General features: G+C 45.2%; 2 protein-coding genes across 3 annotated transcripts in view; one reads left to right on the plus strand and one right to left on the minus strand.

The window, feature by feature from the left end:
* WDHD1 (WD repeat and HMG-box DNA binding protein 1) overlaps window positions 1–1749 on the minus strand; it is a 104594-nt gene extending 102845 nt beyond the window's left edge. For both annotated transcript variants that reach the window (XM_069738680.1, XM_069738673.1), the window contains exon 1: window positions 1675–1749. The gene's annotated coding sequence lies outside the window, so the exon portion shown is untranslated. The remainder of the gene's footprint in view (window positions 1–1674) is intronic.
* Window positions 1750–45757: 44008 nt separating this feature from the next.
* On the plus strand, window positions 45758–59629 carry SOCS4 (suppressor of cytokine signaling 4). The gene is made up of 2 exons (XM_069738712.1): window positions 45758–45920; window positions 55442–59629. The coding sequence occupies exon 2, from the start codon at window positions 55499–55501 to the stop codon at window positions 56774–56776; it is 1278 nt and encodes a 425-aa protein (XP_069594813.1). The 5' UTR covers window positions 45758–45920; window positions 55442–55498; the 3' UTR covers window positions 56777–59629.
* The last annotated feature ends 12460 nt before the right edge of the window (window positions 59630–72089 follow it).

A 72089-nucleotide genomic window follows, 5' to 3' on the forward strand; every position in this document is an offset into this window, starting at 1 on the left:
CAATGTCAGGCAAAGGTAGGTTAGTAGAGGGAGAAAACACGAGGAGTTCAGTTTTTGACAGGTTTAGTTTCAGATAGAGGGAGGACATGATGCTAGAGACAGCGGTAAGACAATCACTGGTGTTTTCTAATAAGGCAGGCGTGAGATCAGGAGAAGAAGTGTATAGTTGGGTGTCGTCAGCATAGAGATGGTACTGGAAGCCAAATCTACTGATTGTTTGTCCAATAGGGGCAGTATACAAAGAGAAGAGGAGGGGGCCTAGGACTGATCCTTGAGGAACCCCAACAGTAAGGGGAAGGTGAGAGGAGGAGGAACCAGCGAAACATACAGTGAAGGATCGGTCAGAGAGATAGGAGGAGAACCAAGAGAGAACGGTGTCCTTGAGGCCGATGGAGCGGAGCATAGTGAGGAGGAGCTGATGATCCACAGTATCGAATGCTGCGGAGAGACCCAAGAGAATTAGCATGGAGTAGTGACCATTAGATTTAGCTGTTAGTAGGTCATTAGAGACTTTAGTGAGGGCAGTTTCAGTAGAGTGTAAAGAGCGGAAACCAGATTGAAGAGGGTCGAGAAGAGAGTTATCTGAGAGATAGCGGGTAAGACGGGAGTGGACCAGGCGTTCGAGGAGTTTAGAGATGAAGGGAAGATTAGAGACAGGTCTATAATTAGCGGCACAGTTTTGGTCGAGGGATGGTTTTTTAAGTAATGGACCATTTCAATCTCAGACTGAGGCAAACAAATAACGACATGGGTTACCATAGCAATCAGAGGTCTGCTGAAGATACCCCCCATCATCATCTAGAACCCATTTAGCAAAAATGATTTTATTTTTTTTTGCCCCAAATACAGGAGCTATAGAACAGGAAAAAATTAGTTTCCACAAGATGGACAATCCCTTTAAGGGTATGTGCACACGTTGCGGATTTGCTGCGGATCCGTAGCGTTTTTTCCGCACAGATCCGCAAGTGATTTACAATACAATGTAAATCAATGTAAAAAAAAAATGCTGTGCTAATGGTGCGGAAAATTCCGTGCGGAAACGCTGTGGATTAAAAGAAATAGCATGTCACTTTTTTGCGGATCTGCAGCGTTTTTGTATCCATTCCATTATAGAAATCCGCAGGGGTAAAAAACGCAAGTAATCCGCAGCAAATCTGCACCAAAAAACGCGACTAATCCGCACCTGCGTTTTCTGCCAAGAGATGCAGAATCCGCACAATAAAATCCTGACGCTAATCCGCAACGTGTGCACATAGCCTAAAAATTATTTCTGGATCCAGTCAGGGGGACAAAGCAAGTGACAGCGTTATTCCTGGCAACAAATCAGATGTCGCCTCTTATTTCTCGCAGGCGTGATGCACACTGTGAGCAGCCAACTGATTGGTCGCATCACTATTCCCCTTCATGAACATCTGTTCTTTCCCCAAGAAGACCGTTGTGGAGAATGATTGGTAGAGGAGGACGGGTCGGGCAGGCGGACGGGTCGGTGTCCGTAGCAGAATGCACCATAGCACAGTACATGGGGCACAACTCCGGTAAGATCACATTATTCCCATACAGGCTCATCACAGAACCCGGGAAGTGATAGCCCTAAAGAATGGCCACCTGAGCAGTGAGGCGCGCGGATCAATGACAAAGACAAGTCGCACAGAAAACGCAGACAATCGCACGTACCGGGTGTCGGCGCCTCCTGACTCCGCGTTTTCAACTTTCGCGCGTAATTTGCAAGTTGTTAGCGGGAATCTTAATGACCGGAAACAGGAAGTTGCGTTCCACGAGGAGCGTTCCAAACCTCGCTTTTCCAGAAACCACGCCCCCTCGGTATAAGCTATTCTGGGTGACGTCACTGGTGGGCGTCAATGTTTACCCGCTGGACACTTTCGGATTAGCAGAAGGCACAGCCGCCAGCTTTGTCCTAGCACTACACAGGATTTGTTGTCTGTTACCATGGTGATGCAAAGGCCTGCATTGTAGCTGCAGACACGAAATGACAATCTGTTCTTAAACATTTTATTATTGTTTACAATCGAATTATTTATTACCGAATTAGCACATTTCTTTATGGAAACAACCCCTGCAAAGTTATGTGAACAGTCCACAAAAATGGGGTGGGCCTGCGACCAATAGCTGTATGGCTCTGCACCGCCGACCCTTGTGGTAATGGAGTCCGGTTATCACTCGCTCGCCCATAGCAAGCAGAGCTTAGCATGCAGTAAAGCGTCGGGTTGCTATAGGCGACAACCATTTTCTCTCAGTTTTTTTCTTTGTTTATTAAATTTGTCAGAAAAAAATGGTTCTGGTTCTTGGAGTGAACAGTTCCATATATCGACCACGTGAGGAAACCGAGGAGCCGCTCGTCCCACGACCTGTGATTACTCTCTCCACTGACTAATAGAGAGCAGGGACAGAACCCCGGGACATCTAGAAATGGCCACCGGGCTGTAAAGTCACTGACGGAGGTGGCCGAGGCGCCTATGTGTCTACATCCACATTTAGTACACACAGTATATACTGTATACACGGTATATTCACACAGTATATACACACACAGTATATACACACAGTATATGCAGTGGGTACGGAAAGTATTCAGACCCCTTTAAATTTTTCACTCTTTGTTTCATTGCAGCCATTTGGTAAATTCAAAAAGTTCATTTTTTTCAGGTTAATGTACACTCTGCACCCCATCTTCACTGAAAAAAAAAAAAAATATATAGTGATTTTTGCAAATTTAATAAGGAAAAACAAAATATCACACGGTCATAAGTATTCAGACCCTTTGCTCAGACACTCATATTTAAGTTACATGCCGTCCATTTCCTTGTGATCCTCCTTGAGATGGTTCTACTCCTTAATTGGAGGCAAGCTATGTTTAATTAAACTGATAGGACTTGATTTGGAAAGGCACACACCTGTGTATATAAGACCTCACAGCTCACAGTGCATGTCAGACCAAATGAGAATCATGAGGTCAAAGGAACTGACCAAGGAGCTCAGAGACAGAATTGTGGCAAGGCACAGATCTGGCCAAGGTTACAACAGAATTTCTGCAGTACTCAAGATTCATAGGAGCATAGTGACCTCCATAATCATTAAATGGAAGAAGTTTGGGACCACCAGACGTCTTCCTAGACCTGGCCATCCAGCCAAACGAGGGAGAAGAGCCTTGGTGAGAGAGGTAAAGAAGAACCCTGAGAGCACTGTGACTGAGCTCCAGAGATGCAGTAGGGAGATGGGAGAAAGTTCCACAAAGTCAACTATCCCTGCAGCCCTCCACCAGTCGGACCTTTATGGCAGAGTGGCCCGATAGAAGCCTCTCCTCATTACAAGACATGAAAGCCTGCATAGCGTTTCTTAAAAAACACATGAAGTACTCCCAGACTGAGAAATAATAATCTCTGGTCTGATGAGATGAAGATAGACCTTTTTGGTGATAATTCTAAGTGGTATGTGTGGAGAAAACCAGGCACTGCTCATCACCTGCCCAACACAATCCCAACAGTGAAACACCCAACAGTGAAACGTGGTGGCAGCATCATGCTATGGGGGTGTTTTTCAGCTGCAGGGACAGGACGACTGGTTGTCATTGAAGGAAACATCAATTCGGCCAAGTACAGAGATATCCTGGATGAAAACCTCTTGCAGAGTGCTCTGAACCTCAGACTTGGCCGCAGGTTCACCTTCCAACAAGACAATGACCCCAAGCACACAGCTAAAATAACAAAGGAGTGGCTTCACAACAACTCTCTAACCATTCTTGACTGGCCCAGCCAGAGCACTGACCTAAACCCAATTGGGCATCTCTGGAGAGACCTGAAAGTGGCTGTCCACCAACGTTCACCATCCAACCTGACAGAACTGGAGAGGATCTGAAAAGAAGAATGGCAGAGGATCCCCAAATCCAGATGTGAAAAAACTTGTTGCATTATTCCCAAGAAGACTCATGCCTGTACTAGTTCAAAAGGTACTTCTACTCAACACTGAGCAAAGGGTCTGAATACTTATGGCCATGTGATATTTCAGTTTTTCTTTTTTTAATACATTTGCAAAAATTTCTACATTTCTGTTCTTTTCAGTCAAGATGGGGTGCAGAGTGTACATTAATGATAAAAAAATGAATTTACCAAATGGCTGCAATGAAACAAAGCGTGAAAAATTTAAAGGGGTCTGAATACTTTCTCCACCCACTGTACACACAAAGCATGTACACACAGTATATACACACAGTATATACGCACAAAGCATATACACACACAGTATATACACACACAGAGTTGAAGCTCCGAGTTGCCAAGCGACAGCCTCAAAATCTTAATGATTTAGAGATGATCTGCAAAGAGGAGTGGACAAAAATTCCTCCTGACATGTGCGCAAACCTCATCATCAACTACAAAAAACATCTGCCTGCTGTGCTTGCCAACAAGGGTTTTGCCACCAAGTATTAAAGGGCCACTGTCACCCCCCTCCAGCCGTTATAAACTAAAAGAGCCACCTTGTGCAGCAGTAATGCTGCATTCTAACAAGGTGGCTCTTTTAGTTTTTGTTTCTGTTATTCCCACAATAAATGTATTTATAATTCTGCTGAAATACCTATCTTTGTCCATGGAGGCGGGTCTGAAGCCTCCTCTTAGAAGCGCCCAACTGCCGTCAGTCATCTCTTGTGTAGATTTTCGCCGCCCCCTCAGCGCTGTTATTGTGTGAATTCCGGCGCCTGCGCTCTGCTCTTCTGCCTTGCGCAGGCGCATAGAGCATTTGCCGTCCTAGCGCTGGTGCCGGGTTCCGTTCTGCGCCTGTGCGGGCAGAGCGGCCACCCTGTTACTGAATCCCCACCCCGTACTGTGTTATGCATTATGCACAGTGCGGTGCTGGGATTCCTGGGCATGCGCACTGCGCTTCTCAGACGCTCCCCAGGTCCCCCGCCTTTCAGCGTTGCCGGAATATACAGGTATTCTTGCCGGCGTTTGGAACAGCCGCACAGAACAACGTTGAAAGGCGGGGGACCTGGGGAGCATCTGAGAAGCGCAGTGCGCATGCCCAGGAATCCCAGCCCCGCACTGTGCATACTGCATAACACAGTGCGGGGCGGGGATTCAGTAACAGGCTGGCCACACTGACCGCACAGGCGCAGAAAGGAACCCGGCACCAGCGCTCGGACGGATAATGCTCTATGCGCCTGCGCAAGGCAGAAGAGCAGAGCGCAGGCGCCGGATTTCACACACTAATAGCGCTGAGGGGGCGGCGAAAATCAACCCAACAGATGACTGACGGCAGTTGGGCGCTCCTAAGAGGAGGCTTCAGACCCGCCTCCAGGTACAAAGACAGGTATTTCAGCGAAATTATAAATACATTTATTGTGGCAATAACAGAAACAAAAACTAAAAGAGCGACCTTGTTAGAATGCAGCATTACTGCTGCACAAGGTGGCTCTTTTAGTTTATAACGGCTGGAGGGGGGTGACAGTGGCCCTTTAAGTCTTGTTTGCCAGAGGGATCAAATACTTATTTCTCACAGCAAAATGCAAATACATGTATATAATTTATGCAATGTGCTTTTCTGGATTTTATTTTTGATATTTTATCTCTCAATGTTAAAATTAACCTACCCTTACAAAATTATAAAGTGTTCATATCTTTATCTTTGGGCAATCTTACAAAATCAGCAAGGGATCAAATACTTATTTCCCCCACTGTATGCTACGTATGTGTATATATCTATTCTAACCTGTCACTCTGTGATTTTATTGTATGCGGCACGTGAATTGCCGGCTTTTCCAAAGAGATTGGTGTTTAAAAATCGGACAGCAGTCGCATGGTCTGAGTGCTGTGCAATCTTTTTCTCGCACCCATTGACTTCTATTGTGGGATGCGATCCGATTTTTTATTACAATTGCAGCATGTGGTGAGTTTTCTCCAGTTCAATTGTGTTCCAATCTGAGCTGGAAAAAAACGCAGATGAACACACAGTGATAGAATAACATTGGTCTGAATGCAATCTGATTTTTAATCAGATTGCATTTGTTTGATTTCATCTCAAGTGGGAATGAGCCCTTTCCGTTCTTGTTTGAGGGATTTTCCTCCATTCTTCCTTGGAGAATTCCTCCAGCTCTGTGAGATTCCTGGGGCATCTTGCTTCCTCTGCTATTTCGAAGTCTAGCCACAGATTTTCAATGATGTTTAGATAAGGGGACTGTGAGGGCCATTGTAAATCCTTCAGCTTGTGCCTTTTCAAGTAATCTATTGTGGATTTTAACGTATGTTTAGGATCATTAGCCATTCGTAGAAGCCATCCTGTTCCTCTTTTAACCTTCAGCTTTTTTTCACATGGTGTTTGCATCAAGAATTTGTTGAAATTTCATTGAATCCATTCTCTTCTCCCGTGAAATGTTCCCAGTGCCATTGGCTGAAACACAATCCTAAAGCATGATTGATCCACACCCCCCCTACACACACACACATACACACACACACACTCTTAATGGTTGGCGAGATGTTCTTTTCATGAAATTCTGTGCCCTTTTTATCCATTGTGGCTACCTTTGATCATTGTGGCCAGAAAGATCTATTTTACCTCATCGGTCCACAGGACTTGTTTCCAAAATGCCTCAGGCTTGTTTAGTTGTTCTTTTGCATACTTCTGATGCTGAATTTTATGTGAGGACGCAGGAGAGGTTTTCTTCTAATGACTCCTCCATGAAGGCTATATTTTTGCAGATGTCTCTGAACAGTAGAACAAAGTACCACAACTCTAGAATCTGCTAAATCTTTCTGAAGTTTTTTTTACAATTAAGTGGGGGTTATGATTTGCAAAAAATCCTACCAGCAGTTCCCACTGAAATTTAGCTTGGCCTTCCAGACCTTATCTTGACCGCCACTCTTCCTGGTAACTGCCATTTCTCACAATTACATTTTGAACTGAGGAAAGGGCAACATGATAACGCATTGCTCTCTTCTTACAGCCTTCTCCTGCTTTGTGGCCTCCACCATTTTCAGAGTGCTAGGCAGCAGCAGCTGCTGAAAAGAACCCATGGCTGCTGTTTTTGGCACAAGTTTAGAGGAGGCTGGGTGTTATGATCTGGTGGTTAGGAGCACCCGGCACGACCTGATAGTTAAACTCACACAGGACAAGCTCTAGGATGTGGAAGCTCTGCTGACCGCAGGCCCTAATCCTATCACAACTTGAAATAGCCGTGGAGCGTTCCTGACTCTCCCTAGACGCCTCTTCACAGCCTAAGAGCTAGCTAGCCCCTGAGATAGAAAATAAAGCCTACCTCGCCTCAGAGAAATTCCCCAAAGGAAAAGGCAGCCCCCCACATATATTGACTGTGAGTAAAGATGAAAGTCACAAACGCAGAAATGAAACAGGTTTCAGCAAAGGGAGGCCAGACTTACTAAACAGACAGAGGATAGGAAAGGTATCTTTGCGGTCAGCACAAAAAAACTACAAAAGACCACGCAGAGTGTGCAAAAAGAACTCCGCACCGACTAACGGTGCGGAGATGCCACTCTGTATCCCAGAGCTTCCAGCTATCAAGACAAAATCATGATAACCAGCTGGACAAGGAAACAATGAACAAATAATAACTATCAGGAACTTAGCTTCTGCTGGAGAAGACAGGTCACCAGAAAGATCCAAGAGCGAACTGAACCAATGCAGGAACGTTGACAGCTGGCATAGAGTAACGATCTGAGTGGAGTTAAGTAGAGCAGCCAACCAAAGGATAAACCACGTCACCTGTGTAGGGAACCTCAGAAGCAGCAGCTTCACTCACAGCCACCAGAGGGAGTCCATGGACAGAACTCGCCGAAGTACCATTCACGACCACAGGAGGGAGCTCGACAACAGAATTCACAACAGTACCCCCCCCCCCCCTGAGGAGGGGTCACCGAACCCTCACCAGAGCCCCCAGGCCGATCAGGATGAGCCAAATGAAAGGCACGAACTAGATCGGCAGCATGAACATCAGAGGCAAAAACCCAGGAATTATCTTCCTGACCATAACCCTTCCACTTGATCAGGTACTGGAGTTTCCGTCTTGAAACACGAGAATCCAAAATCTTCTCCACCACATACTCCAACTCCCCCTCGACCAACACCGGGGCAGGAGGATCAACGGAGGGAACCATAGGCGCCACGTATTTCCACAACAACAACCTATGGAACACATTATAGATGGCAAAAGAAGCTGGAAGGTCCAAACGAAATGACACAGGATTAAGAACTTCAGAAATCTTATATGGCCCAATGAAACGAGGCTTAAACTTAGGAGAGGAAACCTTCATAGGAACATGACGAGATGACAACCAAACCAAATCCCCAACACGAAGTCGGGGACCAACACAGCACCGGCGGTTAGCGAAACGTTGAGCCTTCTCCTGGGACAATGTCAAATTGTCCACCACATGAGTCCAAATCTGCTGCAACCTGTCCACCACCGTATCCACACCAGGACAGACCGAAGACTCAACCTGCCCTGAAGAGAAACGAGGATGGAAACCAGAATTACAGAAAAAAGGAGAAACTAAAGTAGCCGAGCTGGCCCGATTATTAAGGGCGAACTCAGCCAAAGGCAAGAAGGACAACCAATCATCCTGATCAGCAGAAACAAAGCATCTCAGATATGTTTCCAAAGTCTGATTAGTTCGTTCGGTTTGGCCATTAGTCTGAGGATGGAAAGCCGAAGAAAAAGACAAATCAATGCCCATCTTCGCACAAAAGGACCGCCAAAACCTCGAAACAAACTGGGAACCTCTGTCCGAGACGATGTTCTCTGGAATGCCATGCAAACGAACCACATGCTGGAAAAACAATGGCACCAAATCAGAGGAGGAAGGCAATTTAGACAAGGGTACCAAATGGACCATTTTAGAGAAGCGATCACAAACCACCCAAATGACCGACATCCTTTGAGAAACAGGGAGATCAGAAATAAAATCCATGGAAATATGCGTCCAGGGCCTCTTCGGGACCGACAAGGGCAAAAGCAACCCACTGGCACGAGAACAGCAGGGCTTAGCCCGAGCACAAGTTCCACAGGACTGCACAAAAGAACGCACATCCCGTGACAAAGAAGGCCACCAAAAGGATCTAGCCACCAAATCTCTGGTACCAAAGATTCCAGGATGACCAGCCAACACCGAACAATGAACCTCAGAGATAACTCTACTAGTCCATCTATCAGGGACAAACAGTTTCTCCGCTGGACAAAGGTCAGGTCTACCAGCCTGAAACTTCTGCAGCACGCGCCGCAAATCAGGGGAGATGGCAGACAAAATTACCCCCTCTTTAAGAATACCCGCCGGCTCCGGAACACCCGGAGAGTCAGGCACAAAACTCCTTGACAGGGCATCAGCCTTCACATTCTTAGAGCCCGGAAGGTACGAAATCACAAAGTGAAAACGGGAGAAAAAGAGCGACCATCGAGCCTGTCTAGGATTCAACCGTTTGGCAGACTCGAGATAAGTCAAATTCTTGTGATCCGTCAAGACCACCACGCGATGTTTAGCTCCTTCAAGCCAATGTCGCCACTCCTCGAATGCCCACTTCATGGCCAACAACTCTCGATTGCCAACATCATAATTGCGCTCAGCAGGCGAGAATTTTCTAGAAAAGAAGGCACATGGTTTCATCACCGAGCCATCAGAACTTCTTTGCGACAAAACAGCCCCTGCTCCAATCTCAGAAGCATCAACCTCGACCTGAAACGGGAGCGAAACATCTGGCTGGCACAACACAGGGGCAGAAGAAAAACGACGCTTCAACTCCTGAAAAGCCTCTACAGCCGCAGAGGACCAATTGACCACATCAGCACCTTTCTTGGTCAAATCAGTCAACGGTTTAGCAATACTAGAAAAATTAGCGATGAAGCGATGGTAAAAATTAGCAAAGCCCAGGAACTTCTGCAGGCTCTTCACAGATGTCGGCTGAGTCCAATCATAAATGGCCTGAACTTTAACAGGGTCCATCTCGATAGTAGAAGGGGAAAAAATGAAACCCAAAAATGAAACCTTCTGAACACCAAAGAGACACTTTGACCCCTTCACAAACAAGGAATTTGCACAAAGGACCTGGAACACCATTCTGACCTGCTCCACATGAGATTCCCAATCATCCGAAAAGACCAAAATGTCATCCAAATATACAATCATGAATCCATCCAGGTACTCTCCAAAGATGGATAAAGGACTGAAACACAGATGGAGCATTAGAAAGCCCGAATGGCATAACCAGGTACTCAAAATGGCCCTCGGGCGTATTAAATGCTGTTTTCCATTCATCGCCTTGTTTAATTTGCACAAGATTATACGCCCCTCGAAGATCTATCTTGGTGAACCAACCAGCCCCCTTAATCCGAGCAAACAAATCAGACAGCAGCGGCAAAGGATACTGAAATTTGACTGATCTTATTAAGAAGATCGTGTATCAATACACGGTCTCAAAGAGCCATCCTTCTTGGCCACAAAAAAAGAACCCTGCTCCCAATGGTGACGACGACGGGCGAATATGACCCTTCTCCAAGGATTCCTTTATATAACTCCGCATAGCGGCGTGCTCTGGCACAGATAAATTAAACAGACGGCCCTTAGGAAACTTACTACCAGGAATTAAATTAATAGCACAATCGCAATCCCTATGAGGAGGTAGGGCACCGGATTTGGGCTCTTCAAATACATCCCGGTAATCTGATAAAAACTCAGGGACTTCAGAAGGAGTGGAAGGCGAAATTGACAACAATGGAACATCACCATGTACCCCCTGACAACCCCAGCCGGACACAGACATAGATTTCCAATCTAACACTGGATTATGGACCTGCAGCCATGGCAACCCCAAAACGACCACATCATGCAGATTATGCAACACCAAAAAGCGAATATTCTCCTGATGTGCAGGAGCCATGCACATGGCCAATTGAGTCCAGTACTGAGGCTTATTCTTGGCCAAAGGCGTAGCATCAATTCCTCTCAATGGAATAGGATACTGCAAGGGCTCCAAGAAAAAACCACAGCGCCTGGCAAACTCCAAGTCCATCAAATTCAGGGCAGCGCCTGAATCCACAAATGCCATAACAGAATAGGACGACAGAGAGCAAATCAGAGTAACAGACAAAAGAAATTTAGACTGTACCGTACCAATGGTGGCAGACCTAGCGAACCGCTTAGTGCGCTTAGGACAATCGGAGATAGCATGAGTGGATTCACCACAGTAAAAACACAGCCCATTCTGACGTCTGTGTTCTTGCTGTTCAGCTCTGGTCAAAGTCCTATCACACTGCATAGGCTCAGGCCTATGCTCAGAGAATACCGCCAGATGGTGCACCGCTTTGCGCTCACGCAAGCGCCGATCGATCTGAATGGCCAAGGACATAGACTCATTCAGACCAGCAGGCGTGGGAAATCCCACCATGACATCCTTAAGGGCTTCAGAAAGACCCTTTCTGAAAATTGCCGCCAGGGCACACTCTGTGAGAATTCTGTGGCAAAGCTCCCTCCTGTGGTCACAAGTGGTACTTCGGCTGATTCTCTCTGTGAGCTTCCGTTGGTGGAGGAAAGTGGTACTGCGGCTTCTGAGTTTCCTTCCTCAGGTGATGTGGTGAAGTCGTTAGGTGCTGCTCTATTTAACTCCACCTAGTGCTTTGATCCTGGCCTCCAGTCAATGTTCTAGTATTGGACCTGTTTCCTCCTGGATTTTTCCTTTGGCCTGCTGCTCTGCATAGCTAAGTTCCGCTTTGCTATTTTGTTTGCTGTTTTTTTCTGTCCAGCTTGTCTATTTGTTTTTTCCTGCTTGCTGGAAGCTCTGGGACGCAGAGGGTGTACCTCCGTGCCGTTAGTTCGGTACGGAAGGTCTTTTTGCCCCCTTTGCGTGGTTTTTGTAGGGTTTTATGTTGACCGCAAAGTTACCTTTCCTATCCTCGCTCTGTTCAGAAAGTCGGGCCTCACTTTGCTAAATCTATTTCATCTCTACGTTTGTCTTTTCATCTTAACTCACAGTCATTATATGTGGGGGCTGCCTTTTCCTTTGGGGTATTTCTCTGAGGCAAGGTAGGCTTATTTTCTATCTTCAGGCTAGCTAGTTTCTCAGGCTGTGCCGAGTTGCATAGGGAGCGTTAGGCGCAATCCACGGCTGCCTCTAGTGTGGTTGGAGAGGATTAGGGATTGCGGTCAGCAGAGTTCTCACGTCTCAGAGCTCGTTCTATGTTTTTGGGTTATTGTCAGGTCACTGTATGTGCTCTGACCTCTATGTCCATTGTGGTACTGAATTACCTTTTCATAACAGTACTGGAGGCCAAAATACTAATGATTCTCAATAGAGGGAAAAAAGAAGTTCTGAGACCATTTTTTTTTCTCTGCACTGTGTTTTGCCTTTTTTTTCCCCTAGACATTTGGGTGGTTCAGGACACAGGTGTAGCGATGGACATTAAAGGTCTGTCTTCATGTGTGGATCAGCTCACGGCAAGAGTACAAAATATTCAAGACTTTGTGGTTCAGAATTCTATGTTAGAACCGAGAATTCCTATTCCTGATTTGTTTTTTGGAGATAGAACTAAATTTCTGAGTTTCAAAAATAATTGTAAACTATTTCTGGCTTTGAAACCTCGCTCCTTTGGTGACCCAGTTCAACAAGTTAGGATCATTATTTCTTTTTTACGCGGCGACCCTCAGGTCTGGGCATTTTCTCTTGCGTCAGGAGATCCTGCATTAAGTAATATCGATGCGTTTTTCCTGGCGCTCGGATTGCTGTACGATGAACCTAATTCAGTGGATCAGGCAGAGAAAAACTTGCTGGCTCTGTGTCAGGGTCAGGATGAGATAGAGGTATATTGTCAGAAATTTAGAAAGTGGTCCGTACTCACTCAATGGAATGAAGGTGCGCTCGCAGCTATTTTCAGAAAAGGTCTCTCTGAAGCCCTTAAGGATGTCATGGTGGGATTTCCTATGCCTGCTGGTCTGAATGAGTCTATGTCTTTGGATATTCAGATCGGTCGACGCTTGCGTGAGCGTAAATCTGTGCACCATTTGGCGGTATTACCTGAGCTTAAACCTGAGCCTATGCGGTGCGATAGGACTTTGACCAGAGTTGAATGGCAAGAACACAGACGTCTGAATGGGCTGTGTTTCTACTGTGGTGATTCCACTCATGCTATCTCTGATTGTCCTAAGCGCACTAAGCGGTTCGCTAGGTCTGCCACCATTGGTACGGTACAGTCAAAATTTCTTCTGTCCGTTACCTTGATCTGCTCTTTGTCATCGTATTCTGTCATGGCATTTGTGGATTCAGGCGCTGCCCTGAATTTGATGGACTTGGAGTATGCTAGGCGTTGTGGGTTTTTCTTGGAGCCCTTGCAGTGTCCTATTCCATTGAGAGGAATTGATGCTACGCCTTTGGCCAAGAATAAGCCTCAGTACTGGACCCTGCTGACCATGTGCATGGCTCCTGCACATCAGGAGGTTATTCGCTTTCTGGTGTTGCATAATTTGCATGATGTGGTCGTGTTGGGGTTGCCATGGCTACAAGTCCATAATCCAGTATTAGATTGGAAATCCATGTCTGTGTCCAGCTGGGGTTGTCAGGGGGTACATCGTGATGTCCCATTTCTGACTATTTCGTCATCCACCCCTTCTGAGGTTCCAGAGTTCTTGTCTGATTACCGGGATGTATTTGATGAGCCCAAGTCCGATACCCTACCTCCACATAGGGATTGTGATTGTGCTATCGATTTGATTCCTGGTAGTAAATTCCCAAAAGGTCGACTGTTTAATTTATCTGTGCCTGAGCACGCTGCTATGCGGAGTTATGTGAAGGAGTCCTTGGAGAAGGGGCATATTCGCCCGTCATCGTCGCCATTAGGAGCAGGGTTCTTTTTTGTAGCTAAGAAGGATGGTTCACTGAGACCTTGTATAGATTACCGCCTTCTAAATAAGATCACGGTTAAATTTCAGTGCCCCTTGCCGTTGTTATCTGATTTGTTTGCTCGGATTAAGGAGGCTAGTTGGTTCACCAAGATAGATCTTCGTGGTGCATATAATCTTGTGCGTATTAAGCGAGGCGATGAATGGAAAACTGCATTTAATACGCCCGAGGGCCATTTTGAGTATCTAGTAATGCCATTCGGACTTGCCAATGCTCCATCAGTGTTTCAGTCCTTTATGCATGACATCTTCCGAGAGTACCTGGATAAATTCCTGATTATGTACTTGGATGACATTTTGATCTTCTCGGATGATTGGGAGTCTCATGTGAAGCAGGTCAGAACGGTGTTTCAGGTCCTGCGTGCTAATTCTTTGTTTGTGAAGGGATCAAAGTGTCTCTTTGGTGTTCAGAAGGTTTCATTTTTGGGGTTCATCTTTTCCCCTTCTACTATCGAGATGGATCTTGTTAAGGTCCAAGCCATCCATGATTGGACTCAGCCGACATCTCTGAAAAGTCTGCAAAAGTTCCTGGGCTTTGCTAATTTTTATCGTCGCTTCATCTGCAATTTTTCTAGTATTGCTAAACCATTGACCGATTTGACCAAGAAGGGTGCTGATGTGGTCAATTGGTCTTCTGCTGCTGTGGAAGCTTTTCAAGAGTTGAAGCGTCGTTTTTCTTCTGCCCCTGTGTTGTGTCAACCAGATGTTTCGCTTCCGTTCCAGGTCGAGGTTGATGCTTCTGAGATTGGAGCAGGGGCTGTTTTGTCGCAGAGAAGTTCTGATTGCTCGGTGATGAAACCATGCGCCTTCTTTTCCAGGAAGTTTTCGCCTGCTGAGCGAAATTATGATGTGGGCAATCGAGAGTTGCTGGCCATGAAGTGGGCATTCGAGGAGTGGCGTCATTGGCTTGAAGGAGCTAAGCATCGCGTGGTGGTCTTGACTGATCATAAGAACTTGACTTATCTCGAGTCCGCAAAGCGGTTGAGTCCTAGACAGGCTCGTTGGTCGCTGTTTTTTGCCCGTTTTCACTTTGTGATTTCGTACCTTCCGGGCTCTAAGAATGTGAAGGCGGATGCTCTGTCTAGGAGTTTTGTGCCCGACTCTCCGGGTTTATCTGAGCCGGCGGGTATCCTCAAAGAGGGAGTAATTGTGTCTGCCATCTCCCCTGATTTGCGGCGGGTGCTGCAAAAATTTCAGGCTAATAAACCTGATCGTTGCCCAGCGGAGAAACTGTTTGTCCCTGATAGGTGGACGAATAAAGTTATCTCTGAGGTTCATTGTTCGGTGTTGGCCGGTCATCCTGGAATCTTTGGTACCAGAGAGTTAGTGGCTAGATCCTTTTGGTGGCCATCTCTGTCGCAGGATGTGCGTTCTTTTGTACAGTCCTGTGGGATTTGTGCTCGGGCTAAGCCCTGCTGTTCTCGTGCCAGTGGGTTGCTTTTGCCCTTGCCGGTCCCGAAGAGGCCTTGGACACATATCTCTATGGATTTTATTTCAGATCTTCCCGTCTCTCAAAAGATGTCAGTCATTTGGGTGGTCTGTGATCGCTTCTCTAAGATGGTCCATTTGGTACCCTTGTCTAAATTGCCTTCCTCCTCTGATTTGGTGCCATTGTTCTTCCAGCATGTGGTTCATTTACATGGCATTCCAGAGAATATCGTTTCTGACAGAGGTTCCCAGTTTGTTTCGAGGTTTTGGCAAGCCTTTTGTGGTAGGATGGGCATTGACTTGTCTTTTTCCTCGGCTTTCCATCCTCAGACTAATGGCCAGACCGAACGAACCAATCAGACCTTGGAAACATATCTGAGATGCTTTGTTTCTGCTGATCAGGATGACTGGGTGTCCTTTTTGCCTTTGGCTGAGTTCACCCTTAATAATCGGGCCAGCTCGGCTACCTTGGTTTCGCCATTTTTCTGCAACTCTGGATTCCATGCTCGTTTCTCTTCAGGGCAGGTTGAGTCTTCGGACTGTCCTGGTGTGGATACTGTGGTGGACAGGTTGCAGCAGATTTGGACTCATGTAGTGGACAATTTGACCTTGTCCCAGGAGAAGGCTCAACGTTTCGCTAATCGCAGACGCTGTGTGGGTCCCCGACTTCGTGTTGGGGATTTGGTTTGGTTATCTTCTCGTCATATTCCTATGAAGGTTTCCTCTCCTAAGTTTAAACCTCGTTTCATTGGTCCGTATAGGATTTCTGAGGTTCTTAATCCTGTGTCTTTTCGTCTGACCCTTCCAGATTCTTTTTCCATACATAACGTATTCCATAGGTCATTGTTGCGGAGATACGTGGCACCTATGGTTCCATCTGTTGATCCTCCTGCCCCGGTTTTGGTGGAGGGGGAGTTGGAGTATATTGTGGAGAAGATTTTGGATACTCGTGTTTCAAGACGGAAACTCCAGTATCTGGTTAAGTGGAAGGGTTATGCTCAGGAAGATAATTCCTGGGTCTTTGCCTCTGATGTCCATGCTCCCGATCTTGTTCGTGCCTTTCATTTGGCTCATCCTGGTCGTCCTGGGGGCTCTGGTGAGGGTTCGGTGACCCCTCCTCAAGGGGGGGGTACTGTTGTGAATTCTGTGGCAGAGCTCCCTCCTGTGGTCACAAGTGGTACTTCGGCTGATTCTCTCTGTGATCTTCCGTTGGTGGAGGAAAGTGGTACTGCGGCTTCTGAGTTTCCTTCCTCAGGTGATGTGGTGAAGTCGTTAGGTGCTGCTCTATTTAACTCCACCTAGTGCTTTGATCCTGGCCTCCAGTCAATGTTCTAGTATTGGACCTGTTTCCTCCTGGATCGTTCCTGTGGCCTGCTGCTCTGCATAGCTAAGTTCCGCTTTGCTATTTTGTTTGCTGTTTTTTTCTGTCCAGCTTGTCTATTTGTTTTTTCCTGCTTGCTGGAAGCTCTGGGACGCAGACGGTGTACCTCCGTGCCGTTAGTTCGGTAAGGAGGGTCTTTTTGCCCCCTTTGCGTGGTTTTTGTAGGGTTTTGTGTTGACCGCAAAGTTACCTTTCCTATCCTCGCTCTGTTCAGAAAGTCGGGCCTCACTTTGCTAAATCTATTTCATCTCTACGTTTGTCTTTTCATCTTAACTCACAGTCATTATATGTGGGGGCTGCCTTTTCCTTTGGGGTATTTCTCTGAGGCAAGGTAGGCTTATTTTCTATCTTCAGGCTAGCTAGTTTCCCAGGCTGTGCCGAGTTGCATAGGGAGCGTTAGGCGCAATCCACGGCTGCCTCTAGTGTGGTTGGAGAGGATTAGGGATTGCGGTCAGCAGAGTTCCCACGTCTCAGAGCTCGTTCTATGTTTTTGGGTTATTGTCAGGTCACTGTATGTGCTCTGACCTCTATGTCCATTGTGGTACTGAATTACCTTTTCATAACAACACTCATTCCACTGAGTAAGCACAGACCACTTCCTAAACTTCTGACAGTACACCTCCGCTTCATCCTGACCCTGACACAAAGCCAGCAAGATTTTCTCTGCCTGATCCACTGAATTAGGTTCATCATTAAGCAATCCAAGCGCCAGAAAAAACGCATCAACATCACGCAATGCAGGATCTCCTGGCGCAAGGGAAAATGCCCAGTCTTGAGGGTCACCACGCAACAAAGAAATAATGATTTTTACTTGTTGAACGGGGTCACCAGAGGAGCGGGGTTTCAAAGCTAGAAACAGTTTACAATTATTTTTGAAATTCAGAAACTTAGATCTATCCCCAGAAAATAAATCAGGAATAGGAATTCTAGGCTCTAAAATAGGATTCTGAACCACAAAATCTTGAATGTTTTGTACCCTTGCAGTGAGATGATCCACACAAGAGGACAGACCTTGAATGTCCATATCTACACCTGTGTCCTGGACCACCCAAAGGTTTAGGGGAAAAGAAAGACAAAACACAGTGCAAAGAAAAAAAAATGGTCTCAGAGCTTCTCTTATCCCTCTATTGAGATGCATTAATACTTTGGGCCAGCTGTACTGTTATGACCTGGTGGTTAGGAGCACCTGGCACGACCTGATAGTTAAACTCACACAGGACAAGCTCTGGGATGTGGGAGCTCTGCTGACCGCAGGCCCTAATCCTATCACAACAACTTGAAATAGCCGTGGAGCGTTCCTGACTCTCCCTAGACGCCTCTTCACAGCCTAAGAGCTAGCTAGCCCTAGAGACAGAAAATAAAGCCTACCTTGCCTCAGAGAAATTCCCCAAAGGAAAAGGCAGCCCCCCACATATATTGACTGTGAATAAAGATGAAAGTCACAAACGCAGAAATGAAACAGGTTTCAGCAAAGGGAGGCCAGACTTACTAAACAGACAGAGGATAGGAAAGGTATCTTTGCGGTCAGCACAAAAAAACTACAAAAGACCACGCAGAGTGTGCAAAAAGACCTCCGCACCGACTAACGGTGCGGAGATGCCACTCTGCATCCCAGAGCTTCCAGCTAGCAAGACAAAATCATAATAACCAGCTGGACAAGGAAACAATTAACAAATAATAACTATCAGGAACTTAGCTTCTGCTGGAGAAGACAGGTCACCAGAAAGATCCAAGAGCGAACTGAACCAATGCAGGAGCATTGACAGCTGGCATAGAGTAACGATCTGAGTGGAGTTAAATAGAGCAGCCAACCAAAGGATAAACCACGTCACCTGTGTAAGGAACCTCAGAAGCAGCAGCTTCACTCACAGCCACCAGAGGGAGTCCATGGACAGAACTCGCCGAAGTATCATTCACGACCACAGGATGGAGCTCGACAACAGAATTCACAACAGCTGGGTTTTATAAAGCCGGGAAATTTCCATCACCTAGCCTTTCCTAAAGATGATTGTGAACAAGCTATAATCCTGCAAATGTATGGACAATGTTGGGTTTACTTTTCCCTTCATTTTGGTTTATGCAGTCTATATAATAAACCAACAGAAGATTTAAACAGGCAGTGTTCATGTTTTCTATTTCCGTGTACCGCTGAGTGAGTTGAACTGCTACAAGATAGAGATATAGGGTATGTGCACACGTTGCGGATTCCATTATAGAAAACCGCGGGGGTAAAAAACGCAACAAATCCGCAATAAAACCGCTGCAAAAACGCACAAAAAACGCTGCGGAACCGCACAAAAAATGCGACAAATACGCAGGTGCGTTTCTGCCAGAAATTCCTAAGCCTAATTTGCAACGTGTGCACATAGCTAAGTGTAGCACAGGTGATTGTATGATCGCGGCTTTAAAAAAATATAAAAGTTCAAATCGCCCCCCATTCACAATAAAACAATTGATTAAAAATACACGTATTTGTTGGTTTTGCTGGATTTACAATCGCCCGATCTATCAATATATAAAATGAGTTTATCGGAAAACTGCGTAACAAAAAACCCCCTCAGAATCACGTATCTATTCCAATATGGTATCAATAAACCATCAGGGTATCTAATCCTATCTTGTGTGATACTGTCTGCTGAGCTGTGTATCTAATCCTATCCTTTGTGATACTGTCTGCTGAGCCGTGTATCTAATCCTATGTGATACTGTCTGCTGAGCTGTGTATCTAATCCTATCCTGTGTGATACTGTATGCTGAGCTGTGTATCTAATCCTATCCTGTGTGATACTGTCTACTGAGCCGTGTATCTAATCCTATCATGTGTGATACTGTCTGCTGGGGCAGTGTATTCAATCCAATCCTGTGTGATACTGACTGCTGAGCTATGTATCTAACTTTATCATGTGTGATACTGTCTACTGAACTGAGTATCTAATCTTATCATGTGTGATACTGTCTGCTGAGCCGTGTATCTAATCCTGTCCTGTGTGATACTGTCTGCTGAGCTGTGTATCTAATCTTGTCCTGTGTGATACTGTCTGCTGAGCTGTGTATCTAATCCTATCCTCTGTGATACTGTCTGCTGAGCCGTGTATCTAATCCTGTCCTGTGTGATACTGTCTGCTGAGCAGTGTATCTAAGGCTACGTTCACATTAGCGTTACGCTAATGTGCGTCGCTGTTGCGTCGGCGACGCAGCGGCGACGCAGCGGCGACGCGCCCCTATGTTTAACATAGGGGACGCGTGCATTTTTTTGTTAGCGTTTTTCGACATGTGCGTCGTTTTCGACGCTAGCGTCGGACGCACGAAAATGCAACAAGTTGCATTTTTCGTGCGTCCGATTTTCGTCAAAAAACGACGCACGCGTCGCAAAACGCAGCGTTTTTGCACGCGTTTTTGGTGCGTCGCTCGTTGCGTCGCCGTTGCGTCGCCGACGCACCGGCGCGCAACGCTAATGTGAACGTAGCCTAATCTTGTCCTGTGTGATACTGTCTGCTGAGCCGTGAATCTAATCCTATCCTGTGTGATACTGTCTGCTGAGCCGTGAATATAATCCTATCCTGTCTGATACTGTCTGCTGAGCTGTTTATCTAATCCTATCCCGTGTGATACTGTCTGCTGAGCCGTGTATCTAATCTTATCATGTGTGATACTGTCTGCTGAGCCGTGTATCTAAACCTGTCCTGTGATACTGTCTGCTGAGCTGTGTATCTAATATTATCATGTGTGATACTGTCTGCTGAGCTGTGTATCACCTTATGTGTGATACTGTCTGCTGAACTGAGTATCTAATCTTATCCTGTGTGATACTGTCTGCTGAGCTGTGTATCTAATCCTGCCCTGTGTGATACTGTCTGCTGAGCTGTGTATCTAATCCTGCCCTGTGTGATACTGTCTGCTGAGCCGTGTATCTAATCCTGCCCTGTGTGATACTGTCTGCTGAGCCGTATATCTAATCCTATCCTGTGTGATACTGTCTGCTGAGCTGTGTATCTAATCCTATCCCGTGTGATACTGTCTGCTGGGCCAATGTATCTAATCCTATCCTGTGTGATACTGTCTGCTGAGCCGTGTATCTAATCCTGCCCTGTGTGATACTGTCTGCTGAGCCGTATATCTAATCCTATCCTGTGTGATACTCTCTGCTGAGCTGTGTATCTAATCCTATCCCGTGTGATACTGTCTGCTGAGCCGTGTATCTAAACCTGTCCTGTCAATGTATCTAATCCTATCCTGTGTGATACTGTCTGTTGAGTTGATGTATCTAATCCTATCATGTGTGATACTGTCTGCTTGGTCAGTGTATCTAATCCTACCATGTGATACTATCTACTAAGCCTTTGTACCTAAGCTTATAATGTGTAATACATTCCGTCATGCCATGGTATCTGAACCCATTGTGTGATACTGTCTGATAAGTAGTAGTGTATCTAAATGTGATACTATCAGATGAGCCATTATTTCTTATCGTACCAAATGTGATACTCTCTGAGCCATTATTTCTTATTGTACCATGTCTAATCCTATCTGCTGATCCACTGTAGCTAAACTTTTCATGTGTGATGTAGTCTATAATGAGTAACACCACATACTAAGCCATTGTATCTAAACCCATTGTGTGATACTGTCTGATATGTAGTGTCTCAAGACCTATCGTGTGATACTGATGATTCTGGATCGCCCCCAGACACAAGGCCATGGGTTCTCGGTACCGGGCCTCTCTGGTTCGGTTCCGAGGATGTCACGGTGGCTAGACCCGGTCCGCGACCCTGCTAAGGGGCGTCCAATAAAGGTGGTGCAGTCTGTCAGGGGTTCGTGACGCCACCTGTGGTGTTCGGTCAGGGTGACCGACGCTGCTGTGGGGTCCACTGGGGTGATGCAATAGCAGCTGGATGGTATACCTTCCCACAGGTGAAGTATGTCCCCAGGGCTTCCCAGTAAGGTGGATGGTAATGGTGTGAGGTGCAGGCAATAACGAGGACACAAGGTTGCAGTCTCTTTACCTCTTTACTGAAGACTTCAGGATCCTCAATCCAGAGCACGTTTAACAGGGCTATCTGAGACCGGCCGGTCTGATGGGCACATCCAGAGTTCCCTTTGCAGGTGGAAATCAGTGCCTACCACTAGCGCCTGTGTGTTGTAGTCCTACCCTGCTGAGCATTCGGAATAGTCCTCACAACTGCTGTTCTCGTTCGTTGTTCTCTACAGCTCTCTCTCTCTCTTTAGTTCCAGATGTTGCTAGTTTCTCGTCCCCCAGTATGTTTTGGCTAGGACGCACCCGTATGACGGGAAGGCCTGGAGGTCTTCCGGGACCCTAGAGACGCCCCCAGGGCTGCCACTAGAAATTTCGGGGCCCCATACTGGCAAAATTTTCGGGGCCCCCTTGAGACTCCGCCCAGGCTCCACCCCAGCCCCGCCTCCAGGCTCCACCCCTCGAACTGTCCACAGTCCCACCGCTCTCTCTTGGAAAAACTCCACTTCTCACCAATCACACATTAACAGTTCCCATCACCAGATCACACATATAGCAGGCAGCTTTTGTTTTGGCCAAAAGATTTTTTAAGCCGCCACCATAACACGGTAGACACTTTTGGCCGGGCCCTACTCTGCTGTAACCTATTAAATATTTGTTAAAATATGCAATACAATTTAGGTATATTTTTATTTATTTTTCAATTTTTAAAATGCCCAATAATATCACATAGAAGGAACAAATACCACAACACCATGACCAGATGACATATTACCACCACAGTGATCGAATAATATCACATACAAGGAACAAATACCACAACACCATGACCAGACCACATATTACCACCACAGTGATCGAATAATATCACATACAAGGAACAAATACCACAACACCATGTCCAGACCACATATTACCACCACATAGTGACTGAATACTACAATTCTGATCAGTAATTTTTAAAAAAGCACCATACTATCACCATAAGTGCCATTATACACAGGAGATCTGTACTTAGTATGCAGTGTCTGTGTACAGATAATATAGTGATTACTAGTGAAATTATACACAGGAGCTCTGTATACAGTGTATAGTGTCAGTGTATAGGTAACACACTGACTCACCAGTGACGTCTCTAGGTGAAGTCCTTCATCTTTCATCCAGCACAGACCGCCATCATTTCATCCAGCCAGGACTTCTCTCTGCAGGAAATAACACAGTTATCTCGAGCTCCGCTTGCAGAACACATTACTTAATTTTTCACAACTTCTACATTACACCACATGAAGAAGGCGACATAGTATCACTCTATACAGTAACAGGACCGCCCCCCATTTAAAACAGTATACTCAAAAAATAAAATAAATACATCACTGCAGTAATAATATCCCTAAATTAGCCCCTATGGTATTAATAATATCACCCAGCCTGGCCCCGTGTGTCTCATTCCTGGCGTCAGCCAGATATTCTCCCATCCTGCCCTCATGAGTATCCATTCTGCCCCATATGATCTCCTTATCCTGCCCCATATGATCGCCCCATGTGATCTCTCCATCCTGCCCCATCTGTCTCCATCATATCCATCCTGCCCCATGATCCTGCACGATCTGTCTCCAATTCTGCCCCCAGTGTCTCCAATCATGCCCCATGTCTCCATTCTGCCCCCTATGTCTCCAACCATGCCCCCATGTCTGCAATCCTGACACTTGTCTCCAATCATGCCCCCTGTGTCTCCATTCTGCCCCATCTGTCTCCAATCCTGCCCCATCTGTCTCCAGTCATGCCCCCATGTCTTTCATCCTGCCCCGTGTCTCCAATCATGCCCCGTATCTCCATTCTGCCCCGTGTCTCGCATTCTGCCCCTGGGTCTCACAGTCTGCCCCTGTGTCCAGCATTCTGCACCTGTCACTGTGTCCAGCATTCTGCCCCTGTCACTGTGTCCAGCATTTCTGCCCCACTGTGTCCAGCATTTCTGCCCCACTGTGTCCAGCATTCTGCCCCAATGTCCAGCATTCTGCCCCTGTCACTGTGTCCAGCATTTCTGCCCCTGTCTCCAGCATTCTGCCCCACTGTGTGTCCAGCATTCTGCCCCACTGTGTGTCCAGCATTCTGCCCCACTGTGTGTCCAGCATTCTGCCCCACTGTGTGTCCAGCATTCTGCCCCACTGTGTGTCCAGCATTCTGCCCCACTGTGTCCAGCATTTCTGCCCGTGTCCAGCATTTCTGCCCCTGTGTCCAGCATTTCTGCCCCTGTGTGTCCAGCATTCTGCCCCACTGTGTCCAGCATTCTGCCCCACTGTGTGTCCAGCATTTCTGCCCCTGTGTGTGTCCACCATTCTGTCCCACTGTGTCCAGCATTTCTGCCCCTGTGTCCAGCATTTTTGCCCCACTGTGTCCAGCATTTCTGCCCCACTGTGTCCAGCATTTCTGCCCCTGTGTGTCCAGCATTCTGCCCCACTGTGTCCAGCATTCTGCCCCACTGTGTGTCCAGCATTTCTGCCCCTGTCTCCAGCATTCTGCCCCACTGTGTGTCCAGCATTCTGCCCCACTGTGTCCAGCATTTCTGCCCCTGTGTCCAGCATTTCTGCCCCTGTGTGTCCAGCATTTCTGCCCCTGTGTGTCCAGCATTCTGCCCCACTGTGTCCAGCATTCTGCCCCACTGTGTGTCCAGCATTTCTGCCCCTGTGTGTGTCCACCATTCTGTCCCACTGTGTCCAGCATTTCTGCCCGTGTCCAGCATTTTTGCCCCACTGTGTCCAGCATTTCTGCCCCACTGTGTCCAGCATTTCTGCCCCACTGTGTCCAGCATTCTGCCCCACTGTGTCCAGCATTTCTGCCCCACTGTGTGTCCAGCATTCTGTCCCACTGTGTCCAGCATTTCTGCCCCTGTGTCCAGCATTTCTGCCCCACTGTGTCCAGCATTTCTGCCCCTGTGTGTCCACCATTCTGCCCCACTGTGTCCACCATTCTGCCCCACTGTGTCCAGCATTTCTGCCCCTGTGTGTCCACCATTCTGCCCCTGTGTGTCCAGCATTTCTGCCCCTGTGTGTCCATCATCCTGCCCCCCGGGCCCCCCTGGATCGCAGCAGCTCTCAAAGAAAAAAAAAAAACACAACTTCTTACCTGGCCAAGCTCCAGCGCCGGGTGAAGCTCCCTCTCCAGGCTCCACACAGACGCACTCGCCACCGGGCCCGGCGGCTGACAATGACGTCAGACGCCGGCGGCGGCGAGTGCGCACTGCGGCCCTATTCAGCCGCCAGCCTCAGACTGGCTGGCGGCTGTTAACTATTGACGTGCGGGCGCGGGCCCGCACGTCAATAGTGTGCCGCTGCCGCAGCGCCTGCAGGGGGGGCCCGGTGACCAGATGAGACGGGGCCCGATGCGGGCCCCCTCTGCTCACCGGGCCCCATACGCCAGTCACGGCTGTCATGCCCTGATGGCGGCCCTGGACGCCCCTCTCCCACTGTTGCCCCCTATGTCTTCTTAGGAAATTTAAGGTAGACAGCCAACCTATGATTAACTGTCCTGCGGAGTTCGAAGTAAGGCTTAGGCTGTGTGCACACGTTGTGTTTTTTTCCGATAAAAACGCTATAAAACCGCCAAAAAAACGCATACAATAAGCATCCCATCATTTAGAATGAATTCTGCATGTTTTGTGCACATGATGTGTTTTTTTCCACGAAAAAAACGCATCGCGGTAAAAACCGCAGCATGTTAATTTTCCGTTTTTTTGCGGATTTCCCACTCAAATGCATTGGGAAGTGTCCGGAAAAAACCGCGGCAAAAACGTGTCAAAACCGCGGCAAAAACGCATGCGGATTTCTTGCAGAAAATGTCCGGAATTCTCAGGAATTTTCTGCGAGAAATCCTGAACGTGTGCACATAGCCTTAGTCAGTTACTCTCGCGGTGTTCCGGCCACCGGCTACGCGCTTCAGTAGGATGTTGCCTCGGTCTCACGGCACGACTCCTACTGGCTCTCCTTTGTGCTTGATCTTGTTTACACTGTTCCACAATATCCTTCCCTTCGTGTCTCTTTCTTAGGATACCGCCGCAAGGTAGTGCAGGCGCGGTTCCGTAACGTTCTCTTCTGTTCGCTAGGCACCTGCCAGGTTCCCACACCTGACAGGGACCCCCCTGTGTCTTCTCCCTGCAACACCCCCTGCCACGGGATGTTGCCCGAATCCAACCCAGTCAGCTTCTAACTTCCTCCCCAACCCCTAGTTTTACCAGTGTGAGGAGTGGCCCAATAAATAAAGCCTTTTTCTCCCCCTAGTGGCCGGAGTGTGAAGTGTAATGTGTTCTGGTGATACCTGGTCAGGAGAACTCCTTTAGTGCCATCAGACGTACCATCACTCCCCTTAGTGGCAGAGCGTCATACTGCAACGACCAGGTCTCTGGGGCGCTGCAATTCGATGTACAGTATCTAAGCCAATCGTGTGTGATACTGTCTGGTAAGCCAGTGTATCTAAGCCTGTACAGTGTGGTACACACAGGGGTCCATTCCCTATGGCTACAGTTATCGCAGCTCAGGGATCTTGACGGCGTCAGTCGGTGATAGGACAGAAGTCTTGTGTCTGTGTCAGACGTTGGGTATAATAACGCGTCTGTCTCATTTCTAGCAGGACACTACCATGAGATAGGGATCAGACCACTTGAAATAAATGATCTGGGTGACTGCAAACTGGTGTCTGTCGCCGCTGGATAAATCCTTCTTCCAGGGACTCATGTATGGCCAATCAGCCTTGTCATACAGTAAAACATCCAGACTTTACATTCTGGATCTGACTACACAGGATTTGTTTGTAGTATGTAACCATGGCGATGCATAGCTCTGCACACAGCTGCAGGAGATCCTTGATTTCAAATTATATGCAAAGTTGCTTTATTTTAATTATAGGGGCAATGGAGAAACAAAAAAATATCCATGAACGTTGACAACCCCTTTAAGGGAAGAAGCTTTTAGGATGGATGTTTATGGAGCCAAGTTTTGTGAACATTTTTTTGGTTGAACTGGAAGCAGAGAACATCAGTTTGCAGGTATCCCCGAAACTGTGACATAAGAGCAAACCAATTCTGTGCCCAGATAGAGGAATAGAGGAAGCCCCTGCGCAAGCCGGAGGAAAACCGGGACGTCCTGCGCTCCAATGCAGATCTGTAACAGGGCCCCACAGTGTGCCACATGAGACACTGGGGTCCCATATGTGGCAGAAGGGGCCTTTACACCCCACGGGGCCCGGGTGTGCCTGTTACCACTGCACCTTCTATAGTTGATTCATTTCAGTATCGCTTTCCAAATTTCTTCCTCCGATTATCATTACAGAAAACAGCGGAGTCGGAGCTGAACTCCCCATATTGTGAAATTCTGGGAGTTTTCCGTAAAGATGATTCACCAATTATTTCACATTCTTTCAATGTTTGTATTATCCAATGGGAATAGAAAAGAAAGAGCAACAGAACAATACAGTCGTCATTAGCTGGTTATAATAATACCAGGATGGACAGAAGCGGCCAGCACTCAGCTCTCCCACACTCCTGAATGGCAAATCTTGACACCATATTATCGGGAATATGCACCCAACACTCACTCTAATCAGCTGTCTCTCATACCTGCCGTCTGTCTATATAGCATCTATCTTATATCTATTCCTCTATCTGCAATGTCATCTCTCATATCACATCTCTCTAGCAGATCCAGCTATCATCTAGTACAAAGTTATGGGCCCCGATGCGAACTTTCAAATGGGGCCCCCCACCACGCCAAAATATTTTCCACCCAAATTCACATTTTCCCTATTCATTTCGCATACTATAGCTTTATTGCAAAGTTGTATAGTGTGACCTCAGTGGCTTAACTATCCGGTGCCCCATCCTGGTATATATTTGTCCCCCGTACTGCCATTGTTATGTAATGTTTAAAAGAAAATAAACCATTATACTCATCAGGCGCTTACATAGAAGTCATGGGGATCCATATAAGAAGTATAATGCACCCCCATAGTCCTCATAATATAATGCACCCTCATAGTCCTCTATGTAATATAATAATATAATGATATTATATACTGCACAGTTCATAGTCATCCATTTAGTATAATACACTCCCCATAGTCCTCCATATAGTATTATACACTCCTCAGTGCTCCATATAGTATAATACACTCCTCATAGTCCTCCATATATTAAAATACACTCCTCATAGTGCTCCATATAGCATAATACACTCCTCATAGTGCTCCATATAGTATAATACACTCATCATAGTCATCCATATATTAAAATACACTCCTCATAGTGCTCCATATAGCATAATACACTCCTCATAGTGCTCCATATAGTATAATACACTCCTCATAGTCCTCCATATATTAAAATACACTCCTCATAGTGCTCCATATAGCATAATACACTCCTCATAGTGCTCCATATAGCATAATACACTCCTCATAGTGCTCCATATAGTATAATACACTGCTGAGCCCTCCATATAGTATAATACACTGCTTATAGTGCTCCGTATAGTATAACACACTCCTCAGTCCTCCATATAGTATTATACACTCCTCATAGTCCTCTATATAGTAAAATACACTGCTCAGTCCTCCATATAGTATAATACACTCCTCATAGTCCTTCATATATTAAAATACACTGCTTAGTCCTCCATATAGTATAATACACTCCTCATAGTGCTCCATATAGTATAATGCACCAACATAGTACTCCATGTCGTACAATTCACTTCCCATAGTATAATGCACCCCATAGTTCTTCATATAGTATAATGTATTCCCCATAGTCCTCAATACAGTATAATGCAGCCCACATATAGTATAATGCAGTCACCCCACAGAGTATAATGCAGCCACCCCATAGAGCATAATGCAGCCACCCCACAGAGTGTAATGTAACCTCCATAGAATATAATGCAGCCCTCCTCATACAGTATAATGTAGTCCCCTCATAGAGTATGATGCAATCAACTGTTAGAGCTAGCGGAACGCACCGAGTAATTAGAGACGTTTATTATAAATAGTGCTTTCGCAGCCCGGGGTCCACCGTGCAGGAGGAACCTGCTGCTAGCGAATGGCGGCACTGTTTGGCGGTATATGTCAGAACCAGAGAAAAGAATAGACTCATGTGGTATGCACAACCGCAAGAAAAGTCAAAAACATATATATATGTAAGTATATCAAAACACCTTTATTACACCTCAAAAAAACAATTAAAAACATTTAAAACATGAAAAAATAATACTGTGCATATGCCATACCCCCCAAAAAAACACAAATGGAAGTCCCCTCAATATGCCAACATGCCAACATTCTATATGGAGTATCCCCTAAAACTAACCATAAATGCATAAACAGCCTATATGTATCTGCCTAATGCAGGATATGCCCGTAAATACCACCATCCGGAACCGGTGTACACACTGCTGATGTGTGTCCACACAAAGTTCTCCAATAAGAGTAATAATGCTCCAGGGAATCAAGATAGATACAACCTGTCACTGGTCGGATGGCAGAAATGAGCGGAGCCGTATAAAGTTTGAAATGCAGCAGGCATTAGTGGTGCAGGGTTTCTAGCCAGGGTAAAATCCCCATAAGGCAAATGGAGGGACCAGCACAATAGCCCAAAACGAAATACGGTGGGTGTTCTGCTTTCCTCCACGTAGGATGCTGTGTGGATTCCAACATACGGCTAAACCTTCATCCACATCCCAGTAAACAGACTGTATTAATGCTTAAGTCTTATTTATTAGGGTGATGATAACCAAAACTATAACATTGAACAACAATGGTGGACAGTATTCATAGTAGATGATCGAATAGTGAATGATGTTGATGTACAAGGTGGATGTTCAGTGAATAATCATAGTGGATGACTGATCATAGTGGATGACTGATCATAGTGGATGACTGATCATAGTGGATGACTGGTGAAAAACTGTAAAGAATAACAGCATTTCAGTATATGCACATACAGGGTGCAATCACATAAATAACTGGGACATTACAGCAGAAATTATACAGAGTGCATTACACAGTAATTCTGCAGCACTGCCCTATTCTATACAAAGATGCATCTATCTAAATGCAGAGTACACATTAACCTAACTGCAAGCTGCAAAGCACATCTGCCTAACTATATCTGACTATAGGAGCTGCATAAGGCTTAAATACTAACACAAACATAAGATGCATTAAACCTTTATAAATGTACCGAGATCCGTTAGGACATGGGTAAGAAAGTAAGCGAGACAGGAGCAAGTGTGCCTCTGTTCAGATCTGAGGAAAAATGGCTACTGAAGCTTGTCTTCACAAGAAGAATGGGCGGAACTAACCCATAAGACATTGCTCTTCTGAGGGAAAGGTTGGTAAACAACATGAAAAGTAGGCAAATGATGACCTCCAGTGGCCACAACTTGAATAACAAGATAATTAACTTTCTGCACATTAAGATGGGCAGAACAGTGGGTATGGAGCTCACAAGCCTTGTGTGCTCCATACCCCCTGTATTTCGTTTTGGGCTATTGTGCTGGTCCCTCCATTTGCCTTATGGGGATTTTACCCTGGCTAGAAACCCTGCACCACTAATGCCTGCTGCATTTCAAACTTTATACGGCTCCGCTCATTTCTGCCATCCGACCAGTGACAGGTTGTATCTATCTTGATTCCCTGGAGCATTATTACTCTTATTGGAGAACTTTCTGTGGACACACATCAGCAGTGTGTACACCGGTTCCGGATGGTGGTATTTACGGGCATATCCTGCATTAGGCAGATACATATAGGCTGTTTATGCATTTATGGTTAGTTTTAGGGGATACTCCATATAGAATGTTGGCATGTTGGCATATTGAGGGGACTTCCATTTGTGTTTTTTTGGGGGGTATGGCATATGCACAGTATTGTTTTTTCATGTTTTAAATGTTTTTAAATTGTTTTATTTGAGGTCTAATAAAGGTGTTTTGATATACTTACATATATGTTTTTGACTTTTCTTGAGGTTGTGTATGCCACATGAGTCTATTCTTTTCTCTGGTTCTGACATGTTGCTATGTATAGACTTGGTACTGCACCCCTCTATGATTATTTATATATGATATTGGTGCGCCCCCATCTTTCTTCTCTGTTTGGCGGTATAGACTAGCTCTGTTACCTCACAGAGCAACCGCGAGAGGAAAGCACTGCGCCCTGTTAGCCTCACAGGAGCACAAGCTTACTGCCAAGCTGATAGCAGTCAGTGGTTATGCAACACTCAATCTCCTCACCGGAGAAGTCAGTATTCTAGGGGCTTATTTCAGCCGGGTCCCTGAACACACTCATACAATCTCCTCACCGGAGGTGCCGGTATTCTAGGGGCTTATTTCAGCTGGGTCCCTGAATACATTCTCACATAACCACACTGGCGCAAAGCACATAACTTAGATTTGATACTAGCGCATGGCCGTGCGGCCATGCGAACCTTATATAGCTGTAGCACGTACAGGACCTTCCTAGAAGGACCAATGAGAGGCTGCCACAGAGCCTGAGGAACTTCAGGACCTTCCTGGAGAACCAATGGGTCTTGCTGCAGTATCTAAGCATGTGACCCTTGATCTCCAATGAGAGATCTTACCCTGGGCATGCTCAGAAGGGGAAAAGCAGGACTTAGTCCCAAAAGCATCTGCTCGCCGCTGCCCAACACTGGCTTCAATGGCAGAAGCTGGAAAAGCAGCAGAAACCCTTTGCACAGAGTCAGACTGAGCGAGACGCTGGGACCGACGTCTCAGCTGAGCAGGCTCCACTGCGGCAGGAGAAGAATGGGAGACCGCAGCGGAGATGGCCTAAGACTCCCCCTGTGCAGAGCCGGGAACTCGACCCCTAACATCAACCCTCATAGAATATAAATATAATACAGCCCCCCATAGAATATAATGTAGCCCCATCAAAGAGTATGATGCAGTCCTCCATCATAAAATCTAATGCAGCCCCCATAGAATATAATGTAGCCCCCATAGAATATAATTCAGCTCCCCATAGTATATAACACAGCCTCCCCAATAGAACATAATGTACCCCCGATAGTTTATAACACAGCCTCCCCCATAGAATATAATGTACCCCCCATAGTATATAACACAGCCTCCCCATAGAATATAATGTATAATGTACCCCCGTAGTATATAACACCGCCACATAGTATATAACACAGCCTCCCCCATAAAATATAATATACCCCTATAGTATAAAAGAAACCCAAAAGAGAAATGGACACTAGAGCTAAAATTTAACAATTTTATTGAAGAACCATATTAAAAAGTACAGATAATATGAATAGAAACCAAGTAACGAGATGCAATGAAAAAAATAATAATAAAAAGGCGACACTAGTGCCACACACGGGCAAAATGTTACACTGTAGAGCAAAAAAACGGTCAGTTATACTGATACCATGAGTGCAAATAACATACACCAGTCAATAGGATAGTATATAATGCGTTGTGCAAAAAATAAGAACCATACTGATGTATTATATATAAATGACCGGACACATGGCAACCAAAAGCAATAGACATATAATAGATGCTCTCAAATAAAGTGCTGATGCAGGGAGATATACAGTATGCAGGAGAATATCATGTAAGGTGCCTGGTGCGATAAAATGTATACTGAGCGATACCAATAAAGTGCTTAGTGCAAGCTAAATGTAGCAGGGTATATTATATGGCTCAAGCTCACCAAGACCAAAGGCGCCCCCCGAGGAAGCAGTATCTGCGAAACGCGCGTCGGGGCTCCTCTCTCCACACACGGCTGCAGGTTGGTACTCCCTATACGTACCTTCTAATCAGTAGTATGCAGGCATATTCTAGGTTTTACCTATTCTACTATATGGGATTTTCCCTCTATAATTGATTTATGCCTTTGGTCTTGGTGAGCTTGAGCCATATAATATACCCTGCTACATTTAGCTTGCACTAAGCACTTTATTGGTATCGCTCAGTATACATTTTATCGCACCAGGCACCTTACATGATATTCTCCTGCATACTGTATATCTCCCTGCATCAGCACTTTATTTGAGAGCATCTATTATATGTCTATTGCTTTTGGTTGCCATGTGTCCGGTCATTTATATATAATACATCAGTATGGTTCTTATTTTTTGCACAACGCATTATGTACTATCCTATTGACTGGTGTATGTTATTTGCACTCATGGTATCAGTATAACTGACCGTTTTTTGCTCTACAGTGTAACATTTTGCCCGTGTGTGGCACTAGTGTCGCCTTTTTATTATTATTTTTTTCATTGCATCTCGTTACTTGGTTTCTATTCATATTATCTGTACTTTTTAATATGGTTCTTCAATAAAATTGTTAAATTTTAGCTCTAGTGTCCATTTCTCTTTTGGGTTTCTATTATGTGTATCATGGCGGAGCATTCACCTCCGGTGCCCTTTTTGTAGGTTTATTGATCCCTATAGTATAAAACACAGCATCCCCCATAGAATATTATATACCCCCCAATAGTATATAAAACAGTCACATAGTATGTAACACAGCCTCCCCCATAGAATATTATATACCCCCAATAGTATATAAAACAGCCACATATATGGGCGCATGCGCGGACCTTGATGCCGACGGTCATGTCGTGCTGAGCTCCGCTCCCAAACTGATCCCACGCAGCCCCAATTAGCCGTCAGAGCACATCTAACTCACCGGAGCCGAGGCACCTACACCCCCGGGATCGGCACCACCGGTAATGCCGAAGAAGGGGAGCGTGGCACAACCCGCTGGCCGCCTCATTACGGACCTTCTCCTGAGCGGCAACACATCCAAGATGGCCGCCGCAGCAGCTCCGTCCCCGGCCACAACACCGCAGGTAGAGGAGAACACAGACCAGGGGGGAACTGCCCCAGGCATGGAGACTGTAATCTCCACAGCAGCGCTCACAAAATCGCTGCAGGAGACTTTTAGAGCAGAACTCTCTGCAGCCATGCAGGGCATTGCGTCTCAATTACAGGACATTATGCAACGTACAAATAACTTAGAGGAAAAAATGGAGTCTATGATAGATGCCCTGGGGGAGGATCACGAGACATCCAAAAATCACACAGACCGCATTAATGAGCTGGAACTTCGCTGTGAGGATTATGAAAACAGGTCCCGCAGGAGTAATTTGAGAGTAAGAGGTCTCCCGGAACATATTACTGCCCTTAAAGAAACAATGACCACAGTTTTTGCTGTGCTCCTGCCTGATTTAGACATATTTACATATTACCAGGATCCACAGGGCACTGGGCAAGCCTCGTTCGCCTGACATGCCTAGAGACGTTATTCTGAAATTGCACTACGAAGAAACAAGAGATATGATCCTAATAGCAACCAGAGACCGCTCTTCCTTGCCTAATTTACCAAATACTGTGCATATATATGCGGATATAGCCACGGCTACATTGGCCAGGAGAAGATCCCTCAAACCCATCACGGCCTCCCTTCAGAAGGCCCAAATTAAATACCGCTGGGGATTCCCCTTCACCCTGAACTTCACAGCCAACTCCCAATCATTTATCTGCAAATCTCTGGAGGAAGGAAAACAAGCCTTGGTTAAAGCAGGAATACCGATCAGCATAGACGCACCCTCGCTTCCTCAGCAAAAATCCAGACCAGCAAGAGAGTGGAAAGACTCCCCCAGAACGAGGAGTCAAAACTCACGGATCTCCTGATGTGGATTTACAGTCACGTGAAAGAAAGAGAACTGAATCTTCTAAAGGCCACCTCTACTGAGAATGGGAACCTCCATCTTGGTTGAACTCTCCTCCATATGAAAAATACCCCGAACTCGGACGAGTAATTAGCCATGTTGTGCCTGACCTACCTCTATCAGGTTTACTAAACCCATTTGACCCCCACCTATCCCTTCCCACCCTCCCCCATCTTACTCATTCTTTTATCTCTCACCTCCCTTTTCCTATATTTCATCCAATCCCCCCCCTCCCCCCCCCCCCTTTTTTTTTTTTTTTTTTTATTATTATTTTTCCTAATACATTAAGGGTTGGACCTACTGGGATTATGGCATGCTGCCCAAAACTGGCGACCCCTGGTTTACTAACTAATATGGGAACCCAGATCGCCATACTTGTTGGACTTATAGTCCTTTTGAAATTGTTATTGGATTTGTTTGTTGTTGTCTCCCCCATGTTTGACCCTCACCCACTGTCTCCACACAGCAACAGATACTATGTCCTCAAGTTAACCAAATGCAAAGATAGAGTGAACTTAGTATTGACCACAACACTTAGCCTCACAAATATAAGCAATAATATCATGCATAACTATGTGTAAAGTTCTGTCTCACAATGTCCGGGGATTCAATTCACCATCAAAGCGCAGAAAGGCCTTCCTTGACTACCAAAAACATAAGCCTGACATAATCTGTCTACAGGAGACCCACTTTACCACCTCTTCATATCCTAAATATTTTAACTCTCACTACTCACAACACTTCCTTTCATCTTGGGACCGTAAGAGAAGAGGAGTAGCCATCTTTATTAAAAATAATTTCCCATTCCACCACTCCAGCACATATCTGGACCCCGAGGGTAGATTCATCATACTACTTGGTTCTTTGCAGGGCTTAGACATCTGCATCGTCAATAGTTATTCCCCCGCAACTGCCCAGACCCGCACCTTCCAACTAATCCTAACTAAGTTGATTCCACTTAAATACCACCACCTTGTGTGGTGTGGAGACTTTAACTTCACTATGAATCCATCAATTGATAGTAGCTCACTGAAAAGGACAGACATAACAAAAACTGACAGGAAGAAAATACTCCAGCTGATGAAAGAGAGTCACATTGCGGACGTGTGGAGAGAGATGAACGGAGGCATTAGAGGGTACACATATTACTCCCCAGCACAAAAATCCTACTCGAGAATAGACCTTCACTTAACCTCTGCATCAACACTCCCATCAGTCCTCTATTCCCGACATATCCCATCTCCATGGTCAGACCATGATGTAGTCTTATCACTATTCAAATTTAACACTGTCTCTTCTAGACTATTCAAATGGAGAATAAACGAATCCTTACTCACAGACCCCTCCACCTTAATCGATGTTAAAAAAGATCTAAACGTATACTTCGAAGCTAACTCGACAGGTGATATATCACCTGGGTCAGTATGGATGGCACATAAAAAATTCATAACTGGAACACTGATTAAAATAGCCTCCACCAAAAAGAGGCAAAGATCGGAGCAGCAGTTGCAACTAGAAAGCAAACTGCTTAGGTTAGAGCAGGCAAATCAATCAACTACATCTCTCTATTTAACCAAACAGATCCATGATACTAAACTAAAATTAAATGCACTCCTCACAAACAAAACCGAAAAAGCACTAACATGGACCAAATCATCCTTCTACAAACACGCCAACAAACCTAGTTCTATGCTAGCCCGTAAACTTAGACATAAAGAGCTATTAAACAATGTCTCATCCATTAGAGACCCAACAGGTCAAACTACAGCTAACCCGGAGGCTATCTACAGCACATTCCACAAATATTACCAATCACTCTACACCTCCCCCCAGCCTCCCCACCCCCCCCCCGCAGCGCCTTCAGACCTTTTTGGAAAGACTGAATCTCCCTAGGATGCCTGCCTCCGCAATCGATCACCTCCAAACGCCCATTACTACCGAAGAGATAATGTCAACAATTAAGAATCTTAAAAAAAGCAAAGCCCCTGGTCCTGATGGCCTCACGGCACTTTACTATAAAAAATTTGGAGACATACTTACTCCCTACATCCAACAATTTTGCAATTCTCTCCTCAACGGACACCAAATGCCACCCGAATTTTACACTGCACATGTGACAATAATCCCTAAACCTAAAAAAGACCATCTCTACCCTAAAAATTATAGGCCCATTTCCTTATTGAATGTAGACCTTAAAATATACACATCTATTTTGACGGCCAGACTCAATACAGTCCTACCCCTATTGGTCCATCGAGATCAAGTGGGGTTCATACCTAAGAGACAGGGTCCTGATAATATTAGAAAGAACCTGAATCTCATACACTCAGCAAACCACTTTAAACGGCCATTGTTGATGCTGGCTCTTGACATAGAAAAAGCCTTCGATTCGGTATCATGGACCTATCTATTTGAAACCCTAGCAAAATTTGGAGTCCCGGCAGGAATTATAACTAGCATCAAACTATTATATGATAGCCCCATAGCCTACTTAAAGCTACCCACTAATCAACCTGTCCCCATCAAAATTCAAAGAGGCACAAGACAAGGCTGCCCATTGTCACCAGCTTTGTTCGCCCTGGCTATGGAGCCTCTGGCAGAGGCCATTCGAACCAACCCTAACATCCATGGACCCCAGGACCTAGGAGGCCAATATAAGACAAGTCTCTTTGCAGACGATCTACTTCTAGCCATTACCAATCCAGTCACCTCACTCCCGAATCTATTCACCGTTCTACACGAATTCGAACTCATATCAGGCCTTAAAATCAATGTCGACAAGTCCGAGGCACTATTCATCAATACTCCAAAAGAGGCCCAAACCAACCTAGTTTCTCAATTTAAATTTTCTAAAAAAGATCATTATCTGACCTATCTGGGAGTTAACGTGACCTCTCATAGGTCAACACTGTTTAAATGGAATTACCTGCCACTGATAAAGAACCTGCAATCGGACCTCACTAGATGGTCCTCTATGCAATTGTCCTGGCTTGGTAGATTGCACGCTATTAAGATGATTACCCTCCCAAAATTTCTCTACCTCTTTCGATCTCTGCCTATCCCACTGCCATCCAGGACACTGCATGAAATCAATACCATGATCTCGAGGTTCCTGTGGCAGGGCAAAAGGCCTCGAATACGGCTTAGAACCCTATTCATACATAGAAGAATGGGAGGTTTGTCTTTTCCCAATTTTATTTTATACTATAAGTCTGCCCAACTAGCCCAATTAATTAGTGTTTGTACTAGCAGGGACAATCGGCCCAGATGGATTGATCTAGAGTCATCCTTCATGGCCCCCTACTCTCTACCAGGCCTAATATGGTCTATGCAGAAACTCCCAAAGGGAATCCATATAACAGCCCCATTCTCTTTTCACTCCCTCATCATGTGGCGGAAGGAGAGATTTAAATATGATCTACAATCTAAATCATCTCTTCTAACCAACTTCTTTCATAACCCTGATTTTATTCCAGGATTAGATCCCCGTCCCTTCTCCTGGTGGATCCTTAATGGCATAACTACCCTGAGACATCTTTGCACACCCTTCCTTACACTCCTCTCCCAACAGGACTTCATCCAAAAACTTAAACCACCAGCAGAGGAAACGTTGCGCATCTACCAGGTTTTCCACTTTGCCAAACAGATCCTACAACACAAAACACCCCCACGTCCTACAAGCTACGAACAGAGAGGCCTGAATGACCCCTTGAGTGGAGGAACTATTTCCCTCATCTACGCAACCCTAAATAGCACCCAAGGTGACGAAAAACTTAAATTTATGAAACAGTGGGAGGCGGATCTAAATATATCATTGTCCCTGGAGGACTGGAGGAGGAACTGTACTACACTTTCTAAGGGTAGCTACCAGTCCTCGATGGTTGAGACGTCCATTAAACTCTTGCATAGGACATACCAGGTCCCGAGTAAATTGCACACCATCTATCCAAATGTATCAGACCGCTGTTTCAGAGGATGTGGACTTCAGGGCAATCTAAAACATATTTGGTGGGAGTGCCCGATGGTATCTGCGCTTTGGCGGAGGGTACAATCCCTAATGGTAAAAATGTGTGGTAGGACAGTCCCTTTGGACCCGGCTGTGTTTCTTCTAGGTGCTAGGTTACCCGGCTTACCTAAAAAACTCCACAACCTAGTCAGCCAACTTTGTATGGCGACAAAGTTACACATTGCAGCGAAGTGGAGAACTACTTCTTTATCACTGCCACTTGTGATGGACAAGATGAACACTATTTTGTTATACGAAAGAATCCAAGCTACAAGGAATGACTCATGGGACACTTTCTATCAGACTTGGCAACCCTGGATGGAACTAGACAATAATGTAAACCTGGGACAGACCCTAATATTGTCCTTGTGATTGCTGGGTAAATTGAATGCGACCACTCTTATATCTTGTTTGAGATACTCTGTTGTCCCCCTCCCCTATGTACTTCCCCCCCCCCTGTCTACGTATTGTAGTTCATGAAAGTTTAATTTTATCGGTGTTTGAGTTTTGTTTCTTTCCCACGATCTAAACACTATACCACCTTCTTGTACGGGAAATCTGTTGTTAATGTATTATTTTACTGCTTGCTCGGAAAATAAAACTTATTGAAACTAAAACAGCCACATAGTATGTAACACAGCCTCCCCCATAGTATATAACACAGCCCGCATAGTATATAGCACAGCCCGCATAGTATATAGTACTGCGTTATTACAGGGTCTGCCTATATGGGGGTGCTGCCTTATTACAGTGTCCGCCTATGGGGGCTGCTTTATGCTGTAGAGACTGCCTATGGGGAGTGCATCATACTATATTGTGGACTATTTGGCGCATTATGCTACTGTATATGGAGGCTATCTAGGGGGCCATCATACAGTATGGAGATTACAGTGTGGGGGTCATTATACATTGTTGGAGCTATCAAACAGTTTGGGGGCTACTAAGGGGTCAGTATACTGTGTGGGTGGTAATATACAGTGAGGGGGCATTATACTGTGTATAAGAGAGCATCATGCTGTGTATAGGACATTATTAAATGTAAAGTGGGCACTTATTGTTAGAGGGGAACTCAGGTTACTGTGGCTATCAAAGGAGAACACAGGGCAATATTACTTTCTAGGGGGCAAAATATGGGCACTGTTTTCTAGGGCACTTGCACCCGGCATTACTATATTATAGAGGGTTGCTTTAGAATTTAGAGGGCACAGAGAACCACACAGCAGGGGCAGTAATAGGGACACATACGGCAGCAGCGGCTCAGTATTGGGATATCAGGGGCAGTAATAGGGACACATACGGCAACAGCGGCTCAGTATTGGAGTATCAGGTGCAGTAATAGGGACACATACGGCAGGAGCGGCTCAGTATTGGGGTATCAGGTGCAGTAATAGGGGCACATACGGCAGCAGCAGCTCAGTATTGGGGTATCAGGTGCAGTAATAGGGACACATGTGGCAGCAGCGGCTCAGTATTGGGGTATCAGGTGTAGTAATAGGGACACATACGGCAGCAGCGACTCAGTATTTGGGTATCAGGTGAAGTAATAGGGTCACATATGGCAGAGGCTCAGTATTGGGGTATCAGGGGCAGTAACAGGGACACATACGGCAGCAGCGGCTCAGTATTGGGGTATCAGGGGCAGTAATAGAGACACACGGCAGCAGCGGCTCAGTATTGGGGTATCAGGGGCAGTAATAGGGACACATGGCAGCAGCCATAGGTGCAGTAATAGGGACACATACGGCAGCAGCGGCTCAGTATTGGGGTATCAGGGGCAGTAATAGGGTCACATACAGTAGCAGCAGCTCAGTATTTGGGGTATCAGCAGGATGAGGAGTTTGTGCAGGTTGGTAATAGATGGTGATGGGGCTGGAATATGAGAAGTGAAACGTGTCTTTGTTGTATTCTCTGCAGGTGATTCGTTGCTGGAAGAAGTTGTCATGTTGGTCTGGGCCAGATGGAAAAGACAGGAAAAATGAACAATTCCATCATAAAGAACGTCAGCGGTAAGTCATTATCTGTAACTGTGCTGTGATCTCTTATATGTTTTGTAGGGCTGGTATTCACCACTGACCATATGGCGGTAATATCCATATTTGTCTTTATATAGAGATTATTTTCAGTAACAGCGCGGTCATCTGCTGAGGTTCTCCTCCACTGTTAGAGCGCATCACCGAGTTGTAATCAAGGCTACCTGGTTAGGGGCCCACTCAGAAGCTTCGCCCCCCTGAGCCAAAACCCTAGCTACTCCTCTGATTACCTATTATCTATCTATTATCTATTTATTTTTTGTTATCTGTCTATTATCTGTCTATTATCTATTATCTATCTATTATCTATCAATCTACTATGTATCTACTATCTATCCATCTATTATCTATCTATTATCTTTCTATTATCTGTCTATAATCTATCTATCTATTATCTATCTATCTATCCACTGTCTATCCATTTTTCTAGCTATTATATATTGTCTATCATCTGTCTATCTATTATCTAACTATTATCTATCTATTATATATCTATTATCTGTCCATTATCTATTATCTATCGATCATCTCTATCTATTATCTATCATCTATTATCTATCTACTATTTATCTATCGATCAATCTTTCTATTATCTATCCATCTGTTATCTATCTCTCTATCAGCTATCTCTTTTGTATTTATTATCTATTATCTGTCTATCTATTATCTCTCTATCATCTACAGGTGCTTCTCACAAAGTTACAATATCATCAAAAAGTTACGGTAATTTATTTCAGTTCTTCAATTCAAAAAGTGAAACTCATGTATTATATAGAGTCATTACAAGCAGAGTGATCTATTTCAAGTGTTTATTTCTGTTAATGTTGATAATTATGGCTTATAGCCAATGAAAACCCAAAAGTCATTATCTCAGTAAATTAGAATAATTAACAAAAAACATTTAAAAAGATCAATTAGTCTGTTTCAGTAGGTTCCACAATCATGGGGAAGGCTGCTGACTTGACAGATGTCCAGAAGGCAGTCATTGACACACTCCACAAGGAGCAGAAGCCACAAAAGGTCATTGCTAAAGAAGATGGCCGTTCACAGAGTGCTGCATCCAAGCATATTAATGAAAAGTTGAGTGGAAGGAAAAAGTGTGGTAGCAAAAGGTGCACAAGCAACCGGGATAACCGCAGCCTTGAAAGGATTGTTAAGAAAAGGCCATTCAAAAATTTGGAGGAGATTCACAAGAAGTGGACTGATGCTGGAGTCATTGCTTCAAGAGCCACCACACACAGACGTATCCAGGATCTGGGCAACAAGTGTCGCATTCCTTGTGTCAAGCCACTCATGACCAATAGACAATGCCAGAAGTATCTTACCTGTGCCAAGGAGAAAAAGAACTGGACTGTTCTCAGTGGTCCAAGGTGTTGTTTTAAGTTGAAAGCAAATTTTGCATTTCATTTGGAAATCAAAGTCCCAGAGTCTGGAGGAAGAGTGGAGAAGCCACAATCCATGCTGCTTGAGGTCTAGTGTAAAGTTTCCACAATCAGTGATGGTTGCTGGAGCCATGTCATCTGCTGGTGTAGGTCCACTGCATTTTATCAAAACCAAAGTCAGTGCAGAAGCCTACTAGGATATTTTCGAGCACTTTGTGCTTCTTTCTTCCGGCAAGCTTTTTGGAGATGTAAATTTCATTCTCCAGCAGGACTTGGCACCTGTCCACACTGCCAAAAGTACCAGTACCTGGTTTAAAAATAACAGTATCACTGTGCTTGATTGGCCAGAAAACTCGCCTGACCTTAACCCCATAGAGAATCTATGGGGTATTGTCAAAAGGAAGATGAGAGACACCAGACCCAACAATCTATCTATTATCTATCTATTAATCTACCGTACATACTTGAATATAAGCCGGCCCAAATATAAACCGAGGAACATAATTTTATCACAAAAAACTGGGAAAATGTATTGATTTGAGTATTAGCCTGGTATGTATGGCCCCCTAATCCCTATCCTGGCATGCATGGCCCCCTCATCCCTATCCTGGTATGCATGACCTCCTCATACCTATCCTGGTATGTATGGCCCCCATCAGTAAAACATTATAAAATATTAAAACCTCCTACTTACCTTCCCTGTGCTCCCTCACAGCATCCTGTTCTAAAGCCAGCAGCTGATTTACGCTTGTAAGCAGCGCATGGCAGAGACGTCATGCGTTGCTTACACAAGCAGAGGACAGCTCCCAGAAAACTCACTGCTCTCAACGCCGGGACTATGCGTGTGGAGAGCAGTGAATATTAATTTCTCTTTAGCAGTTGGCTCAGGGGTTTACCACGGTAGCAGGCTCCTGCATCCTGTGACCCGCTGCTCTGCCGCTCCTTCTCCGACTTGTGGGACCCTGACTCGAGTATAAGCCAAGGGGGGGCTTTTTTAGCATAAAAAATGTGCTGAAAAAATTGGCTTATACTCGAGTATATACGGTATCTATCTATGAGGGGTGTTAATTAAAGATTTCCCCTGACCCACTTCTATTTATTACAGGACACTGAAACTGCACATGTGTAATGATATCAGTCTCTATAGGTTATGTGCCAATTTTCAGCTCAGAACTAATAACGATCTTGATGTTACAGGTGCTGAAGTGGTGTGAGGTTTGATAATGGACCCAGTGAAATACAGAGCAGTCATCCAGTTCCTTTACTTAAAAGGCCGCACACCAAAGAAGACATTCGATGAGATGAAAGAGGTTTATGGTGATAATTCCCTATCGCATGATATAGTCAGGAGCTGGCAGCATCAATTCAAATGTGGTCGGACTTCGGTCCAAACAGCTCCAATTCCAGGGTGATCCCACTCTGCTATGGATAAACACACCATCCAGCAAGTGGATCTCACAATTTTGGAAAAATAACCTTTCGCCACCTAGTCCGAAATGTCAAGATTAGTGTGGGGTCTGTGGAAAAAATCATCCAAGACCATCTTCACATGCCTAAGGTATCCGCTCGCTGGATTCCTGGCTCCTCACACCTTTCCAGAAGCAGGAACAAGTTGAATGCTATCAGGCTCTATTGATGAGGTGCCATGGAAAGCAGGAGGAGACAACAGAATGATCACACAAGATGAAAGCTGGGTCTATCACTATGAACCTGAGACTAAAGTCCAGTCGATGCAATGGAAGCATGCTAACCCTCGGCAAGCAAGGTCATGCTCACAGTATTTTGGGACCAACATGGAGTAGTATTGATGGATTTCCTAGCAAAGGGTACCATGATCACTGGGGCAAACTATGCCTCACTGCTGCGGAAATTGGGGGAGGCCATCAAAACCAAGAGACATGGCATGCTCACTAAAGGTGTCCGCCTTCTGTAAGACAATGCACCAGTTCACAACTCACAGATCGCCGGAGTGGAAGCATACTCCTGTGGCTTTGAAATTCTACTGCATCCCACTTATCACCCGACCTCACACCATCAGACTACCACCGCTGTCCAACAATGATGTTATTTTTAAAGGGCAAGCATTTTCCAGATGATGAGACTCTGATCTCTGAAGTCACAAAGTGGCTTTTGGAGCAACCTGTTGACTTCTACAAGCGAGGTGTTTACAGATAGAGATGGGAGAAATGTGTGTCCCTAGGTGGCACCTATGTAGAGAAGGACTAATAACTATGCCAAGGTTCATTGCTCTTAGCCAACAGGAAGTGGGTCAGGGAAAATCTTTAATGAATGCCCCTCGTATTATCTATCTATCACTCATATCTATCACCTATCCACCTAATTCTCATCTGCCCTGCCCTCTGTCTTATCTCTGTCCTTATCTTATAACAATCTTACCTATCTAATTTCTTTTCAAATATCAGTATTTCTATCTATCTCATATTTGTCTTTTATCTAATCTCTCTTCTGTTTTTAATTTAATTTATCTAAATAGAGCTGTCTTGTCTGCGATATCTGCACTGGGGCAAGAATTCAGTTTGGCACCCGCAACACACCCCAAGCGGTTTGAGTAGTCGTCATCATGTGACCAGTCATTCATATGTGATTTTCACACTTAGGCCATGTTCACACATTCAGTATTTTACATCAGTATCTGTAAGTCAAAACCAGGAGTGGAACAATCAGAGGGAAAGTATAATGGAAACATATGCACCACTTCTGCATTTATCACCCACTCCTGGTTTTGGCTTACAAATACTGAGGTAAAATACTGAACATGTGCACACCCTTTGGAATAAATAACTGCAATCAGTCACTTCCTATAACCATCCACAAGCTTCTTGCACCACTCTCTTCTTTTACAAACTGCTCCCGGAGTCTCACATCTGAAGACGTGCTCTCCCAACATCAATTTGAAGATCTTTCCACAGGTGATCAATGGGATTTAGATCCGGATGCATTGCTGACCACTTCAGAAAGCTCCAGCCCTTTGTTTCCATCCATTTCTGGGGGCTTCTTATGTTTGGGGTCATTGTTCTGCTGGAAGATCCATGACCTAAGACACAAACCCAGCTTTCTGACACTTGACACTACATTGCCACCAAAAATGCTTTGGTGATCTTCAGATTTCATGATGCCTTGGACACAGTCATGGCAACCAGTGCCAGAGGCAGCAAATCAACCCCTAAACATCTCTGAACCTCCACCATATCTGACTGTAGGTACTGTGTTCTTTTACTTGTAGGCCTGATTCCTTTTTCAGTAAACAGTAGAATGATGTGCTTGACCAAAAAGCTCTATCGTGGTCTCATCTGTCCACAAAACCGTGTATAACAAACCATGTGTAATTGCGGTATTTTTCTGGGAGAAACACTTCATCTACTGGACCAATTTGAAGGGAGTCAACACTTTCGGCCATGAGTATAGCTATAATCGATCTCATCTCTTTTTCTATGGAATATCAGTATATGGCGTCAACTAAATATAATTCGATTTTCATCCGTGTGACGTCCGTTTTCATACAGCTACATTACAAAATGTACATGATCAAATACAGTTTCCTGGGTTTATAATAGAAATCTATTCATTAAAATTGGATGCTGCACTGATGATCTGTGCGGAATCTGATTGCTTGTTCTTTTACGCATTCATAGATTTGAATGGATAAGTCTCATCTCATATATGCAAGAAAATAGTGTGTGCTGCGATTTCTTTTTTGCAGTCTATCTTTTCTGTTTGATCACTTTGTTATAGCGATAACATACAATGAAGACAAAAACAGTAAAGTAAGTAAATAATATGAATAAAAAAGAGCAACTAAGGAGTTAAAAAAAAAAAAGGTCTCAGAGCTCGAATTGCATTCTGGGAGCTGTGGGCTGCCTGAGACTGAGTCTGGGTAATGTAGTTGTGTGTACAGGAAATGGCTGCTGCTTGCTGGGCTCTGTGGCTGCTCCCTGCCTGCTGCTGCTGCTGCTGCTGCTCCTCTTCTCACATCTTCTTTCCTTTGTTCTTCTGGCCTCATAGCAGCGGATTGGATCCAGTGCTGGGACCCAGATAGAAGGTGAGAGGGGCACAGGGCATATGTAGGGGCTTCACTGCTTCTGGGGCACAGGATAGGTGTGTTCCCAGCTCTGGGCTCTTCCTGCCCTGGTTCTGTACATTGTGATCCCCCATATTACAGCCCCACCGCCAGATATAGGGGCACAGAGGGTATTGGGGGTCCAAAGTGTAATCTGCGTCCTGTGCCATCAGCGCCGGTGGCTCGTAATCATCTAACAACCTATTTATATCTGAATTATTTGTGTCTTTATAACTCTGACACTTTCCGCCATATTTAGAAATTGCCTACGTTTTCCTAATTATTTTTATTAGATTGTTATAACCGTTACAACCCTTATAAATTACCATTTGTAATGTTATTATTTGTGTTAGCACTGGTCGCAGGATTTTATTGTTTTCTGTTTTTATTTTGTATTTTCTGTAAGAAATAAACGAATTCTAAATGCGATTTGTGTACAAGAATAATATTTTGGGGGTTGCGATAGTAACATAGGTAACATATTATTTTAATTGGATTTATTTAATCTATTTATTATTTTTATATTTATTTAGAATCACGTATATATATTTAATAAATATAAAAATGCATAAATATATTTCTGTATCTCTATAAATATATATACAGTGTATATATATATATATATATATACTGTGTATATATATATATATATATATATATATATATATATATATATATATATATATATATATAATTTTTTTTTTTTTTTTTTAATTTTGTTACATTTTTTTTCAAACCATCCTCTACTGTATTTTGTACCAAACTATCCCCGGACACGGAGATAAATGACCATTACCTCATTGAGGGACTTTCCAAACTGATTGTAAAGATACATTGACCTAAGGGATTATCAAATAGTCCCAAGATAGAAAAAGAAGACTGACAGCACTCACTTATTGGGGCGCCCGGTCCACATCCAGGGAACCTTCCTGGATCATCCACATAGTCCAAAAAGAAACAAAAGACCAGCGCTCCATCCGGGTGTAGTATTCCAAAATGCAAACTTTATTGGGCCATGTAGCAGCAACGTTTCGACCCGGAGGTCTTTGTCAAGTCCCAAGATGTGAGATTATCTGCAAATATGGAGTCATAGTGCAGCTTTTGTTTTATTTTTTTTTTGTAAATGTTTTTGTTCTCCCGCTCACCCAGTGAGGGTATGTTCACACGTTCAGGATTTCCATCCTTTTTTTTTCCTGACTGTTTTTTAAAAAACTGCAGCTCTTGGCAGAAAACGCAGGTCCTTTTTTTGGTCCTTTTTTGGTCCGTTTTTGATGCGTTTTTTGATGCGTTTTTTTGATGCAGTTTTCTAGCCAGAGTCTGTGTGTTTTCTAGGAATTTTTTTAGGGTTAAAATGGCTGAAAATACCCTAACCCTACCCCTACCCCTAACCCTACCCCTAACCCCAACCCTACCCCTAACCCTACCCCTAACCCTACCCCTAACCCTAACCCTACCCCTAACCCTACCCCTAACCCTACCCCTAACCCTACCCCTAACCCTACCCCTACCCCTATTCTAACCTTAGTGAAAAAAAAAAAATTCTTTATTTTTTTTATTGTCCCTACCTATGGGGGTGACAAAGTGGGGGGGGTGTCATTTACTATTTTTTTATTTTGATCACTGAGATAGGTTATATCTCAGTGATCAAAATGCACTTTGGAACGAATCTGCCGGCCGGCAGATTCGGCGGGCGCACTGCGCATGCGCCCGCCATTTTGCAAGATGGCGGCGCCCAGGGAGAAGACGGCCGGACGGACACCGGGACGCCGGGTGAGTATAAGGGGGGGAGATTAGGGCACGGGGGGGGCATCAGAGCACGGGGGGGGGGCATCGGAGCACGGGGGGGCGGGATCGGAACACGGGGGGGGCAGCCACACTCCGCCCACGCACTTCCGCCCGCTCCCCGCACTTCCTGCTGCAGCGGTTCTGCACATCAAACCGCAGTAAAACCCGCAGATATATTTTTGATCTGCGGGTTTTACTGCGGTTTGGACCTCACAATGGAGGTCTATGGGTGCAGAACCGCTGCGGCTCCGGAAAAAGAATTGACATGCTCCTTCTTTTTTCCGGGAGCTATTCAGCGCGTCTTTTTTTTTACAATTTCCGGACCATGTGCACAGTGTGTCCTGTTTTCCATAGGGTACAGTGTACTGTACCCTGCATGGAAAACAGCTGCGGAACCGCAGCGGCAAAACCGCCGCGGTTCCGCGGTAAAAAACGCACTGTGTGAACATGGCCTGAATCTGTAATTGAGCAGCTCCTGGGGTATTTTGTGGATGTACATTTATTATTTTTGCATTTTTTTTTTGTTAATGGGTCATCTGACAATTATATAATAGAGCAATTTAGGTTAGAATTTGCCTTTACGATGAGTTTGACAGTGACTGCACGCTGTGTAAGTAACAGCGCCGACCACTAAATGTTCTCTAGAGCAGGGGTCCCCAACTCCAGTCCTCAAGGCCCACCAACATGTCATGTTTTCAGGATTTCCTTAGTCTTGCCCAGGTAATAATTGCATCACCTGTGCAATGCAAAGGAAATCCTGAAAACATGACCTGTTGGTGGGCCTTGAGGACTGGAGTTGGGGACCCCTGCTCTAGAGGAACCACAGGTGCCAGACTTTCTGTCACTTACAGCAATGGCAGCGGAAGTCGCTGATGAATAATTTACGGTGAACTCCTAATTGTAGACACTGTACGGGCGCGGAGGTTGCACTGCGGGGGTTTTCCGGTACGTAACTGTCCATTTACAAGATAGATCCGTTCTATGTCTTTGTGCATGGAGTCTCGGCCGGAGTTATGTTCCCATAGTATCAGAACATAATCCTTAAAGGGGTCCTACCCAGTCATAATAAATACGTAATATAACGTTGGGGCCTCCCGACAAGATAGGCGCTGCCAGATAGCGGCTGTGCAGGGAAGTATAACAGCTCATGTACAGTTAGGGCCAGAAATATTTGGACAGTGACACAAGTTTTGTTATTTTAGCTGTTTACAAAAACATGTTCAGAAATACATTTATATATGTAATATGGGCTGAAAGTGCACACTCCCAGCTGCAATATGATAGTTTCCACATCCAAATCGGAGAAAGGGTTTAGGAATCATAGCTCTGTAATGCATAGCGTCCTCTTTTTCAAGGGACCAAAAGTAATTGGACAATGGACTCTAAGGGCTGCAATTAACTCTGAAGGCGTCTCCCTCGTTAACCTGTAATCAATGAAGTAGTTAAAAGGTCAGGGGTGGATTCCAGGTGTGTGGTTTTGCATTTGGAAGCTGTTGCTGTGAGCAGACAACATGCGGTCAAAGGAACTCTCAATTGAGGTGAAGCAGAACATCCTGAGGCTGAAAAAAAAGAAAAAATCCATCAGAGAGATAGCAGACATGCTTGGAGTAGCAAAATCAACAGTTGGGTACATTCTGAGAAAAAAGGAATTGACTGGTGAGCTTGGGAACTCAAAAAGGCCTGGGCGTCCACGGATGACAACAGTGGTGGATGATCGCCGCATACTTAATTTGGTGAAGAAGAACCCGTTCACAACATCAACTGAAGTCCAGAACACTCTCAGTGAAGTAGGTGTATCTGTCTCTAAGTCAACAGTAAAGAGAAGACTCCATGACAGTAAATACAAAGGGTTCACATCTAGATGCAAACCATTCATCAATACCAAAAATAGACAGGCCAGAGTTAAATTTGCAGAAAAACACCTCAAGAAGCCAGCTCAGTTCTGGAAAAGTATTCTATGGACAGATGAGACAAAGATCAACCTGTACCAGAATGATGGGAAGAAAAAAGTTTGGAGAAGAAAGGGAACGGCACATGATCCAAGGCACACCACATCCTCTGTAAAACATGGTGGAGGCAACGTGATGGCATGGGCATGCATGGCTTTCAATGGCACTGGGTCACTTGTGTTTATTGATGACATAAGAGCAGACAAGAGTAGCCGGATGAATTCTGAAGTGTACCGGGATATACTTTCAGCCCAGATTCAGCCAAATGCTGCAAAGTTGATTGGACGGCGCTTCATAGTACAGATGGACAATGACCCCAAGCATACAGCCAAAGCTACCCAGGAGTTCATGAGTGCCAAAAAGTGGAACATTCTGCAATGGCCAAGTTAATCTCCAGATCTAAACCCAATTGAGCATGCATTTCACTTGCTCAAATCCAGACTTAAGACGGAAAGACCCACAAACAAGCAAGACCTGAAGGCTGCGGCTGTAAAGGCCTGGCAAAGCATTAAGAAGGAGGAAACCCAGCGTTTGGTGATGTCCATGGGTTCCAGACTTAAGGCAGTGATTGCCTCCAAAGGATTTGCAACAAAATATTGAAAATAAAAATATTTTGTTTGGGTTATGTTTATTTGTCCAATTACTTTTGACCTCCTAAAATGTGGAGTGTTTGTAAAGAAATGTGTACAATTCCTACATTTTCTATCAGATATTTTTGTTCAACCCTTCAAATTAAACGTTACAATCTGCACTTGAATTCTGTTGTAGAGGTTTCATTTCAAATCCAATGTGGTGGCATGCAGAGCCCAACTCGCGAAAATTGTGTCACTGTCCAAATATTTCTGGCCCTAATTGTAGGTAGCCTGGACTAGCACCAATCTCATGAACTGTGGCCCCTGAGTGAATGGCACCATAGTGCCCGTGGGACCACTGTTGATGTGCGACCGTGATCTGGTAAGGTGTTATCCGAGCGTGCTGAAAAATACTTTGGTTAGGCAATCCTTGCATGTGTTGCGGCTGTCGAACAGACACGAAACATGCAGGCGCGGGGACTCAAACATATTTTACGAGCACACCGAAGTCATTCGGTTACTACCGGAGCAGGATAACACCTTATCACCCATCACTAGTGACAACCGCTACATTTACAGTGCATGTGCACTACCGCTAACATACTCCCATAGAAGTGAATGGAGCAGAGGTTGCTTGTGCACGACCCCTGTTCTCATGACCTCTGGTCATACATTCTGTGAATGGATTACAAAAGCATGGCTGATTTCTTCCAGAAACCTGTCCAAACATTCCTGAATCTGCTAGATATCATCTGTAGGGTGCAGCGCTTTCTTTCGGCCATACCGTGAGCTTCTTCTGGGCTCAGTATCAGCAGCCATTGACTATGTGCAGCTTTCTCCATGTTCACGCTGAGCATCCTACAATTGTCTCATTGCTTCACAGCCGGAGTCTGTTTCATGTCCCCTCGCTGCGTTTTATGGGTCATGATTTCCTGCATTAAATCATGTCCATGGCCGGGACTCTGAATCAGCTTTTCCAATTTTACAGCTGCTTTCTGTTAGGCCTTAGTCCTACCGACACCATCCCTTTGCCGAAATCAAGTGATATTTTAATAGGGGGAGATGGTCTGCTGCCAGACAGTATTGTGCCGCTTATCTCTATGGGGGTGCCGCTTACCTCTATAGGGGCGCCGCTTATCTCTATAGCAGTGGTGTTTATCTCTATAGGGGTGCTGCTTATCTCTGTAGGGGTGCCGCTTATCTCTGTAGGGGGTGCCACTTATCTCTATAGGGGTGCCGCTTATCTCTGTAGGGGTGCCGCTTATCTCTGTAGGGGTGCCGCTTATCTCTATAGGGGTGCCACTTATCTCTATAGGGGTGCCGCTTATCTCTATAGAGGTGCCGCTTATCTCTATAGGGGTGCCGCTTATCTCTATAGGGGTGCCGCTTATCTCTTTAGGGGTGCTGCTTATCTCTATAGGGGTGCCGCTTATCTCTATAGAGGTGCCACTTATCTCTATAGGGGTGCCGCTTATCTCTGTAGGGGTGACGCTTATCTCTGTAGGGGTGCCGCTCATCTCTATAGGGGTGCCGCTTATCTCTGTAGGGGTGCCGCTTATCTCTGTAGGGGTGCCGCTTATCTCTATAGGGGTGTCGCTTATCTCTATAGGGAGTGCCGCTTATCTCTCTGGGGGTGCTGCTTATCTCCTTAGGGGTGCCGCTCATCTCTATAGGGGGCTCTCATCTCTATAAGGGGCTCTTATCTCTATAGGGGTGCTGCTTATCTCTATAGGGGAGCCTCCTCCTCCCGATAGTGACTGTTCGCCAGTCTACACTAGATATTTGGCTTCATGCTTGTTTATGGGCATGCTGTGCATAATCGTATGCCAACAGTTTGTCTTTTTTGCATACAGTTAGGTTGTATGTGTCAGTATAATTTATTCTAGTTCTCAGTATTAAGAAAAAGTAGTCATCTACATACAGGGTATATATTAGAATAGTGCAGGTGCACTGTACCTGTGCACCAGAGAAAGCCTTGGTCCAAGCAGTGTACACAGCTATTCCTCCTAACCTCCCCCATATGCACAGCTTGGCCAAGACTGGATGTGTTATCAATAGGGAGAGAGGCAAAACACCTGACAGGGACTTGTCTTACTTGAAAGCCAAAAGATAGGACATATTGAAACTCAGTATGCCTTATCTTTCTTTATATCTGCTATGGGTAGAGTCAGGACACCCATATATAAATACCTGGTCGGCCGGAGGCATTGCCACCATGAGAGTATCAGCAAATGTACGGTAATCCAATACGATGGACAGGACAATCCCTTTAACCTGTGTCTACTATATTGTTAATACAGTCTCTTACATTGGTCGACCTGGCTCATGCATGTGCAATGTTCACTCCAATGGCCACATGGAAAGGTCATTTTTTGCATAAGGCCTTTTTTTTTCCTTACGATGTTTCTTAGTAGAGGGTGGGCCAGCAGAAGAACCCTCCACCTCCCACGGCCCTGCAACCAGGTGTACTGTACCTATAAATCAGCATCATGTAGAAATCCATAGATTTGCCGACTGTCATTCATCAGGCGGCGTCATTGACATTCCCTGCACATTCTCTCTTGCATGAAGTCAGCAGAAAAGCTGACTGTTCTGTGAGTGAATTGTGCCGGTGACTGGAGCTGGTGATGGCAGCTCTGCAGAACATTTTCTGAATGGGCTCTGGAGTCATTCACAAGCTGCTCTGCATTCAGAGAACCGTCCCAGGCGTCCCTCGCTGTGCAGCTGCGGAAACGGTTAGTGTTAGACTGTGGCAGCATTTATTGCTTGTGTACATTGCCCCCTTCTTTCCAAGGTCTTTTCCCCCTCGCCATTGTCTTGCTGTGTGCTTGTCTGGACTTATGAGGCAGAGATCACTGCTGATGGAGAACATCCGAGAGCGTTCTTGTCATTTCAATGTCTAGGTGATATGATTGCTGGTGAGCAGTAAAATGGGGGTCTCCAGTTCCTTTTTCGGTGGCACTGTGATTTTGCAGACTTGACCCTTCCCAATACCAAGAGTAAATTTTGTAGCGAATCAGCTCGTTTTGTGCAATGACATTTACTGCTGCAGATTTCTTTACGTTTTTTCTTTGCGTTAATTTAGGTTTTGCAATTGTATTAGTTTAATCCCCAATGGACCTTTCCTTGCAATGCTAGCATGCATCATGGCCGTGCACCAGTGCTCTAGGTGTCTTGCAATGTCTGACTCGACGGAGGACATTATAATTACAATTTTCTGCATATTTAAAGGGCGCCTGTCACTACCAAAACTTGATCATATTGGGGACTTAGCCCCGATTAAACTCATCCCTGTAATGTAGTTTTTACTTGCTTAGTTTTTTTTTTTTTAAATGCATTTTATGTCTTAGGTGCACCCTTGGCATGGCCAAGTACATTGTTATGCCCCTGTCATGCCATTCTATCTGTTTCTGGTTTTTGGCATGACAGCCCCACTCAGTCGGCATGCGTCATACTTCCCCTTGACGCCGACAGCACTCACTTGCCAAGACTAAGTGCTCCCTGGACTGAATCCCCTGGCCCTGCATTTGTGCACTGACACTGTGCAGAGGGTGCACAGTGTCAGTGCAGGTGCGCTCTCATCCCTCTCTCCTGTCTTTAGCTGCTGCTTGCTCACTGGACATGTAACAAAGGGTAAATGAGGAGAGGAGCCCGTGAGCGCTGTCAGTCCACATAAGCAGAGGAGTGCAGTATGGTGATTAAGAAGTTTGGAAGGGTGTATTGAGTCTTGGCCACACCACAGGAGCACCGAAGCTCTCTCATTTGCCTAAGAAATAAAAGACGTATTCTGAAAACCTAAGCAAGCAAAGACTCTACTACAGGGATGATATATTGGCTAAATCCCATGAATGTTTATATGAGTGACAGGCTCCCTTTAATACTGTATGGTTGACTAGGGCTGTGGAGTCAGTAAGCCAAACCTCTGAAATTTCCATGACACCGCCTCCACAAAATTTAGCGCCGACTCCACGAGTCCAACTCTGACTCCACAGCCCTGGTTGACACCACGATCACACCATGCTTACTTGGACAAAAGTTGTATTATAGTCTACTGTAAAGCACTGCTAGGATCGAAGTGGGTGAAATAGTGACCAATCCACAATGTTTAATAACCCTTGTAGGGGAAATTACTTGTAAATATCAACAGATTGCAGCTTTTCTAAGGCAAGAACAGAATGTTTTGTTATATACATGAGGTTATTGCTGGAGCCTGTGTGATGGGAAGTTTTGTGGAAACCCTGTAGAACCCGGTATATAATGTTTTGGCTTTTTTATTTCTCCATGGGATGACCCGTGAGTCATCTCCACGCGGCGCTGGAGGTTTAGGAGCTGTGGAATTATTTTGTGCTTCCCTTTTCAGCTTCCTCTGTGGTTGATATTACTAATATAATGTTAGTGAAGGTGCTTTCCTGGGCGGGAGCCCTCACTTCTCCGTTATTTGACTTTGATCAGAAGTAGTCATTATTTTTTATTAACAGATATCGTGTTTGATGGGATTTGTAGACAGTGGGCGCACGCTGTAGGTATGCTGTGAGTAGTTTAGGGGTCCAAGATGCAAGACTGCCCTGACTGGTGACCCAAAATCAGAGCCATAAAACATTGTAAAGGTGCAGCGTCCATTATGGAACCCTAACCTTGCCCCGACCACTGGAGGCCAGACTCTTATTGTGCCTCAACCTTGTCTGTCCTTCTACAAGGTCCCATTTATCAGTCTTGAGAAGGAGTCTGATTCACTTGCACATTGTTGTTAAAGAATTTCTGGTTTTAGGTTAATAAATGAAAAGTTTTACAACTTTTTATAATTTTTTTAAAAATGCTTTGCCATTTTTATAATTTCTGCTTTACGTGAATGAACTGGAATTCTTCTGCTTATGTTTTGAGGCTGAAAACCTAAAGCAAATCCTGTTCTCAGCTAAGAAATGGGTACAGTTGTATCAAGTAAAAGCATTGTGACTGCAGCCTGACGCATTGTATCAGCTTGCTGCTTTGCCCCCTGCTGATGCGGTCCTCTCACAGAGGTGGTCCTCTCAGAGGTGGTCCATGCCAGATACACCTGTATCCTGCTTTCAGCTCAGCCTTGCTGTGGACGTAGTTTGCTACTTCTGAGTGTAAGCAGAGATCTTGAATATTGTGAAGAAATCCGAGTGCAAATAAAATAAACTTCTTGTCTAAATCTGTTACTCTATTCAATATGCAGATCCTGCTGGGAATCCAGGAAAAGGCGTGAACATCGCCATCATCCAGAGGGTTAACCATGGCTGAAAACATCGAGGAGAAGCTGGGCGATCTTGACGTCAGACCGAAGAGCAGCCGTAGTCGCAGTGCAGACCGGAAAGATGGATATGTCTGGAGTGGGAAGAAGCTTTCCTGGTCGAATAAAAGCGGCCACTTGGCTGATGGGGGTGCTGGCTGCTCTATGGACAAGGCAGAGGGGTCTCCACAGAGCCAAGAGAGGACGCACAGCTGTTCCTCCATAGAACTTGATCTAGACCACTCTTGTGGACATAAGCTCTTGGGTCGGTCTTTGAAGCAGAAGCTACAAGATGCTGTCGGGCAATGCTTTCCCATAAAGACGTGCAGCAGCCGTCACCAATCCGTATTGTCTTCCAAAAGGAAAATTCATATAAGTGAGTTGATGCTGGACAAGTGCCCCTTCCCCCCTAAGTCGGACCTCGCCTACAGGTGGCATTTCATCAAAAGACACACAGCCCCCGTAAGTCAACCACACACCCAGTATGTGGTGAAAGACGCTCCTCAGGTGGAACCCCTAGCCATGGCCGATGGGCAGGAGGACATGTTATCGGAGGGACAGATCCTGTCTTGTGAGGTTAATATGGTAGAATCGGTCACCACCAAAGCCTTGCGGGGCAGTAAGGAGGACAGTGACATTGACTCAGACGATGAAGTCCTCACACTTTGTACAAGTTCTCGAAAGAGGAATAAGCCCAGGTGGGATCCGGACGATGAGATCTTTCAGGCTGCGACTCCCCCTAAGTATCACACCCAGATAGATTACGTCCATTGTCTGGTGCCCGATCTGTTCCAGATCAATAATAACCCGTGTTACTGGGGAGTTATGGACAGGTATGCAGCAGAGGCCTTATTAGAAGGAAAGCCGGAGGGGACATTTTTACTACGGGACTCGGCACAGGAAGACTACCTGTTTTCCGTCAGTTTTAGGCGTTATAGCCGCTCCCTCCACGCCAGGATTGAGCAGTGGAACCATAACTTCAGCTTTGACGCCCATGATCCGTGCGTGTTCCACGCACCCAACGTCACGGGTCTGTTGGAGCATTACAAAGACCCCAGCTCTTGTATGTTCTTCGAGCCGCTTCTCTCCAGCCCTTTGCACAGGACATTCCCCTTTTCCCTCCAGCACATATGCAGAACCGTCATCTGCGGCTCCACAAACTACGACGGCATTGACGCCCTCCCCATCCCTTCATCCATGAAACTGTACCTGAAGGAATATCATTACAAGTCTAAAGTGCGGGTCCGCCGTGTTGACATACCCGAGCGGCACCACAAGTGACAACTTGACTTATTTATACCTTTTTTTTATTGCTGTTTCACTCACTCATCAAAGTTTGTGACCCCCCTTCTCCCCGTGCATTGATGCTTCCTTAGCCGCAAAGCTTTAGTATTTTAGAAATGAGATTTTCTAATGTGTCCTTAGCTTCCAAATTATCTAATAAATGACAGATTATATTTATAGTGCAGCTGTATTTTTTTTCTGATACAAAGCCCCAAATCTCCAGTGTCGAGTTAAAAAGATATGATTTCACCACTAGAGGGAGCTAACTGCAGACATTTTATACATAAAATTTAATAATAAAGCAGTATACAGTGAGCTCCCTCTAGTGGTGACTGCTGAATGTCACAAATGTATCATTTAAGCTGGGTCTGTGCAGGGGATTTGGAGCTCTGTGTCAGGAAAAAATTACTTTCCAGCTGTTTTAAAGATATATTAGAACTATTGCTGTAAATCCCATCATGTAGGGATTTCTTTTAACCCATTAATCACTATGCTATCTAGTACTGCCCTCCAAAATGACTGCGTTATAAAGATGAATGTCAGTGGAACCTGCCGGACAGGTCGACTAAGTCATGTGTATGGATGGAAGGGAGGCCTCTGATGAAAAAAACAAAACAGGTCGGGTATGATGAATTTTAAGGGGAGATAAGCACCTGGCAGGGCTGTCTAGCTATGGCTAATCTCTACCCTTGAAGATACATGCACACTCTGCTGAACTGATCATACATGTGTATGGAGAATCAAAAGAGATCGCTACCAGCTCTGTCAATGTACATGGCCCCCTTTAGCCTGTTTAACCACTTATTGACATGCCGCATTAGTGATTTCCCACATAAGGAGTATCGATCCCATACTCCTCTGTAGTTTGCAAGCTCCATGCTAAGGACTGTGGGCGGAGGGGATCATTGATGCCTAGGGTCCTGCACCTACCAGTCTGGCACTAATACAGGGCATTAATGTAAAGCTGTACACATGTAGATATAGTCAACAAAGTGGTCTCTCATTTCAAAAGATGATCTCCTAAAGCAGAGTTCTAAAAGCTATGGCCCTCCAGCTGTTGTCAAACTACAACTCCCAGCATGCACTCACAGCCGGCGGTATGCTCACATTTCCTAAGATAGTGTCTGTTACAAGTCAGTTAGATCTAGGGTGGAGGATGGGATTATTTTATTTGCTAGTTTCTGTGGATTTATTTAATCCCTATCCCTAATTAGAAAAATATATCCGCTTCCCTTGAAAAACAGCGTCCCGGGTCGTCTCTTGTGTTGTAGCTTAGTCAAATTGAATTTTATGGAACTGCGCCGTAATACCAGACACAACCTATGGACAAGTGTGGCGCTGTTTTTGGAATAAAATAGTTTTTTTTAACCCTGTACAACCTGTAGGAAATGTCCTCATATATGATAGAGGGACCATTTTGTTCCTTTGGGCACCATGGCCTGGGTAAAATGCTCCACTTCCTATAGCTTCACCATGTACAGATACAATTATTGGCAATTTTTAATAACTTTTTGAATTTCATGGCTGCCAAAACATGAGCATAACACCGTACCCTAGGGACCACTACTGAGCCTGAAATGTAATGGTTCTCATGTAAAAGGTTTCCATACACATTCGATGGACGTCCGCCAAATCTGGCAATTGACCAATCATCTAATGCAGAGGTCCCCAACTCCAGTCCTCAAGGCCCACCAACAGGTCATGTTTTCAGGATTTCCTTTGCATTGCACAGGTGATGCAATTATTACCTGGGCAAGACTAAGGAAATCCTGAAAACATGACATGTTGGTGGGCCTTGAGGACTGGAGTTGGGGACCCCTGATCTAATGTATGTGACGTGTCCCACCTTACCTGACGGCAGATTTTTGAGAACTGAAGGAACAGGAATGTTGGATTTCAAAATGCCTGATCAATTTTTTTTTTCTCTGTGAGTTTAAGCTGTCACTAGAGGTGTCTCGCAGTGGCCTAGAATTGTCCCTACTGACAATACGTGCATGCTTAGGCAAAGTGTGCATGCATGTTGGAAGGAATAGCAGTGTTGTGTTCCAATCAGGAGTGCATGGGTCCCTTACGTCCTGTCTTCACCTGAGCCAAAGTCCCGAATTAAGCGCTCCCTAGTGCTGCTAGAAGGGATAGCTTTGCCTACGCAGCATGGGAAAAGTACCGGGGGACCAAAGCTGCCCGAATCTAGCAAGCTTCAGAGCAGAACTTGCAAGCTGTATAGCATAAACCGTAGCTCCATACATCAGAGGTGACCGGTAACCTTGGCAACGATCAGTAAACTATAGAATTAAGTCCATTCTAGAGAACAAGAGATAACTTGCAAAGTTGCTTGTTTTTACCTATTTAATAAGATAAAGCAACCCCTTCTATGCCGTAAGGCCAGCTACCTGTCTGTCCGCCATCCACACTGACTGCACCTTAATATATTTAGGACTATAAGTCCCAGCATAAATTATCGTGGCCGTGGAACCTTTTGTAGCTGGATCCAAGCAAACGTCTTTCACACTTTCTGCCCTATAGACTTCCCATAATCTCACATCAAACACTTTTCCTAAAGTTTACATTAACCTTTTTTCTGCCGACTTAAAGGGACGTTTACTCACAATAGAAATCTTGTGATATGTGATTGGGCTGAAGATAAGATGGGTGTGATCCCAGAGCAGGAATTGCCACTGTTGTGTTACCCGCTAATGTGTCTGGATACCTCAGTACTGTACAGGAGACCTCCTGTTGGGGTCAGTGCTGACGGTGGTCTTTCATCATGGAGCTCCATTGCTGCATTCACAGAGACTTGTGTACAAAATGTAGTTTTCTGAAAACCGATCAAAATAAATAACGTTTATGGTATGTGACGTGTCCGACTCGCAAATTATGCGTTGTGGCGTGTGTACAGGCTGTGTTCCTTAGCTGGACGCTGTAAAGGCTTTGCTCTTCCTGCAGGCACAGTATGGTCTCTACATTGTAAATGTAGTTCTGATATCTGCATTCTATAACATACAATCTCCACATTATGAAGGCATGTTGAAAAAACAGCGCCACTCCTGTGCACAGGATCTATCCGGTAGTGAAGTCCTCTTGCAGTGTCCAAATTTGTTGGTGCGTTTGAGATATATGCTAATGAGTTGTTCCGTGCACAGTGGGCATGGCCAAGAAGTTCAATGCACCTTCTCACCTACTTGATTTACATCTTTCTCTACCTTCTGTAAAGTTATAGCTGCCAATCAAGGAAAATGAGGGAGACAGATGAAAATCAAGTAGGTGGGAAGGTGTACTGAACTGCTCAGCCACGCCCAGGATGTTCTGAACACATCATTTGCATAAACGGTTTCTAATAGATTCAGACAATAAAGGTACCGTAAGTTGTTTTTTTTTTAAGGCTGTGTTCCCAAAATGGTACAGTGCTTGGTTTGAACAGTCATTTTATACAGACAAAATATCTATGTAAATTCTCATGAAGGAAGCATTGTCTACTATGGATAAGTGATCGCCAGATGAACCTGCTGATCTTTATAGAGAAAACCTAGGATTGGAGTATAGTACAGTACTAAATGAGTATTGTATTCCTCTTTGGGTTTTTTTTTTTGCATCCTGGAAGTTTCATTGGCGATAATGCTGCAAATTCTGCTGCTTAATTGTCTTTTTTTAATTACATCCCCAGTGGGAGGAAATGACCTTTTGTGAGGGTCCCGTATTCCATTATGAGCCATCGTTACTCATCGGCCTCGCTGAGTTTCAGAAGCTCCAACCCAACAATATGCAATGAGATGAATGACCTAGGAGACATGTTACAGGGCACATGACAAATATCTTTCCAGTGAGGTGTCTAGAAGTTTGTGTTTTTTCTAAAGGGATTTTGTCACTATGACGGACCGATGTGGCAGCCATATGTAATAACACAGAGGGGACCCTCCTCAATGATCTCTTTGCGGCTTAAAATGACACATAGATCAGTTATCTTGGGATTTTTGGCAGTCCTATTGGCTTATGGCTTGTACATTACGGTTGTTAGCCCTCCAGTCAGTATTCTTGCGCCATGTTTTTCCTTCTCTATTAGTACCCAGGTGAACATGAAAATCACATGGTCCATCTTTAAGAAATACTGTACAAATGGCCTCCATCCCAGGGGTCTCACGTGCTAAATTGATCAATGCAGAAATTCCGACATAGTTACAAGAGAATTTCTGGGAATTTCCTACAACCCGATCCTGGAAGATGCACATTACAGACCCAGTCTCTTGGGGCAGGAGGAGAGGAAGCTTTCAGGGGATGGATTCATGGACTGTGGACAGTTCAATAGTATTTCCTTCATTCATACCCAGGCTAGTGTGGCTTTTAAGAAGGCGGCTTCTTTTAAGATCTTTAAGTGGTCATGTCACGCAGAGGAAATCTGATTTCTGTCTGACATCTTATCTGGAAAGATTGTATGATCCCGGACCTACGTACGTCAACCTTGTGCATTCAAGTGAAGCCTGATGCAAGCGGTCGCTATGTGCCATGATCCATTTTTTCTTTTGTTTTTTAACATGTGACGCCACCTTTAAGGCTGGTCCCCAAACTTAGTACACGGATCGCAATCTCTGCCAGAGTCCCTACCACGTCAGGCTGTGTGGCAATGACTGTCCATTTGTGACCCTATAGGTCTCTGAGAGTTTACCCTCCACCACAACTACAGTACAGAGAAAAAGTTTGGACACACCTTCTCATTTAAAGATTTTTCTGTATTTTCATGACTATGAAAATTGTAAATTCACACTGAAGGCATCAAAACTATGAATTAGCACATGTGGAATTATATACGTAACAGAAAAGTGTGAAACAACTGAAGTTATGTCTTATATTCTAGGTTCTTCAAAATAGTCACCTTTTGCTTTGATGACTGCTTTGCACACTCTTGGCATTCTCTTGATGATATTCAAGAGGTAGTCACCGGGAATGGTTTTCACGTCACAGGTGTGCCCTGTCAGGTTTAATAAGTGGGATTTCTTGCCTTATAAATGGGGTTGGGACCATCAGTTGTGTTGTGCAGAAGTCGGTTGGATACACAGCTGATAGTCCTACTGAATAGACTGTTAGCTGCTTTTTTCTTACCATAATACAAATTCTAAGTAAAGAAAAACGAGTGGCCATCATTACTTTAAGAAATGAAGGTCAGTCCAAAAAATTGGGAAAACTTTGAAAGTGTACCCAAGTGCAGTTGCAAAAACCATTAAGCCCTACAAAGAAACTGGCTCACATGAGGACCGCCCCAGGAAAGGAAGACCATAAGTCACCTCTGCTTCTGAGGATAAGTTTATCCGAGTCACCAGCCTCAGAAATCGCAGGTTAACTGCAGCTCAGATTAGAGACCAGGTCAATGCCACACAGAGTTCTAGCAGCAGACACATCTCTACAACAACTGTTAAGAGGAGACTTTGTGCAGCAGGCCTTCATGGTAAAATAGCTGCTAGGAAACCACTGCTAAGGACAGGCAACAAACAGAAGAGACTTGTTTCGGCTAAAGAACACAAGGAATGGACATTAGACCAGTGGAAATCTGTGCTTTGGTCTGATGAGTCCTAATTTGAGATCTTTGGCTCCAACCACTGTGTCTTTGTGCGATGCAGAAAAGGTGAACAGATGGACTCTACATGCCTGGTTCCCACTGTGAAGCATGGAGGAGGTGTGATGGTGTGGGGGTGCTTTGCTGGTGGCACTGTTGGGGATTTATTCAAAATTGAAGGCATACTGAACCAGCATGGCTACCACAGCATCTTGCAGCGGCATGCTATTCCATCCGGTTTGCGTTTAGTTGGACCATCATTTATTTTTCAACAGGACAATGACCCCAAACACACCTCCTGAATGTGTAAGGGCTATTTGACCAACAAGGAGAGTGATGGGGTGCTACGCCAGATGACCTGGCCTCCACAATCACCAGACCTGAACCCAATCGAGATGGTTTGGGGTGAGCTGGACCGCAGAGTGAAGGCAGAAGGGCCAACAAGTGCTAAGCATCTCTGGGAACTCCTTCAAGATTGTTGGAAGACTATTTCCGGTGACTACCTCTTGAAGCTCATCAAGAGAATGCCAAGAGTGTGCAAAGCAGTTATCAAAGCAAAAGGTGGCTACTTTGAAGAACCTAGAATATAAGACATAATTTCAGTTGTTTCACACTTTTTTGTTAAGTATATAATTCCACATGTGTTAATTCATAGTTTTGATGCCTTCAGTGTGAATTTACAATTTTCATAGTCATGAAAATAAAGAAAAATCTTTAAATGAGGTGTGTCCAAACTTCTGCTCTGTACTGTATGTCTGTGGAAATGGTCACTATAATAAAGCCTCGTAGTGTTCCCACTCAGTAAAAAACCCTTAGGGCTCATAATCACTTGTGAGCAAAATGGACGAGTGCAATCCGAAAAAAAATCGGATTGCACTTGGACCAATGTTAGTCAATAGGTGACATCTCATTTGCAATTTTTTTCTCAGCTGAAATCGGACTGAGAAAAAAATCGCAGCATGCTGCGATTTGCTGCAATTCTTGGACGAGACTCACCAATGTAAGTCAATGGGTGTGTGAAAAGAATCTGAGTGCTGTCCGATTTTTACGCAATGGTGTTCTTTGAAAAGCCAGTAATTCAGCGCGGTGCACAGTAAAATCACACAGGTTAGAACAGAATAGATAGATAGAGATATACTAGATGGTGGCCCGATTCTAATGCATCAGGTATTCTAGAATATGCATGTCCACGTAGTATATTGGCCAGCCACAGTAGTATATTGGCCAGCCACAGTAGTATATTGGCCAGCCACGTTGTCACGCTCACGCCCTGACTGGTGGGCGTGAGCACGGGGGGTTTGTGGCCCCACTGTGCCACAAACCAGACTACCCTGGAAGGGGCGTGACTATGACAGCTGCCTGGGTTTTCACTGGAGCCTCTGATGGTGAGGTCAGGCTTGTGCAGCAGGCAGCTGCCAGGTGCTACTCCAGGGTGGTGTCTGGCTGTGGCTGCTGATCCCACTTGGAGAACAGGAACACTAGGACAAGTGCGGGCATCAGGCAGAACTGGCAGAAGAGCACGGCTGAAACTCAGACGAGTAGGCACGGCAGAGAACACAGGGCTGGCAGGCACGGCAGAGAACACAGGGCTGGCAGGCACAGCAGAGAACACAGGGCAGGCTGGTGTGTATGAAGAAACAGGAGGGACCTGTTCACACAGCAGGTGCAGGTATGGATATGCAGTATGAAGAAACAGGTAGGGACCTGTTCACACTGGAGGTGCAGGTAAGAAAACAAGCAGAAAGGAATGAAGTATGAACAGGTTGGGGCCTGTTCACACAGGAGATGCAGGTACGGAAACAAGCCAGAAGGGAAGGAGAATGAAGGAACAGGTTAGGACCTGTTCACACAGGAAGAGAACCGCAAGGCTGTGGATAGGAGCGGTAGAGCAGCAAGAGATAGCGCAGCAATAAAAGCTAAGCAGAGCAGAACCACAAGGATTATGGAGAGGAGCTGCAGCAAGAGATTTCTGCAGCGGCAAAGCAGAGCAGAACCGCAAGGAATGCGGAGAGGAGCTGCAGCAAGAGATTACTGCAGCCGCAGAAGGTAAGCAGAGCAGAGCCACAAGGACTGCACAACTCACTGCTGTAGGTGTGACTGGCCGCCATTTTATAATAGCCCAGTGCTATCTGCCGAGCTCCACTTACTCTCTATCGCAGGAGAGAAGCACTCACTGGAACCGGAGGATGGGGAGTGCGGGTGGTTTATCTCCATGCTGCAGGTCTTGGGCAGACATCCTCTACTCTCAGAAGCTGCCCTCCTATGTGCTTCTCCTGCTCTGTCTCCGCCTCCTCACACACAGACCCTGTGATCTCTGGTAAGCTGCATTCACAGCCTGCCTCTCTCTCTGCCATACAATGTATCTCTCCCCTCCCTCCACAATGCCTGGCCATTCTCTGCAGACCTGGATTTCCTCCTTCTTATCTTACTGAGGGATGAGTAACAGACAGCTCTGCTCAGATAATGCTGCTCCATACATAAACACCACATGTCTTCAGTTTTCCTCCAGTCCACCATGCTGCTGAGCCCACTGTGTTCTGCTTTTTTGTAAACTCTGTAGCTGTGTTTCTGATGCAGTAACTGCTGGTGATAGCAGATCACAGGGCAATCACACACAAAATGGCTCTGCCCTGTGATGCTGCTCTTCATTCTGCCCCAGGGATATTAGGCCACCCAAAAGGGGAGGGAAATGGTGATGTCAGCAGTTACTGCCCCAATTTTCCAGCAAAGAGTAAAGCTGGTAAGTCTTACTATAGCTGCTTGAGGTCTAAAACGGAAAATGCTCCCCCTAGTGGTCAATATATATATTTGTAAGAAAATATATAATATTTTTCATATAGAAATGTTTGCAAACAGTGCAAACATTGCATTAATACATTTTATTTACTATTTTAAGCTTAATTTCACACAAAAACAAACTACAAAAAAACTGGTGGCACCTTCCCTTTAAGGCAGGGGTGTCAAACTGCATTCTTCGAGGGCCTCAGACCATGCGTGTTTTCAAGATTTCCTTTGCATTACACAAGGTGCTGGAATCATCCTGTGCAGGTGATTAAATTATCACCTGTGCAGTACAAGGAAATCCTGAAAACATGACCTGTTTGCGGCCCTCGAGGAATGCAGTTTGACACCCCTGCTTTAAGGGATGCTTATTACTGAGGAATAAGGGACATCACTATATTTTATATCTATTGTTGCATTGAAACATAAGCAAAATTTTACTGTCACTCAGCTTTCCCACATTCCTGAAGGGTTAGCTTGCCTACATGTACAGTTATACCCTGGTATTAGTGAATATACTCTATACTCCTCCTTTTAGACCTCTCCTCCGCTTCTCCCTCTGTAAATCTCTTCACTGGCTCCCATTCCCTCAGCGTATCCAGTTCAAATTACTAATACTGACCTACAATGCCATCCATAACCTGTCGCCTCCAAGACTTCTCCTGAATATCCCCCATCCTCTAGAATTCTTTGCCCCAACACGTCCGACTATCAACCACATTCGGATCCTTCAGACGGAACCTGAAAACCCATCTCTTCAGGAAAGCCTACAGCCTGCATTGACCCCGCTGCCTCCTCATCACTACCGAAGCTACCGCCTCACCAACATCGGAGCTCCTGCAACCCACGACCTACTGTCTTCTTCCCCATAATCCTGTAGAATGTAAGCCCGCAAGGGCAGGGTCCTCGCCCCTCTGTATCAGTCTGTGATTGTTAGTTTGTTTACTGTAAGTGATATCTGTAACCCCTTCTCATGTACAGCACCATGGAATCAATGGTGCTATATAAACAATAATAATAATAATTATATATAATAATTATATATGGGAAGAGTCTAAGAAAGCTGAATTTCCAAACCTAAGAAAAGCAACAAGCCGGCACCATGATCAAACAATGGTGGAGATCTCGGTGTTGTATTGTCCACATGTTAAAAAGCCTGCTCTGCTTCTCTTCCTTATTGACATAAGGCTGGTTTCAGACTTGCGTACGGGAGTGCTGCGGATGACAGCGTACTTCCTCCCTTCTTCCTCCCTGAAACCACGCCTACGCTCTGCCTATGCCTCCTTGCATCCTGCGGTGCCCTGTGTACCTATCTTTAACATTGGGTACGCAAGGACAGCGTCGGACTGGAGCTCCTTGGGCCCACCAGAGAAAATCATTCTTTGGGCCCACTATGTAGCTACATAGAAATAAATACAAGACCACTGATTGTGCCGTAAAACACGCTAATATCAGGATATAATATAAGGTAGTACACGTTTTAATGATATAGCAGGGGTTTGAGTAGCCCCCCTCATAGGGTTGGGGGTAACCCCCCTCATAGAATATAATGCAGCCCACCTCTTAGAATATAATGCAGCCCCCTCATAGAGTATAATTCACCCCATAGAATATAATGCAGCCCTCATATAGTATAATGCAGCCCACCTCATAGGGTATAATGCAGCCCACCTCATAGGGTATAATATAGCCCCCATAGAATATAATGCAGCCCCCTCATAAATTATAACACAGCCCCCCCATAGAATATAATGTAACCCCCTATAGAATATAATGCAATCCCACATAGAATATAATATAGCCCACCTCATATAGTATAACACAACCCTCCCCCATAAAATATAATGCAGCCCCCCTGTGCTGCTCAGTTTATTATGATAGACTTTCAGCCATACATGGACATTATGTAGTGCTAATAAGCCTGGTTCTATCATTTGTTATACTTTGCTGAAATCTACTGGCCGTTTGCTATATCACTGTAATATTTGTTATGGAATTTTCCCACAACACCTTTCTGTCTTTAGCTCCTCCTATCTTTTTCCTTCTCTTCCTGTTTTGTACTCCGTGCCATCTTGGATCCCACATGTGCTGCAGAGCTGGAGAAAGGATTCTCTTGTTACCTCTAACCTGAAGCTTCTATTATCTCTATCTGGTGATTCTGTAACAGCTCTAACCTACAGTCCTCACTCTCACCAAGGTACTGTAAATAAACCTGTTGAACATATCACTGCATCATCCTTCCGGATCACCACGCGCGGCTGATAGAGACTGGTGGCACAGGTTGGCGAGTAACGCTACCTGCCATTGTTTATATAGCGATTTGTGATCACATCCCTCAGACACATCTCATCCACATATATCGGTGGCAGAATAGTAACAAGAGACCTAAGTTAACAGTGTCTGTGTGCATATGCATTGTCTGCTAGCAAGTCTTAACCGTCCGCCATCTTATCTAAAACATGTCCACAAAGGGCACCGTGGACCCATCTGCAAGTGAAGCACATCATGTTCCCGACACCATAGATGCTGCAGGAGCAGAGTCCACACTTACTGCAGAGCAGGACGTACGACCCAAACGTGTAACCAAGCCGACACAAAAGGCCAGAGAGAACTTTGAGACTACTAGAGACGAGTTCCATGATAACCTAGAACATTTATGGGGCAGAGTTGATCACTATTTAGCAGCTCTTCCACGCTATCACAGTGACGCTGCAGGTTTAACCGCCACATTGAAGAGTTTATCTGCCGCCTATGATTGCTACCAGAGACTGTCTGCAAAGTTCATCACATTCCTGAGTAACTGTGACATGGAAGATGCCCATGCAGAAGTAACTGAAAGTGAAACTCTTCTCCAAGAAAAGACCTAATTAGTACGAGATGCCCAGGATAAAGCAGAACTCCGCATCGCTCACCTCCAAGAGGTTAGGTCACATCGCACAACATCGACCAAAATCACAGCTCGGTCTTCCAGATCATCTCACTCCAGGAAATCAACATTGTCTGACAAGCTACTGGAGATCCGTGCAGCTGCAGAGGAAGCTAGGGTAAAAAGCTCCTTTGCTAAAAGGGAGGCTGAAGTGGAAGTGGAAGCTCAAAGAAACAAAGTGGAAGCTCAAAGAAATGAGATGGAAGCTCAAAGGAAATTAAAAATACTCCAAGCAGAAAGGGAAGAAGCAACAGCCCTTGCTAAACTGAAGGTCCTTGAACAAGCACTGGGACAAGATGATAATCCGGACTGTCTTATTCCAGAAGAAATGGAAGACGCAGCTGATCGAACTTCAGACTACGTGCTAAGACATGCAACATCTGCACCAGCACCACCTCCAGTTTCTAACACGGATGCGCCCGCAAGTCAAGAAATGTCGCCACCTACTGCGGACAAGGTAACTTCCAGCACTGACTCACAATTTAGGCCACAGCCAGCGGACCCTATAGAGACTAAACTGCAGTTTAACCCTTATGCCGCATCATTTCGTCCTGATTTGTCGCAGTCATATAAGCCAGAGAACTTACATTCCCTACGGATACCACAAGTTCATCCTGCAACAATGACCGGGAGATCGGATATGTCTGACTTTGCCAGATACATGATTCGCCGGGAGTTAGTAAACATTAGTCTCTCAAAGTTTGATGATCGTGCTGAGAATTATAGAGCCTGGAAATCCACCTTTCAAGCAGTGATCCAAGACCTTAATCTCACCGGCAAGGAACAACTGGATTTGCTTGTTAACTGGTTAGGCCCTGAATCAGCAGAGCGCATAAAGACAATAAGGGCAGTTCATGTGGACTATTCAGATGCAGGTCTTATTGCAGCCTGGGAGAGACTGGAACAAACCTATGGCAGCTCAGAAGCTATAGAATGTGCCTTATTTAAAAGACTGCAAACCTTCCCAAAGATAACTAACAAGGACAATAGAAAACTTCAAGATCTGAGCGACCTGCTAAAGGAAATAGAATTGGCAAGATTAGACCCACGTCTTTCAGGACTGAGCTACCTAGATACTGCTCATGGCGTTAATCCAATAGTGTCCAAGTTGCCACACGGCATGCAGGATAAATGGGCAGACCACGGCTCACGGTATAAAAGGCAGTATAATGTGTCCTTTCCCCCCTTTTCATATTTTTCCAGGTTCATCAGTGACCAAGCTCGGAAGAAGAATGATCCCAGCTTCGACTTCACTGAGCCTACTCCACCAGCATCATCATCATCTACAAGGTATAATAACATTGCCAAACGTAGAGATTCAAGGAACACAGTATCTGTGAGAAAGACTGACGTTCCACTTACTACACCTGCCTTCACTAAGACAAATAATGTTGCTCCTAAAGTCATGGACAGTAACCGTATGTGCCCTATCCACAAAAGGCCTCACCCACTTAAAGAATGCCATGGATTCAGAGCAAGGACTTTGCAGGAGCGTAAAGATACCCTCAAGGAGCTTGGGATATGTTATAAGTGTTGCACCTCCTCAGACCACCTCGCTAAGGAGTGTAAGGCCGCCATTAAGTGCACTGAATGCAGCAGTGATAAACACGTCACAGCCATGCATCCCACGCCAGCTCCATACAACTCACAACCTTCTGCAGCATCTAACCCTGCTCAAAAGCATGGCGGGGAGCCACAGGTCCCTGACCCAACTGCAACCGCTGTTTCCTCCTCATGTACTGAGGTATGTGGAGAAGGGACTGATCCTAAATGCTGTGCCAAGGTATGTCTGATTAAGGTCTATCCAGAAGGACAACCCGACAAGGCCTCCAAAATGTATGCCATAATAGATGAGCAAAGTAACCGATCTCTAGCAAGGCCCAAATTCTTTGAGATCTTCAACATAAAGGGACAAATGACTCCATACACCCTCAACACCTGCTCTGGTCGTATTGAGACTTCTGGCAGGAGAGCCTCTGGGTACATAGTCTCTTCAATCAAGGGAAACGTGCATATACCTTTGCCAACCCTAATTGAATGTGACCAGATACCTGATAACAGGGAGGAGATTCCCACTCCGGAAGCCGCACTTTATCATCGCCACTTGAGGCACCTGACTAATGAAATTCCTCCTCTGGACATGAATGCTGATATTCTAATCCTACTCGGAAGGGACATTCTGAAGGTCCACAAGGTATGCCAACAATGCAACGGCCCAGATGATGCTCCATACGCCCAAAGACTCGACCTAGGCTGTGTAATCGTGGGCGATGTATGTCTGGATAGGAGTCACAAGGCATCCGAAGTCAACGCCTGTAAAACGTATGTGCTCCAAAATGGTCGCGCAACTCACTTTAAGCCATGCCTTCATCACTACGAAGTGAAAGAGAGGTTCTCTGATTCCATCCAGGAGCCTGACATCATTCCCACTCCCTACGGTGATGACTTAGGGAGAACAGTGTTTCACACAACAAAAGATGACAACAAAGTTGCCTTATCCATAGAAGACAAGGAGTTTCTTAAAATCATGGACAGTGGATTCTTCAAAAATGAATCTGACCGCTGGGTTGCTCCCTTACCCTTCAAGGCTTCAAGGACCAGGCTTCCTAACAACAGAGAACAGGCCTTATCTAGATTCATCTCACTGCAGAGAACATTAAGGAACAAGCCTGAAATGAAGGAACATTTCATAGCTTTTATGGACAAGATATTTCGCAATGATCACGCAGAGCCAGCTCCACCATTGCAAGCTGATGAAGAATGCTGGTATCTACCTTCCTTTGGAGTGTATCATCCAAGAAAGCCGAAACAAATCAGGGTGGTGTTCGATTCAAGCGCCAAACATGACGGCGTATCTCTGAATGACGTTCTCCTCACTGGTCCGAACCTGACTAATAACCTGGTGGGAGTGCTCATGAGATTCAGAAAGGAACCGGTCGCCATTACCGCCGACATCGAACAAATGTTCCATTGTTTCATCGTGCAACAAGATCACAGAAATTATCTCCGTTTTCTATGGCACCGAGACAACGACACCAACAAGGAAATGATCGAATACCGCATGAAGGTGCACGTTTTCGGAAACAGTCCTCCTGCAGTCGCCACCTACGGCCTACGTAGGACCGCCTCCGATGGTGCAGCAGAGTTCGGGAAGGATGCTCAACAGTTCGTTGAAAAGGACTTCTACGTGGACGACGGTCTTAAATCCCTTCCTACGGTGGAGGAAGCCATAGATCTGCTCCAACGGACACAAGGTATGCTTTCTAAAGCTCATTTAAGATTGCATAAAATTGCCTCCAATAGTGCTGTTGTCATGAAGGCCTTTCACCCTAATGATCATGCCGCAGAATTTAGGGACTTGAACCTAGGCTCAGACAATCCACCAGTACAGAGAAGTCTAGGCCTGAGGTGGAACTTGCTAAATGACTCCTTCAGCTTTCAGGTTAGTGGTGCAGAAAAACCATTTACTAAGCGTGGGGTTCTGTCAGTGGTGAACAGTCTATATGATCCACTTGGGTTTGTCGCACCCCTGACTATACAAGGCAAGCTCCTGCTGAGACAACTCTCAGAGTACATTAAGGACTGGGATATACCACTCCCTGCAGACAAACAACTAAAGTGGAAGTCATGGAGAGAATCTCTTTGCGCCTTGGATAAGATCCACATACCACGTTGTTACACTCCAGAATCCCTAACTACAAGTCAAAGGAAGGAGATTCATGTATTCGCTGATGCCTCCACTGAAGCTATTGCCGCTGTCGCTTACTTGAAGGTTGTAGACTCTAACAATGAAGCCCATGTTGGATTTCTGTTTGGAAAGGCTAAACTGGCTCCTAAACCCGAGCACACCATACCCAGACTTGAGCTCTGTGGGGCTGTACTAGCCATAGAGATTGCAGACTTCATACAGAGCGAACTAGCTATTCACGTGGATGACATAAGATTCTACACAGACAGTAAGGTAGTTCTGGGCTACATATACAACCAGACGAAACGCTTCTACGTCTATGTCAGTAACCGAGTGGAAAGGATCAGGAAATCCTCCAAACCCCAGCAATGGC

The sequence above is a fragment of the Ranitomeya imitator genome, chromosome 1 (assembly GCF_032444005.1).
Source record: "Ranitomeya imitator isolate aRanImi1 chromosome 1, aRanImi1.pri, whole genome shotgun sequence".
Taxonomy (NCBI): Eukaryota; Metazoa; Chordata; class Amphibia; order Anura; family Dendrobatidae; genus Ranitomeya; species Ranitomeya imitator.

Excerpts from the sequence above, each read along its gene's own strand:
- SOCS4 (XM_069738712.1), top strand. The coding sequence starts at position 55,499 with ATGGCTGAAAACATCGAGGAGAAGCTGGGCGATCTTGACGTCAGACCG.